Below are 72,089 nucleotides of genomic sequence, written 5' to 3' on the forward strand. Positions count from 1 at the left end.
CAGCATATGGGATCCTTCATGAATTCAGGAGCCTATCCGGGAACACAGCAGTTTCAAGGATCCTACTTTGTTCCAGGATCATCCCAGGGTCAAGGATCCTCCTTTGTTCCAGGATCATCCCAGGTTCAAGGATCCTCCTTCGTTCCAGGATCATCCCAGATACCAGGATCCTTCCAGATACCAGGATCCTTCCAGATGCCAGGATCCCTAAAAAGTTTGCAAACAGGAAGTCTAGATGTCCATCAAGGGGACTTCATTCCAATGCAGACCATTGCTTCCACTGGTCCCTCCGTTATCCCCGAATCCCAGCAATATGGATTCACTAACTTGAACTCAATGGGAGGTAACACTTTAAATAATCATCTTACTACTAACCATGGATTCATGCAGGATACAGGTGTCAATCATGCTATGGCCAGGGAATTGCAGAAGCTAAAAGATATGATCTCAAGTGTTCCAGGGGTAGTCAAGCCTATCCCAGAGATTGCAGATGGAAGCCACAAGGTATCTCGCTTTGCACCACCAATTTGTGATGCAGAGGTACCCAAAAGGTTCCATATCCCTACTATGAAGCTGTATGATGGTACAACGGATCCAGAGGAGCACATAGCACAATACAGGGAGAGGATGGAGATCAATCCTATCCCAGAAAAGCTGAAGGAAGCATGCCTATGTAAAGGATTTGGATCCACTCTTACTGGATCAGCTCTTAAGTGGCTACTAAGTCTTCCCCCTTACTCTATTACTTCATTTGCTAATTTAGTTAATTTATTCAATAACCAATTCTCTTGTAGTAGAAAATTTGAAAGATTAACCAGTGATTTATATAGGGTAACCCAAGGTCATAATGAATCATTAAGGGACTACATAACTAAATTTAGTAAAGAATCCTTGGACATTCCCAACCTGGATATGGCTACGGCTGTTGAAGCCTTCAAAATGGGACTGCTTAAGGATTCATTATTCTATGATGATCTTGTTATGACACCATTTAGATGAAGTAAGAACTCGGGCACTCAGGTTCATCCGGCTAGAGGATGACAAGAGGATCCAGGAGAGACAAGTAGGATCCTCAAAACAAGAGAAGCAAGGATCCTCCTTCAAGAACAACAAATTCAAATCCTACCATAGAAATGAGAACCAGAATGTGCACGCTGTTGACCAAGAAGAGGATGATGAGGATTATCCTCCAATCTCAGAATATTGTTTTTCCGTTGATAATCATGAACTAATCCTTGCAATGCAGAATCTAGGTGAAAAAGCTAGGTGGCCCAGAAAGAATGATAAACCATCCGGGACTAAAGACAAGTCAAAATGGTGTGCATACCATGAGGATTTCGGGCATCTAACTGAAGAATGCATAGCTTTAAGAAAAGAGATTGGATATCTGTTAAGCAAGGGGCACCTAAAAGAATTATTGGGAAGAAAAAAGCAAAGGACTCAGGATCCTGAAAGGATCCCTGAGAAGGCTCCAGCACCTCCGGCAAATGCACAAGTGATCAACTTTATTTCCGGAGGATCAGACATCTGTGGTACATCCTTCTCGGCGGCCAAAAGGCATGCAAAAGAGTCAAAAATGGATAATGGAGAAAGGCCTATTAGAACATCAAGTGTCTCAGAGGGGAAGATAATAACGTTTGATGAGGATGATCGCGTCAATATTCAGGATCCTCATCATGATAGTTTAGTTATTACTCTCTTTATCTCTAACCATTTTGTCCGCAGGATCCTTATCGATGGAGGAAGCTCAGTGAACATTATCCAGCTTGATGTTCTGAAGAAAATGGGTATCCCAGAATCAGACATCACACCAAGATCCTCCGTGCTTGTAGGATTCAGTGGAGAAACGAAGAAAACTCTGGGGGACATCAAACTCCCAATCTACGTGGAAGGATTACATAATTATCAGAAATTTTGTGTTATTAACTGTTTGTCTTGTTGCAATGTTATCCTTGGCAGACCTTGGATACATGATATGAAAGCAGTCCCATCCACCTACCATCAATGTGTGAAGCTCCCTAGCCCATGGGGAATAATCAAGATCGACAGTGATCAGCAGGAGGCTAAGGATTGTTATACCTCATCCATGAAGCCAACCTCGAAGCCAAGGGAGCAATAGCAATTACAGTATCTTCCGAGGAATGTCTTGGAGGCAAGGGAACAAGATGTGGACGAAATCCTCTTGGATCCTAGTGATCCTGAATCAAAAATCTATATCGGATCAGGGATCCTTGGCAAGATGAAAGAAGACTTAATATCCTTCCTCAAAAGAAGAAAATCTACCTTTGCTTGGAAACATGAAGATATGACAGGTATATCTAAGGATATTATTACTCACAAACTTGGCATTGACAGGTCTATCAAACCAATCCATCAAAAAAGGAGGAAGTTTGCACCGGAAAGGAATGCCATTATCCAAGAAGAAGTAGAGAGACTACTTCGAGCAGGTGCAACATATCAAAGGCTGGTGAATATGATGTTCAAAGATCAAATTGGACAAACTATGGAAGTATACATAGATGATATGGTAGTCAAATCAAAGAAAGCTGAGGATCATCTAAGGGATTTGGAGGAAGCATTTGATATCCTTGATAATTATAACATGAAGCTTAATCCTTCAAAGTGCCACTTTGGTGTTAAGGCAGGTAAATTCCTAGGATATATGGTAACTCAGAGGGGCATTGAGGCAAGTCCGGAGCAAATTAAAGCACTAGTAAACATCAAGTCCCCTGCCAATGCTAAGGATGTGCAAAGGCTAACAGGCAGGATAGCAGCTCTGAACAGGTTCATATCAAAATCCTCAGAAAAATGTAAAGAATTTTACGATATCCTAAGAAAAAACAAGAAGTTTGAATGGACTGAGAAACATGAGAATGCTTTACAAGCCCTTAAAGAATATATGTCCTCAGCACCAGCATTATCAAAACCCGAGAAAGGAGATGTGTTATCCTTATATTTGGCGGTATCCTCAACCGCTGTAAGCGCTGTCCTTGTTAAGGATCATGAAGGTACACAATATCCTATCTACTATGTAAGTAAGAGTTTACTTGATGCCGAATCCAGGTACTCACACCTCGAAAAACTTATTCTTGCATTAATCATGGCATCAACTAAGTTAAGGCATTATTTTGAAACCCATACTATTGTTGTTAAAACTAACTTTCCAATTAAGAATGTCCTCAGGAAACCAGAGATGTCAGGAAGAATGGCTAAGTGGGCAGTAAAGCTTAGTGCCCATGATATAAGATATGAGCCAAGAACAGCCATTAAATCCCAAGCACTAGCTGACTTTGTGGCTGATTTCAGTAGTGATCTACAAAAAGAAGCAGAATTGGAAGTCCAACAGCTGGATGAGACCAAGGATCCCTGGATACTACACACTGATGGATCCTCAAATGTCAAGGGCACAGGGCTCGGGATACTACTAAAATCGCCACAGGGGGACATAATACCCCACTCCATAGCCTGTGAGTTCCAAGCAACTAATAATGAGGCTGAATATGAAGCCTTAATTGCTGGCTTGCAAATTGCTAAAGATATGGGGGTGAAATATCTTAAAGTATATGTAGACTCATTATTGATCACCAATCACTTTAATGGATCCTATGCTGTTAAAGGTGAAAAACTAACCAAATATTTAGAGATAGTCAAAGAATTGGCACTCTCTTTTGTTTCTTTCAGCTTAACACATGTACCAAGGGAGGATAACACGGAAGCTGATGCATTGGCCAACTTAGGATCATCCTTAAAAATTCCAGAAGACATAAGTATCCCTATCATCCATATCCTGGCTCCTGCTATTGAAAATCAGGTGGCCATGGAAATAGAAGAGGATACTGCAGTAATCCCTAGTGAAGAAGCTCAATCTTATTCAGGATCATGGATCTCACCAATCATGAGATACTTGCAATACGGGGAGATTCCGATGGGAGAAAATCCTAAAGCTTTCAGGATTAAGGTATCTCAATTCACAATCTTAAATAATGTATTGTATAAACGATCTCTTGCAGGACCATATTTAAGATGTATCGAGGATCCTGAAATTGAAGAAGTATTGAGAGACTTCCATGAAGGAGATTGTGGAAACCACACTGGGGGCAGGGCATTGTTCTCAAGGATCCTTAGAACAGGATACTACTGGCCAACCATGAAAAGGGATGCTGTAGAATATGCTAGGAAATGTGATCCTTGTCAAAGACACAGCAATATCCTTCATCAACCAGCTGAACTGCTACACCCTATACCATCCTCTTGGCCATTCATGAGATGGGGGATGGATATAGTTGGCAAGCTCCCTAAAGCACCTGGTGGAAAAGTATTTATGCTTGCCATGACTGACTACTTCTCTAAATGGATAGAAGCTGAAGCTTTTGCTCAAGTCAGAGAAAAAGAAGTTATATCCTTTATCAAAAGAAACATTATAACTAGATTTGGCATTCCCTCTGAAATTGTATGTGATAATGGTTCCCAATTCATTGGAAGCAGAACTACTAACTTTTGTGACAGTTGGGGAATCAAGATGATAACATCAACACCAGTTCATCCACAGGCCAATGGCCAAGCAGAATCATCCAACAAGATCATCATCAACAATCTGAAGAAGAAGCTAGGATCCAAGAAGGGAAAATGGGCAGAGGAGTTACCTTATGTGCTATGGGCCGATAGAACAACTCCCAAGAATGCCACTGGTCAAACACCTTTTTCTTTAGTATTTGGGGCAGAAGCAGTGATCCCAACAGAGATGGTGATCCCAACTGCTAGAACAAGTGCTCGTGATCCTGAAGAAAATGCTGCAATCCTGGCTCAGGATTTGGATACTATTGAGGAAATCAGGGATCTGGCTAGGATAAGGATGGCAAGCTACCAACAAAGAATGGTTGGTGCTTACAACAAAAATGTTAGGATAAGGAAGTTCCAAGTCGGAGATATGGTGTTGAGGAAAACATTCCAAAACACTATTAATCCTGCTGACGGGAAGTTAGCACCAAAGTGGGAAGGCCCTTACTTAATTGAAGCTGAAGCAGGAAAGGGGGCATACAGATTGCTAACTATGGAAGGAAACTTGTTACCAAGAGCCTGGAATGATGTTCACTTAAAGAGATACTTTATGTGAACATGATCCTTCAAGCATGTGATCCTTACACTGAAGTATCCTCGAAGGATCCCGGTGATGTCAGTGATCCTTACTCTGGTAATGTCCTTATCTTAAAACATTTACATTTCCTTACTTTTTACCAAAGGATAAGGATCATGTATCCTTCATCCTCTTCTCACGAACCATTTGAGTTATGATAGTTCAGGTATCTACAGCATATCGTCAAAGATCTTCAAAAGCAACGCAGATCCTTGGGCTTGTCCCCAGTTATCCTTGGGATTATCCCCAGTTTCCGCCAGCAGCGCACGATGATCCTGATATAGTTCACGTCTTTGGGACCAGTACCCACTTCCGGGGCTGACAACCTCATCGTACTGGCTATACCCAGGATCCTGCGTATAATGGTAGACGTACCATACATCCGTTCATAAGGTTTCTAACGTTTTCACGTTAGCTAAGGTTTTGACATTTTCATGTCACTAAGTTTGGATAGTCGCCAGTAAGGGCCATACTCCAGTTTACATACGATCCTTTGGGCTTGTCCCCAGTTATCCTTTGGGCTTGTCCCCAGTTATCCTTTGGGCTTGTCCCCAGTGATCCTTTGGGATCATCCTCCGTTATCCTTTGGGCATGTCCCCAGCTACTAATTTATCTTTTACATTGGCTTAGTCCCAAGTTATGTTCCATTTTTCAGGTTCTCAAAGCTAAACGAATAAGGATCCTTAATCCTTGTTATCCGTTAAAATTTCACTTATGGTTATCTTGATCAAAGGTTAGGATCCTAACTTGGATCCTCAGGTATGATCCTTGACTATTTTGATTATACTAAACAACCCTTGCACTTTGACAACTGAACCTATGATCCTTAAAATAAACTACCTTGAAAATTTTCGATTATAGGATATTTGATCCAGGATCATATCCTAAATTTCTTAAACATAATTTGCTCAACTTTTCTTACTCAAACAAACATGTGTCAAAACAATTGAAATTAAAAAGGATAATAACACAAGATAAGCGACAAAAGTTTAAGATTTTATTTATTAACGAAAGGATTAACCCTTCAAAAGTTGTCAAAATTGCCAACCCACATTTCTACCAGCAAAACGTGGCCCGTCAACATGGGTTGGCAAAGGGTGTCCATTGTCTATGCGGTCTTAGCAGGTGCAGGAAATTAAAGGCAGCAGGATCACAAAGGCTTCATCCCCCAAACAGAGGATCCCTCCACCATTTGTGACCCTACCTATTGTTCAAAGGATCCAGGATCCTTAACCCTAAGAACTATTGTTTAAGTTACAGACCATAAATTGTTTCACAAACCATCAACAACCACAAAAAACCACCACCAAACCTAAAAAATTGGGCTCCGGCCTAGTCACAAATATCCATCATTGCCCAATCATGCAGCTTACACCATTGCTGCTCCGTCACCACCAGCTTCTCCACCCTGATCCTTCTCAGCATCACCACCTTCCAGCATGGGGATCTCCTCAGCCTCATCCTCATCCTCCAGCTCCGCTAGCCTTGCCTTCCAACTCTCCACATCCCATGTGCTCTTATCGAAGGCAGGATCCTGAGCCTCCGCAGCCATCTGAAGTTGTATCTTGTACATGGCAATTGCCGCAGAGACTTTGGCATCCTGGGTGATCTCCTGCTTCTCGCCATCCATGTCAATTAGCCTTTGAGCAGCCTCATCCTTGGTAGCCCGGAGTTCCTTCTCAAGATCTGCTATCTTGAGATCCTTCAACACGCCCATTTGTTGGAGGTCGGCAATTTGGCTTTCCTGATCCTCAACATGGCCAAGATAGGTCTCAATCTCGGCAAGTTTCTACAAAAGAGAAAAAAGGTAAGTTCAGGATCAGGTGATCCTCAAAGAGGCAGGATATACGGACAGAATATACAAGCAGGGTATTCAAGAAGGATAACCAACAGGGGCAGTGATCCTTACCTCGTTAACATAGTCAAGAAACTGTTGGCGAAGCAGAGGAAATCCATGGAGATCTTCAGAAGTCTTCCTCTTCTTTCCCTTACCCCTAATGGGTGCTTTAGGGGCTGAAGCGGAGGGACTGGCAGCAGAAGTCTTCCTCCTCGAAGACTTGACGTTGGTGAGATCATCTATCCCAAACTTGGAGGCAGACTTGGCAGATTTGGCAGACTTCCCAACACCTACACAATCAAAAACAAGATAAGTTCCCTTACTAATTAAACAATCTTACATATAACCTACTTTTTTATAAGGATACTTACTTGACATAGTGGCAGATGCGGAGGATACTTCTTGTGAATCTTGGACGATGACTTGAAAACTTCTGACCTCAGGATCAAGCTTTTTAAAAGCTAAGACTCTTTCTCTTGCAGCAGGGGTTAGCTTAAGATGAGCAACGGAAATAGCTGCACAAGAGATAAAAAAGACATTAGTGATCCTCATCATAAGAGACAAGTCTGATAGTGATCCTTCAAGGATCCTCTATCCTACCATGAGTGGCCCACTCCTTGGGCAGATCCTTCCCATGAGGGATGGAATCCCTTCTGACAAAAAAGAAGCGTCGCTTCCAATTTGTATCATTTTTTGTAACCTTGAAAACAGGGTGATCCTCCCCGGCTTTCCGTTTCAGCAAGTATCGATGAGAACCAAACGTGGTAAGATCATAAAGCACGGCCAACTCCGCCATCCCCAGGTCAATCCCTTTCTGCTCGATGATCCTCTCGAAGGTATACAGAACCCTCCAGATCATCGGCATAGCTTGGATGTAAGAAATGCCGGTTAAGGAAAAGAAAGATTGGGTGAAGTCTGGAAAAGGATACGAATACCCTATGGTGAACGGAGTTGCAGGGAAAGCCACCCAGGTGTCGGAGATAAAATCACTTAGAGCAGTAGAAGAAAAAGATTTAAAAACGGTATCCGCCGGAAAACAGTGACGGATCCTATCAATAAGAGCGTCGGTATAACAGCATCTCTCGGCAGGAGAATCCTTGATGATCCCTTGGCTTTTTAACGGACTACTCTTCTTGGGATCCTTATGAGGAGAATTTCGGAGCAACATACTTGTGACGGAACAGAAACAGAGTAAAAGCAGAAAAAAAACAGAGCAAGAGAAGGAAGAAAAGAAAGAGAGAAGAAGAGAATACCTGATTGATCTCCAGTTGAGATTATAAAGGAAGTATATCCTGAATTTAAATACACATCGATCCTCACCCTATCTCCTATTTATAATCGTGATTTGCAGGGATGTCACTTCAATGACGTAATGATCACAACGGCTAGTCCGCTTATAACGGCTAGTTATCCGAGTAGTCCGTTGAAGATAAGATCGGAGCAAAATATAACTCATTAATTTACAATAAACTCCTTATATTTTGGGGGCAATTGTTAGGGCTGGATTTTGATTATACGTGATCCTTACACGTGATCCTAACCAGTGATCCTTGTTTCTTTGACAGACAGTGATCCTCAGGAGGACTTCAGGATCAGGATCATGGACCATTACAGGATCCTCATGCTAACAGTTACCTTCGTTTAATACAATGATATTTTGCAGGAACATCTAGCAGGATACGCTCTTAGCTTCATAATCAAGGGACGCGTCTTCACAATTATAGCATGAGCTTAATCAGAGATAGACGTTGCAAAGGATATGGAAACTTAGCTTGATTTAAGGGCGACAATTTAGGCTAGATTGACTTTTATTTCTAAAGGGGTAATGAGCTGATTATTAGTCTTTTTACCTAAAATAGGTCACCTACACTTGTATAAATACCACTCTTCCTCATTTGGAAGAACACACGACAACACACAACACAATTCTCACACGCTTAGACACTCGAAACTATAGTGATCCTTGTACTCAGCTCATTATCATCCGAAGTTGTAACTATATTTTTCTTATATTGAAGTTGGTGATCGGTAGTTGCCATCACCCGAGGTTTTTTATGCCGGAGATCATACATTGATCAAGGGCTTTTTCCTCGTATAAATCATTGTGTCTTTGCATATTTCTCATAAAAGTGATCCTTTACTTTTATAATTAACCAAGCATCATACCCCGTTTACATAAAGTTTGGTTACATTATCCTTGTGTGATTTTTGACCAAAACAACAACGTTGGGATCGTTCCTTGCATCACCCTGCCCAATCACAAAGGCACGACCTCGGGCGCCATTGCCATTATTGTTACCTCCGTTGTTGCCTCCATTGTTGCCCCCATTGTTGTTCTCGTTTCCTTGGTTGTTGTTGTTCTGATTCTGGTTCAGCTGAGGACAGTTCCTCTTAAAGTGGCCTTCAGCGCCACACTGAAAGCATCCTTTATTGCCCTGCTGTTGCTGCTGCTGGTGGTTCTGTGGAGCTTATTGTTGTTGCTGACGATTCTGATTCGCAGGACGTAGGCTCCTGCAATCCTTGGCCTCATGACCCAGCTTGTTACATCTCTGACAACGACCTTTGTTGTACGGCCCGCTATGGTGCAAATTACATCGATTGCATTTAGGGACACATAACTAGTACGGCCCGCTTGTTACATCTCTGACAACGACCTTTGGATGTCACATTCTAAGACTAAGACTCGATACAAGACGAAGTCGACAGATGTATGCACCAACAATGCCATTAGAACGAGAATAATTTTATCTACATTTTGAACCAAGTTTCGTTAAAAACAGAGTAGGTTCAAATAAAATGTATTTTTTTATAATTTAATTATTAAATGGTTCCTACGCTTGCCCAAAATACCTCATATTTCCATTGGTCAACTTACCCATGATGCATCCTTTTAATAACATAAGTTTTTATATATTTTATATAAATAAAAATTTTGGGAATGTTACAGATGTTTACCAAATAGCTGCTGAGACACCAGTTGTTTCAGCAGAAGTTTCTCAAACATCTGCCATGATCATTTTTACTACACCAACCATAATCCAAGCACCTCCAACGTCACAAAGATTTCCCATACATTCATCTTCACTACCAAAACATTCTCCTTCACCAGAAATCATCTCCACACGTAAGAGAAAAACTCATATCGATAGAATCACAAAAATGAACAATGATCCTCTAGTAAAGCCAACTCAATCTAATTGGAAGAAAGTCAAAACAGTGGATTCAGATGATGTATTGAAGTTTAAAAGAATGAGAGCAGAGCTTGTGGCTGCTAATTATGGTCCAGTTAGATCCATTGCCAGATGGTCTAAACTGAAAATTGTTGAGACCTACAAAAAGCTGGAAGAAGATAGAGCTGAACATTCAAATGTTCTTCAAAATTCAGTCTATCCTACAACTGCTGCTCTGTCTCCAAAAATCGGTACTCCAAAAAACCTTCTCTCATCATCTGATTTGTCTGAATCAATTTTAAATTTAGTTAGCAGACCATAATCACCAAACTCATCTTCAACAATTCTTTGCCCAAGAAAACCAACTGATCCAAAAATATTAAAGTGGAAGTCATGTTCAAAAACCCAAGTATTGACTTTGATCAGATCAGATGGTAGTGTTGAAGAGATTCAAATGGATAGTGCATATAATCTGAATGCACACGATCTCCAAGATTTGTTGGACCTTCAACTTGAGAGGGATGATGAAGAAGACATGTTCTCCCTGGACTTTGAACTACAATTCAAAGGACAAATTAGGGAGATGTTGATGAGAAATAAAAATCAGTAATAAAGAAGGGTTTTCATATCATCTGTTGTATAGGGAGATTGTTGAATCAGCATCTGTTACATTGTTTGCAGTAGTATATTTAACCAGATCACAACATGTAGCGAAGGACATCTTGCTGCGTAACAAATTCTTGAATGAGGTTTGATGTGTGTTGTTTAGGCAGGTGATCATATGTTCTTAGTTAATGTTTGTTAAAGTTAAGTTGTATTTGAATTTTATTAAGTTTGTTAGACATCTTTCATATGTACTCTATTTTTTGAATAAGAGAATTGAAATAATCATATGTAACTGATGAATTTTATTAAGTTTGTTAGACATCCTTTAGACATCTTTTATTAAGTTTGTTAAATATCTTTTATATTTACTTATAGTTGCCTTTTAGCTATAATAGATAACACGTTTTGCTACAATATCTATACACATATCTATATGTTCTGTCAATATGTGTTATGCATGGTTTTCTAAGAAACGACCCGTGTTTGCACATGGGTCTTACCGCTAGTACTATATAATAAAAGAAACTATTTTTGGGACACTTGTCATCATTTTAGGCCATGTATCTTATGGATAATTCTTATTTAGTTTAATCTCTTCTAATTAATTATAGATAACCCTCCTATTAAATATTATTTAGTTTAATCTCTTATAGATAATTATTATTTAGTTTAATTTTAATTTAATCTCTTCTAGAAAAAAATTCATAATTATTTATTAACGAAACATATTTTTTATAAAATATCGAACCATAAATTTTAAAATTCCTTTGATGAAAAGGGAACACACTCAAATATCTTATTTATTTATTATGGAGATTTTAATTATTGTCTATTAGTTTATTTTAAGAAATTTATACATAGTTAGGTTCAATATTTGTTTTGTCATATTATTATTATTAAATTAAATATATAACTTGATTGTTCATACTTAGGTCCTTAATTTGTTTGTCATATTATTATAACTAAATATATAACTTGATTGTTATTACTAACCACCTATAGTGTTCGTTTATTTTTGAAAAATTAGAGATTAAATTCTATAAATTCTAAATTTTGATAAATCACAGGGATCATCCATATACTTTACTCAACATATTATTTTCATAATTTATTACTATCTAACTTTAAATGTATATATAAAACAAAATGTTGTAATACATCGCAAAAAATAAAGCTAAAAATCTAATAATTATGTAAATATTTTTTGGATTCAAATTATTTTCGGTAATGTGCAAATTATAATTGTAACTTTTTTTTTTCTCATTAAATATAATGTAATACGTAAATACAATAATAAGTATTATCTATCTATACTACTTATACTACTTATATAAGGATATAGGAAGGATAGAAATGGTCATTTGCCATTGTACAACCATTTGAAGCCTAATGTACAACCTTTAAAGCATGGATGTGTTGAAAACTTCTTTTGGGCGGCCAATCCTTTTTTTCGAAAATTTTTGAATCCCCGCTCATCCCCACTTCCCAATACTCTTCCTGTCTTTTCAAAATCAAATCTCAGAGCCATTCTCTCTCAAGAAACCCTACAAACTTCACGGCACCAAGAAGACCACAAGGTGAAAAACGATCATCCAAATTGATTTGAGATCATGAAACGATTTTAGATCTCTATTGATCCTCTCTTATTTTCATCTCATCTCAAGTCTAGATCTCTCATTTTCATCTCCCTTTTCTGTTTCAGGTCTAGATCTCTCATTTTCATCTCATCTCAGGTCTAGATCTCTCATTGTGATATTGGTGTGTTTTGATTTTTTCTGATGTGGGTTAGAACAGAGAATGATTAAGAACAGAGAATCTGGTGCTAGGTCAAGAGAGCTGAGGCATGAATTATCTTCATCAGTATAAACTTCACCGTGATTTCGAAGTCTTCAAATTTTTGTTTTTTGTAAGTCTGAATCATGTATATATATGCATACATAGTGATACGTATATATGTAAGAACAAATACATTTGGTTAGAATGGAGCGATCAGAGCTTCAATTCTTCTCAAAAGATACTAAAAGAATAAAGTAAGAACAAATACATTTGGTTGATAAAGCCCAAATTCGTAGACAGTAGTGACAATGAAGGCAAATGGGAAGTCCGGTGAAGACCAGACCCAACTGGAAGAACAGTGTTGGTACTGTTGTGGGTGAAGACCAGTTCCGACTGTGAAACCAACTTTTCGGCGACCAAGATCCGACAACAATCTTTCTTGTGAGATGAATCAGGTTAAATTTATACCTTCGTTCGATTTTCTCAGCAAATCAATACCCATTAAGACCCGATCCTTATCTTTGTGTTTTATTTTTCTAATTAATGTAGTAGAAAACGTAGGCAGGAGCGAAGGTTAATTATTGCTCGGGGGTGCACCCGCCCACCCCAATGTTTCGGTTACAAGTATATAGGTTCCAATTTTTCGTCCAGAAAATTTAAAAATTATATAGGATCGTCTCCCCCCAATTATTTTTCCTAAATATTTATACAATATATAAATTAAAGTAAAGTTTGTTACCACTTTGTATATAAGTGATGAGTAGTTTTGTAAATATATTTTAACTCTTATTTGTTTAACCCTAGATTACCCACCACACAATAAACTTAATCGCAAGTTTTTATGTATAAGAACGGGTCCTTTGAATGAATGAAATTTTTTAGTTTTATTTGAAACTATTATTATTTGACCTGACCCAAATCGATAGCCGACCCGACCTGAAACATAACGATAGGAAAAAAATTTGGGTCCCATTACTTTACGCCCCCTCAAAACTTTTGGTCAAGCTCCGCCACTGAACGTAGGCAATATTGGACACGTGCAATTATAAACTTGATCTAGATGTTTGATTTATGTGAAGCATGTAAAGTTTTGGGATCAAAATAACATATGAGTTAAATTATTTAAATGAAGTCTCTGTGTGTCTGTTAATTTTGTTTGCACAAACAGAAATACAGCTATAATTGTTACTAATGTACACATATGTTAACGTTACTGGCAGTCAGAAGAATTCCAAGTCAAGACTCCACCTTTTTTTCTAAACGTCGTTTTTACACATTTGTACATGTTTTACTCATCTAGTATATATAATCTCAGGTTGTAATGAATACAAATGGTTATAATCTTGCAGTTGGTATTTGACCCTTGGGATGTACACTTCTTGAAATGGCGACATCAAAACCTCCTTGGGGCCAACACGAAGGGGTATGATGTCTCTTTTAAAAAACAATTCTGATTCTTGTGGTTTATAAGTGCTTAAAACAATTCTTATTGACATCTAATGTATCGTAATACATTATATCTATTAACAGTATTTTGTCACCTTTTCACCCGTTTCGCCCACTTGGTACGTTTCCTTATTGAGTTGTTTTCCCTTTCGCTTATTAGTTTTATGTACTCAACAACTTAACTTGTTTGGTTCTCGGGAACAGTTTAAATTTCATTTTTATATTGGTGTTACTTGTTTCTTGGATTTATGTAATAAATTGTGTTTTCTTTACCGCAGGAAGCCATCGCTTTTGCAGGTAACCCTAGGCGAGTGTAAACCAGGAAGCGGTCGCTTCTGTGATTTTTTGGTTAGGCGACGAAGCTACAAAGCGCACGCTTTGTTAACCATAATATCGAAACATAAGAGGAATATAAAAAAAGTATAAAAAATTGTGCGCCTTGGGTACAAAAAAACGGTGAGCTTTTGCGTTCGGCGCTTTGCGCCTCGGTTTAAGACCTTGTCGCTTTTGTGCGCTTCTCGCTTTTTAAAACCAAGGTGTATAGGAAAATGATATAATCTTCACCATAAAAGTTTAAATCCTCTATTTATTCATATTACTGTTGCTTTTTATGTGACATTTTTTATGAATGTTAATGCAGTGATAGAATATGATGGCCAGATGACTACTTCTCATGACTTAGCAACATTACGCGTCTCATCACTATCGGCGCCGGTAACAATTTATGTAGCATTTCTAATATGTCCTCATTTTTTCGAATTGAACTGCTGGTCCTTGGATAGTGCTCAGAGTTTATTGGAGTGCGTGTGGAGATGCTCGGTTTGTGGTCAAGATTTATAAGCGTTCATCAAGCGGGTCAAACTATCTACCCAAACACGAGGGGAGGTATAAACACCCACACCCGGACTATTTAATTAATTTATTTTGTGTATATTATAATAATTAACAATGCACTTTTTATTATAGTTATGATATTAAAAATAAATAAAAATGTGTCCGTTCACCCATTTCAGTGTTTTGACTCATTGTCGAACAGTCTGACCCGTTCATTGTGTTTCCATGTTTGTATAGGGCGGCTTTCATGTGTGGAATAGAATCCAGCTTGGAGCTTTCATGTGTGGAACAGCCTGATCTGATTATTACTGTTTGGAAGATCTTGAGCTGGGTAAGTTGTGTAGTAATAGTTAGAACGGATGGTAAATCATTACTGTTTGGATTAATGTAGGCGTTTTTGCTTACTGTTTGGGATAAACAACACATCCAAACGGGCCAAAGTAGGCTAAATTAAAAAAAAACATGTAAGAGTTAACAGGTTAAATTGGTTCAGCTCAGCTAACCTTTTGTTTTTCGTTTTATCTTTTATCAAAAGTGTAGTATTAAAGATGAGACTACAAGAGCTACATTGTTTAATAACAATTTTTACAATTTATGAATATACAAGTGTGTAGTGATTCTTGGGTTTTTTTTATTTTTTATGAACGTACCGTGTTATTTCAACTTCGTACCATAGAAAATATGAAAGCATGAGTCGGTCGGCATGAGATTTTAATAGGTAGTTATAGAAGATTAAGAACGATATTTTGTTGCATTGCTTTTTTTTATGAATGTACCGAGTGTTTCTGTCTGCAACGGTTTTTTTTTTTTCATATGCCTTCATTTCACTAATTTTTTTAAGTACCTGAGGTTTAAGTGTTTTCTTTTTCGGATTTGTATATTTAAAATTATTGTGGAGACCTGAGAGTTTCTAATCGTAGAAGACATCAATACAACAGTTAATGATATTATTATTAATTTTGCATAGTACATAATCTCTATAATCTATGCTAACTCATTTTGCTCTTTTTGATTATTAATTTAATATATATGTAGTGGTTTTCATATTCCTTATGGATAATAATAGTAATCTATCAATTTAAGTATTTGCCTTCTCTCTTAGTGATGAAAGTACTAAAATCCTGCTCTGATAAATAACTGCTTTCTGTAGACCATACTTTGATTCTCCCTTGCTTTTGATGATTTTAACCTAGCCCGATGATGTCTATCTATACTTTTGCTGAATAGTTGCCTTGGTTTTTTTAGTTTGACCCAGGGATTTTGATCATGTATTTGATGAATGGGGCGAATATAAAGGGTAATGTTTGCATGGATATGAGAAGTAATTAGGAGAATTGATTAATGGTATGAAGTATGCGATGATTAATGGTACGAAGTATGCGGTCAAAGGTGCTGGGAAGATTGGGCTTTAAAGTTGTTGCTGTGAAGACCAAGAATTGGGCTTGGCATATTATGGCTGCTACTATTGGAATAGATTGGAGATTGAAGATGAGGCTGCTACGGTGCTACCTGTTAGTTTCTTTTCTATTGTTTTTGAGTATTACGTTTATTATTGTTTTAGTTATGTGGTTTTGTAGTTTCATTAAAATCGAGTTGTGATTATCCTCTTGGGTATATTTTTTTGTATTGCTAGACTGATGCGAGTGTCATACCAGTATTGTAACAAATATTGTTACAAATCGAAACAATAGTGACGTACTATACATTATATCCCAAAAAAATTGTTAAATTAATCGAAAATGAGTAATGCAATACTAAAATTGGATTTTGAAGTCAAATTGATGACTTTCCAACTTCCACCCTCATATGAATTCTCAGTCATTTATCATGTATGATGATTGATTAAATTGTAAAGTTGAAAATAGGATGTTATGCTTACGCTAAAATCTTGTGTTATACTTGTGCATTCTTTTGGTAACTAGGTGGCTTTTCCCGCGCGATGCGGCGGGAATTCGGTCGGTATCTCTTTTGTTCATTATGTAAGGGAATTCGGTCGGTATCGATTCGGTTCATTACAGTAATGGTCTGATACTCACACTTGGTTGAAACTTATGATATGTCCAAAAAATGTGTTTTACATTGAAAACCATAAATATGATTACCGTGCCAGTACTCAAATAATTATATTGGTATCGATTTTTCGGTACAACTTGATTCATCATGGTACTATTTTGAAAAATAAACTCTTTTTAACAAAGTTTTTACGAAAGCCATGTGAAAAAAATTATTAAACATAGTTGGTATTCATTTTTATAAAAAAGGTATAATGAATCGCGACTTATCAAACAAAAATCAATTAAATAAACTAAATGGTTTCAAAGCATATAGATCTTAAACTATATCTGATAATATACTGATACCGGTATGGTCATTGTTCGATCGGTATCGCTGTGTTGGCTTTGTGACACCAACCGCTCTAACATCGACACTTGATATAGCCTACGACACAATCTAAAGACTCTATTTCGAACTTCGAACATAATCCAGTTTTTAATAAAATTTACACAGAAACTTCAAAAAAAGCAGTCAAATACAACTACTTATTTAGTTTTTATAAAGAACAAACGCAAGTATAAAATCAAATTAGTAAAAAAAATAAACATATTAAATGTATATATCATATATAAAATGGTTTTATTTATAACAAAAACTAATACAATAATAAAATGATAATTATAATATAGATAATAACTATATTAAAATATCTATATAAATACTATTTATGGACACGTACTATTAATATAGATAATAGAATTATCTTTTTTGATAATATAGTTTCAGTGCAGCTGCCATGATGCTTTTCTTGCAATAAAGCCCATATTTGACAAATATTAGTCAGTTGTGATCGCAGCTGGAACTCTAAGGGGCTGTTTGTCAACATCTGAACCAATAAATGATGAATGAATAAGAGGTTTGAATGGGTAAGAGGCTCTGAGCCAGTAAGTGCTGAATGAGTAAAGTGTTGTTTGGTTGCACCTCTGAATGACCGTGTAAAATGACATTTTTACCCCTCTATTCATACAATCGCTTTTCAAATAATAACATTATTATACTTTCATAACTTCATACAAATAACAATCTGTTCATAACTTCATATAATAGATCAGTTCACATCAATTCACATATACACATATATTCACTTCATTTTTACCCCTCTCTGCTCCTCCCCTCTCCTCCACACATATTCACACTAGGTAAAAAAAAAATGTAAAATTTGAAAACAGAAATTAAAGAAAAAGGCAAAAGGTTCATGATTAGTTACATGTGGAGGAGAACAGAGGCTGTAGAAAAGAGATGGAAGCTGTGGAGGGTCGGTGATGGAGGGCGGCGGAGTTGTGGAGGAGCGGAGGAGTTGTGGAGGAGCGGAGGAGATGATGGCGTCTGTGGAGGAGAAATACGGTGTCTCTGTGTTGGTTCAGCTGAGGAGGAGAAGAGGAGGGCGGTGGCGATCTGGAGTTTCGATTGTGGAGGCGGGTGGTAGGGCTATGGTGGTTAGGATGTGTAGGAGGGCGGATCTGGAGTCCAATTGACCTCTTTCCACAACTTCTTAACTAAAAATTTAGTGGTTAGTCGCCGCTTTACTATGTTGTTTGTTAACAAGGAATTGTGTATGCCCCATGGTTCTCTCACGGGGAAGGAAAAATAATTAGATTTTGAAGTACCTTAATCGAAAATTTAGATTTTAGTTATGACCCAATTGAACTAAACCTTCTCATGCACACCATTAGAATTACTAACAAGTGTTGTGTTTTCCGTTGCATCGCGAATTTGGTTTTGGTTATGGCTCAAAACCGAACCGCCCCATACATAGCACTAAAATCACCAACCGAAGTGATATGTTTCCCGCCGCATCGCGCGGGTAAAGGACTAGTATAATATAATATATTATTTTTGTATCATTTTCAACGATTACATGTTTCTTTGATGAATTTTATAATGGTAACATACATCATCTTTATATTAACTCATTTATGTCAAATAATTTGGTATATAAACGTCTCCATATTTTGTTTGCATTTACAAGAAAAAGTTATTATATAGTTTAGATTGTTTAACCCGTGTAACACACGAGAAACTAACCTAATTATTTAATATATAAAATTAAATTTATTCAACCGTGTAATCGGGTTGTATCATACTTGAATCATAAAAATATCCACTAATCCATATCATCCATCCGGATCGATCCATTAATATCCTGCACTACTGCAGTGCTCTCAAAGGTCCAAACCCTAAATTTTGAAAGCAATCTAGCCTCTTCTCTCCAAAAGTCCAAAGTCGTCACGATTCAGCGATCATCTTCACAATTATCATCGTTCTTCATTCAATCACAGTAAGTACGATCAATCTTCAACTCTTATTCATATTCTCTCTGTCTTTTTTCAATTCACCATGGCAGGTTATGTAAATTGGTGTAATTATTTGGATACGATTGCTAGGGTTATGTGTAGTCTAATTGTTGTTGGTTCATGTTGATTTTTAATTCACCATGGCAAGTTATCTAGGTGCAGTTGTGATTTAGGTTCTTACTTTTCTTATGCAATACTTGGTTTCTTGTTTTTTGTTTTTGTTTTTTTTGTGGAAACTATAATGTATACATTTTCATACCTTCTCGTTTACAGCATTAGTTAATTGTCTGGATTTTGATGTTTATGAGGTCAGTAAACAACTTGAAACTTGATGCTAGAATGCTAATGATCTTGTTAAACTACGTACTATAACTCTGCGGTCGTGATTTTAAAACTACTGCGGTTCATCGTTTCAAACTTTGTGCGTATTCGATTACTTTATTGTGATGGTTTATTGACTTTCTGTTTTTGAGTAATTGAACTTGCGATGAATGAAACCTACCAGAAACTCAAACAAGGACTCAACTTGAAAGCACTTTTTGTTCAAGGATCATTCTTTTCACTGTAGGTTATCTTTCTGTATGTATAGTCCAAATGTCAAATGGTTACTGGTTAATGTTCATTCTCAATTTACCATGTCGACTTATGTGGATGCATATTTAGATGTAGATGCAGTTGCGCTTTAGGTTCTTACTTTAGGGGTGCAAACGAGCCAAGCCCGAGCTCGACCAGGCTCGAGCTCAGCTCGATTCGAGCTTTATTTTCAAATATCGAGCTCGGCTCGTTGGTATTTTCTCAAGCTCGGCTCGTTTATTATCTATTAATTAATGTATTAAATAAAAATACAGGCCCGGCCCATAGGGTGTGCAAGGTGTGCCACCGAACAGGGCCCAACAACTTTTTGGGCCCAAAAATATTCCTGTCTTACCTTTCTGATATATATATATATATATATATATATACATACAGGTAAGTATGCTACATTGCGTAGCTCAGACGGTTAGGTGCAATCTTTTCCTACCTAAGATTCTGGTTCGAAACCCAGCATTAACGCTTTTTGTTTTCTTGGGACCTTATGTTGACTGTTGCTTTGGGCCAATTTGATTCAGTAGTGCTAAAATCATTAGAAGTCCATATTTTTTGGTGTTAATATCATAACTTTTTATCAAGCAGATTGCCACATGAAATTTAGTTAAAGTTAACTTAATCCCCATTACTATTACTATATAATACAAAAAGCAACATAGGGGTGTCATTGACGCGTCGCAATGTTTTATATAAAGGAATCGATTCATTTTAATCACCATCACATCCAACTATTAAATAAGCGGTGTGATGATTATAAAACCAACTTTCTTTTCCGGCTTCCAACATGAGATGCATGATTGTTTATAAACAGAACCCTTTCGCATTCCTTATCTTCATTCCGTTTTACACACAAAAACATCCCCTCTCTTTTGTACCAGAATTGTTGGAGCACAATTGATTGCGATTTGCATATGGCATTTTTCAAAGGCCAATTTGATGGCGATTTGCATAGAGTATACGCAAATCGATTGTAAGAATTATCCCATATTTATAAGTAGAAGACTTAATATATTATCGGCAATTGAAGGATATCGATCATTAATCTCTTTGATTTTGTTAACACCATGGGATGTGTGATGGTTGAAACAACCGATTCATTTTAACACACTATCGCATCGTTTGATTTTAACGCACCATCGCATCGTTTCATAGGCACCGATTATTCAAACGTTTTTGGAGACGGCCCTGGTCTTAAAGTTTGGAATGTTTCTAGATAATTACTGTGAATCATGTATGATATAACTTTCAGGTTAAAATATTTCAACAGTTGTCTTGAAATCATAATTTGATACCTTATAAACATCAAGATCATAATTTGAAATCATATGTGTGTTTCTATTAGGGATATGTGTCCGAAATAAACAAAAAAAAAAAGACTTTTGTTTTATAGGTGGGAAAACATTATAATGTTTCCTTAGTTTGTTTAAGGAAAGAAATTGAGAGAAATAAGTTATGTGTTTTTCCTTCAATTTAATTCTTTCAAAGTGGAGAGATTTGAAAGGAAAATGTATTTAATACATAAAATCCTTACTTTTTCTTTGATTTCCTTCGAACTCCGGAACATGATAGGTAATTAAAATTTTGTTTTCTACTCATTTTTTTTTCTTTCCTTAATTTATTTTCTCTTTTTTTATTAAATTCTAAAATATAGCGTAAATGCATTCCAAAGTGCAAACCACATAAATTATTCATTTACTTTTAGAAAACTTGGAACAAATCTAAAGTTTTGGTAGCTTTACACAAGATTTTAACTCCAAAATTTGTAATAACATCTTATTTATTAATTGCAGGATACACAACAATCACCAAGACTCAAGAAGAAAAGAGACTTGTCTCTCTCCGCCGCGCTCCGATTCTCCCACCCAATCTCGGTTTACATCACTCCATACTCAAATCACTTGCTCATATCTACATCTATTCAAAATTAGGGTTTGTTCTTTCCCTTTTATTTCATTATCAATTTGCTTTATATCGTATTTACTTTATGAAACCTGATAATATTTAGTAGTATGCCCTAATTTATTGAATCCCCTCTAGTCAAATTAACTTTATGAAATTAATATTATGTTTTAACTTTAATGTAGTTGAAGTGTTGATGAAGGGCTTGTAGATGATATTCAAGTTTTGATTTTTAACTCTTGGTGGTAGCAACTTATAGCCATTTTTGTCTGACTGAATTATTATAAGGTTGATTACTTAATCACAACTTTACTCATATTTTTTGTTGTGATATTTTGGAATAACAATGTGACTTTGTTATTGAGTTATCTGTTCTAGCCATGGCGGATTTTTTAACTTCTACGCACCGGGCGAAGTGGATCTTCACTCCCCATGAATTGGTACACAATCTTTTCATCTTGGTCTCTCTTGTTTTTAGTCGGTTTGTTAGTAAAGATGGTACTTGATCGTTCATCATAGGCTTTGATATTCTTTTCTTTCGGTATACTCTGTTGTGATTGAATTTAGTATGGTGACTTGAATTGAATTGAAGTAACTAATTTTGATTTCTGTGAATTGTTGTGTGTAGAAAGATAAGTATAAGGCTGCTAATCATAGAGCAAAACAGATGCTTGAGAAGGTATGGACGACATCCGTCTTCTGTCTTCATTAGCATATCATTTAGTTTTATGTTTTTTTTTTTATTATTTTGAAAATTAGTTGGATTGTGTATTATAACCATTCATGGATGTATATCTCTTGACTGGCGTGTGTAGTATGGAGCAACAAGGGTGGATGTTGATCTTGATGGCTCATTGGCATATCCCGAGCTTCAAAGTGACGTAAAGGAAAACGGTATTTAAAAATGATATTTGACTCACTGAGTTCACTCAGCTCTTCTATTCGCTGATTACTTTTTACTTTAAATTGCTATTAGCGGAGAAGCATTCTCGTACAAAACCTCTTAAGATAGACGAGGAACAACTTTTGCGTGCGTTTTACGAGTTCAAAATTCAAGACGTGTGTGATGCCTTCAAATTCCCTCGGAAAATACAGGTGCTAAACTTATTTTCTTTTACGAAGAAAATAAATAGAAACGCAGGGGATAATCTATAATTCACAAGTTTACATTATGCTTTTGTAGGCAACGGCTCTTATATATTTCAAAAGGTTCTACCTACAATGGTCAGTGATGGAACATCATCCAAAAGACATCATGTAAAGTCTTATTCAACCCTATTAATATTACATGTTTCGTTATTATTTCGTCTAATACTTATATATACATTTAAACAGGTTGACTTGCATATATACAGCCTGTAAAGCAGAAGAAAACCACGTATCAGCCGAAGAGCTTGGTAAGGGGATCGATCAGGATCATCAAGTGATTCTCAATAACGAGATGATTGTTCTACAGGCACGAAATGACTAACATAACTTTTCCTTTTTCATTTTCATTTTTTTTTTCTGTGGCTTTGATGTTGTTTAAACATTAGTTTGTTTCTGTTGCAGTCTCTCGGATTTGATCTTATTGTCTATTCACCCTACCGCTCCATTGACGGTTTTATCAACGATATGGAGGTCGGTTTACCTATTTCCCTGCACCGTTCTTTTAAACTTTTGGAATGTTTATTCTTTTATTTGTTTATTTCATTCTGTTCTTGCACATGTTGTCCTACAGGATTTTATCTACTCAAACAACGGTCAACTTCAATATCTGAAGGTTCTGATTACCTCTATGCATCGTTGTCCCTAAATATGTTTTATTTTTGTCTGATCAGAATTTAACTTTGTTCTCGATAGATTGTCTTTTTATTCTTATTCCTTTATTGTGCATAAATTTCTTTATTTAAATTAATTGTAGTTATAACTTATAAGTACTCCTTGGATTAATATTATTGTCTTCGGTATAGGATTTACACGAGACCGCTAAGATGGTAGCTGATAAGACGATGCGAACAGAGGCGTCTCTTTTGTTTTCTCCTGGTCAGGTATATCCATATTCAATGTTTTTTTTTAATCATAATTAACTTATAACTATTTACATTAATTAATGTTGGTGATATGGTGTAGCTGGCGTTGGCTGCTCTGCGTAGAGCGAACGAGGAGTACCCGGTTGTTAACTTTGAAAGGTTTAATCTTTTTTCTAGAATTGTTACTTCATTTATATATATTGAAATGCAACCGTTTTAGTTTCTTCAAATGGTGTTCGTATGCAGATACCTGAACAGCGTTCTTTCTCGTCAGCATCCAGCACGACCCGTTCCTGAGCTCACAAAATATCTAGATGCTATTGACCAGATGGTAAGTATAGTTGTTCATTGGTTATGTCACATGAGAAAAATTTACTTGAATATAATATTGTATTACATAGGTAAATAATCTTGTTACACCTACTGCGGCGGATATGAAGCACATTGACCGGAAGCTAAAATATTGTCGGGATCCAGGATCACATGAAAAGTACTCTCTTATTCTTTTATTCCTTCAAATATAGTGGAGTTTGACGTTTGGCAAATATCTAATTTATTTTTAACTGTGTATCGAAAATAGGAGTAAGAAACGAAAGCATAGGTCAAAAGACTGACTATCTGGATGGAGCTTCAAATTTTGGGTGCAGAGAAGGGTTATCGATTTTTTTTCCGTTATACTATTACTATAGAGTATGATATATTTATGTTTCATCATTTCTGAAAAGAGACTATGAACCTTTTGTTTTGGGTTGGTATGGTTTTTTTTTTCTTCTTTCAAGTAACCAAACAGCCTCCAGCCAGTGGCAATTATGCTGTTGGTTTCACTTAGAAAAAAAGTGCTATTATGTTAATTGTTAAGAATACTGCTGTTGTTTAAATTCAAAGAACTTGAGCTCGATTTTTTTCAAGCTTTATGTCTAAAGCTCGAGCTTGGATTATTTATTAAGAATTCTTTGTTTAATTGTTTCATTTATATACATAATGATTTATATATGTTTAAAATTTACTTTTAATAATTTTGTTAATTTATATACATAATGATTTATATATATTTAAAATTTACTTTTAATAATTTTGTTAATTTTTTTATCCTGCTTATATAGCTAGCTAAATGGTCAAAAGCGCAAAAGACTTGCCTATCGCCGAAGCACAAAAAAATGCACGTCCAAAACGAGTATGATATAATATTATTCAACATATATAATTTAAAAACATATTAGAATTTGCACATAAAATTATATATTTAATCTCTCTCAAATATCAATAATTTGATAAGATGTAAACATGTAAGTCAAAAATAACAACATAATTATACTAAAGTTTTGGTTATTTGCAATCAAAAGCTGTGAAAAGGTGAAGTTTGATCATCAAAGATCAATAGCTGAATACATCTAACAACATCCACAATAAATGTTTTTGAGAGTTTTTTATTTATGTATTTTTGCCATGTTATCATGTTTTTGCTATTGTTGAACGTGTTTTTTTTATCGAGATTTTTTCGAAAAAAACACTCAAAAACAAACTAGTGGTGGGCCCTTCATGTACTTTATATATAGAGAGAGACACAGAATACGTGGTGAAAATGATTGGTTAAAAATTATAGTGGTGGTGACTGGTGATGATGTTTCATGTTTTTGGGTTTAATTAACGTGGCATTGTGGCAGTAACTAGACACGTTTTTAGGTGCTTTCAATCCTCCTTAGACCATGTGTAGTGGTGAAGAATTATAATGCCCCTACCATGGGGCATTATCCGACACGTGTCATCCCAATCAGCATGGTGCATTATAGCAAAAGTGGTGTAGTGGGCAACTGGGCATAATATCTAATAATGCCCCTTCCAATTATTAAAAAGGATTAAAAAAAAAAAAAAAACTTATTCAAAAAGTCATCCACTAATCTATGCTCCTATTGGTCAGTCAAAGTTTATGCTTGTTTGTTTGGGCGTTTCAAAGAAAACGCCGGATGACATTTTTTTCAAAAATTTTATAAAGTAACGCCCCATGTAATGGTGGGGTAGGCGTTATTGGGCGTTTTTTTTGAAATTTTTTTAAAGAAAACGCCCTACTACACATGGTCTAAGTGTGGTTGGTCTTAAAAGATGAGGAATAAGAAATGCAAACATTACCCATAGGATAGGAAAAGACTCGCTAGAAAGGAAAACAAAGTCATAAGGGTATATATGTAATTATAGTGTATAATAAAACTAAAAAGAAGAGTTTCAAGAGAGAACCTTCTATTAATCATTTATCCATACAAGCAGACAAACATATTGTGGACAAACAGAAGCATATTGTGGACAAACATATAAAAATGTCTTTTATCATACCAGCGTAACCTGTTTCGGTAATCTTTAAAACTACCAAAAAAGGCAAGTACAGGAAACACACAGGAAAATTTCAAAACAGATATTATCAAATCATTCCCTACTTGAAACAATCCCAGAATCACAAACGCTAATACGACAAGACAAATCAGCCGTTGGCAGCAGATTTAAAGTGAAAATCATCAACTGAATTGTAAACTAGCCCTTCCTCCACCAGACAATTAAGCGTAGCCCTGTTAAAAACGACACAAGCCTCAGGCCACGTTACCATGTGAATGTGATCACCTTGTATGCTCAAAAAAGACCAAGAAAGACTTACTGTATCTTGTCCAACGGGATGCCCAGTTGTGTAGCAAGTTCTTCTTGGTGTACTCCTGATTCCCTCGCTCTAAAAAAATACAAAATTTGTCTCACATTAGAATTTTAGTTTCACATTGACCATTATATTTAATCAGCTAGATTTAACTACAATTTTCTATCCAAATATAGGCATTGATAACTGATACAAGGTACTTGAAGAACTTACATACTAGCCGGCAAATGCAAATAATCTAACACCATTTTCTCGATTCCCTGAAGTCCATTAGCAACATATTGACCGGTGAACTAACAATCAATGAACAAATAAAATGTCATCAGTCATATCAATCAGAAAACTAGGGCTGCAAACAAACCAAACGAACACAAACAAGACCTTGTTCATGTTCGTTTGTCAAGGAAATGTATGTGTTCACGAGCTGTTCATAAACACTTACCGAACGGGATTTTATTTTTGTGTTCGTTTGTTAAAGAAATGAACGTGTTCGTGTTTGTTTGTGTTCGTTTATTAATCTTAGGCAACGAACACAAACGGACGTCTATGAACAAAATAAACACAAACTAATGTTCATGAACACAAATGAAAACAAATGAACACAAACAAGCATTCATGAACAGAATATATAATACATTGACACTTACTAAATATTTTATTTGCTGGAATTTTGAAGTATTTAAATAAATATAAAAACTAAAAATACTAATGAACTATCAAACACAAACTAACATAAATGAACATGTTACCGAACATTCACGAACATAAATGAATGAACGCGGCCACTGGTAATGTTCGTTCATTTAACTAAACGAACGAACACAAACGAACTTCCCGCCGAACAGTTCACGAACTATTCGCTGAACGTTCGGGTCGTTTGCAGCAGAAAACCTTTCCAGTAGTGACCAAATGAGTGGGTTGGGTTACGATAATAGCTCAAAAATGAGTTGGGTATATCCATGCACACATTTTTTTTCTTTTTTTTAGTTTTATAAATAAATAATGTGCTAGTTACCCATTCCATTTTCAGTAAAATCTGTTGGCTTCTTTTTGCTTTAAGCCTGTAACTGAAAACAGTCTATTGACTTACTTGATTTGATGGGGCGGTTTGATAGGTTTGTGTGGTGGCAGCTGAACCTGGCATATGGGTTTGATTACTGCTGCTAGGTTGTTGTTTCTAACACAAACAAAACATCGTACTTGTTACAAACAATATAACTAAAAGTTGGAAGAATTCATCTCTGAGTATCACATGTGAAATATGAAGTAATCAAAGTGTAGTTATGAAATCTTACCATCAACTTTGTGTTGTAAGAGTGGACATATATGCATTCAACAAAGTGATGTGTGATCTCATCGAAATCAGTCACGGGCCTGCACTTAAAGTAAAGTAAGCATGAATGCATGATAGTGATGCAGATAATTAATTGATCACATTGTAAACAAACAAAAGTTCTCTGAAGCTATACTTTCATTATGAAACATGCATACCAACACAAAGTTCATAATTTGCATAGTAAGCAGCATATTCAGTGTAATTTGCAGTTCATACATAAAGAACCAAAGAAGTGCATATACCAATAACATTGGAAATCTTGAGTTACGATGATCAACTGCTCAAGCACAAGGGTGTGCTTGCTATTTTGTTATATGATAATTTAGCAAACTATATATAGCATCATAATCTAGTCAATATAGTTATTTTTGTGGAGATTTTAATGAAGTCAGGGCGAGCTCTGAATATAAAAAAACTCGAATTTTTAGGTGGCCTGTGCTAAATGCTTCAATAATTTTATTGGGTTCGAAAAATTTCACTGACAGGCAAACAACCATGTTAACAGGCAGAATCACAAAAGAAGAAATCAGGAGGTATGGAAATGTGTAGTGGTAGAGCCCCAGGGCCGGTTGACTTCACTTTCAAATTCTTTAAAAAATTCTGGGTGTTTTTAAAGACGATTTCAGGGCTGTTCTGAACTGATTCTATGAGCACTCCTCTGTCTTGCGTCCCTCTCGGACTATAGACCCATTAACCTGATAGGAAGCATTATAAAGGTAATTTCCAAGGTACTAGCTAGCAAAATAAAGAAGGTTATGCCCTCCAGTTCTGAGACCCAATCAGCTTATGTTCAGTCTCGTAGTATTTTGGACGGACCTCTTATGGTGAATGAACTTGAATCCTGACTAGCATGGCTAGACCCCTCTACTGCCAAATGGACCTCTTAAGTACCTAAATTTTCCTATTGGAGCCAATATGAACCATATAAAAAATTGGGTAGATGTGGTTGAAGTTTTCAAGTCCAGGCTCACCCTTTGGAAAGCTAAAACTCTTATCATTTGGTGGTCGGTCAACCCTAATTGAATAGCCTTCCCATCAATTATTTCTCGCTCTTTAAAGCCTTGTTACATGTTATTGAAACGTTGGAAAGAATCAGAAAAAGTTTCCTTTGGGTGGTGTGGTGCACGTAAAATACACTAGATTGCGTGGGAGGAAGTAATGGCCCCCAAGGTCATGAGGGTTTGGCATTGGCTTGTTGAGAGCTGCCAACTTATCTCATTTATCTCTACTGAGAAAATGAAGATGGAGGGCTAAGATTAAAAAAGATAATTTATGGCTTCGGGTGATTTATGCAGTTCAGTAAATCACCAAAACTCCAGGCCAGTCTCTCCCTAGTACGTCTGTGTTGATTTACATAATCACTTTTGCCTTAGAATATATACATAACATCATAATCTTCTTTAATACAACTACGTAAATTATACCTTTCAGTTATCACTATTACTACATTTAAAATTGAGATTAAAGAGGCGGCTCGATAATTAACACAAACAGAAAGGTAACTTAAATCGAAGATCATACTTGATACCAAAGACCACTAACTGCTTCTTCCCCTGAAAGCCTTTCAGTTGTCCATGAACTCGAACATACATTCCTTCCCTAATTTAAAAAAAAAATAGAAAACAAACAATGTTATAAGATTCCAATCAGACTACACTAGTCCAGCTTAAACTTCCATTCACAAATCAACAAAGAAATGAGAACGCACAATATCGCTTCCATCTCCTTCGTGTCAACAGCCTCATGAACCCTAAAACATCACAAACACACCATCATATCGTAAAACCACATCACCTCGAAAAAACACAAACACAAAACACCTTCCATACCATCTGTTACAGTCAATACGACCGGTACCATCATCAAGCACAAAAGAAACATCAGTAACCCTCTCAGCCTTATTCAGCACCATCCCAACCAACTTAACCTAATTCCAACAACAACAAAGTTTATCACTAACTTCACTTACTAATCAAACAAATTTACACTTCCTAATAAACAATTGAAACATGTGCATCAATTTTTCACTCAATCATATCATTTGTGTTAGAATCAAATATAAATAAACTGAGCAATTATGCTAAAACTAGATTAATTATTAATACTCTGCTTCAATTTTTATACTGTAATAATAATAATTAGTTAAATCCAAACAACAATAAAACCTACGTTATTGACATCGACACCGTCAATGAGAAAATTCACTTTATCGTCATTTGACAACAACGCTTTGTTGATTTGCTTCACGGTTAACGGAATCAGCGTCTGCTTATCACGATGCTGCATACAACAAATTCACATAATAAAAAACCTAATTAGCAAACTCTTAAATTAAAACCCTAACTATGTAAAAGATGATGAAGAATTGGAGGTTTTAAATGGATACCTTGCTTAAGGCGGAGGGGAATGGATCAGTAGTCTGAGTGGCCTGAGAAGGCATGAAACCGCCGCCGGAGAAGGCGGCGGCGCCGTCGAACTCGCCAGCGTACATGTTTTTTTTCCGATCAGAGTCGGTGATGGTGAGAAATATCTAACAGTGAGTGTTGATTTGTTGTGAGAGAGTGAATTTGGGAGTTAGGGTTGAAAGTTTGAAACCCTACTGACAGATGAATGAAATGTGTTCCCGCCAATTTATTTCCCCCTTTTGGGTGGAAGCGGTTGCAGGGAATGCGACCCTACGAGTCTCAATTTATTGGAGGTGTAAGGCTCGGTGCGGAGGACGGAGGACGTAGGATGCCCCTCCACGTCATCTCACGTCAAAATTTAGAGCATGTTTGGCTAAGCTTTTTAAAACAACTTATTGACTTATCAAAAAACCAATAAGTTGTTTTTGTGTTTAGCTAAGCCAAAAGTCCTTTTAGAAATGACTTTTTGCAAAGAAGAAAAAGAAGGTTTCAAGAAGTCACAACATTGTGCTATTTTGGCTAGCTTTTAACTTTTCAAACTACAAATTACCAATATACCCATTCTTTACCCCCTTAAAAGAATACCCATTTTAGTCATTTTACATCAATAAGCTAATACAAACATTTTTTTTAAAAACTTCTTTTCAAAAAGTCCTTTTCTCAAAAGTTTCTTTTCAAAAGTCATTTTTAACTATAATAAGCTTAGCCAAACATGCCCTTAACTTAAAGGATGAACCAAAGGAAAATGAGCTCCCATTTATTATTATTTTTAAAAAAAAGTTTTATCATTAATATTTCGGATCATCAGGGCAAATTACATAAGGATAGCGGGTAGACGAGCAACAAACTGCGCCGCCATCCCTTTCTGAATAGAAAACCCTATTCTACTAAAAACAAAGTCTCGCCCCTGAGGGGTCAAAAAGTTACTGTGGACAACACGCTGAACTCTAGACAAGAACCGAACTGCCTCCGGCGCCAAGGAGCCGAACGTGTCAAACGCCAGGGGGACAAAGACATGCTGATTATTCTCACAAGCTTTCGCGTGTTTTTCCACCTTCTTTGACTCTGCCTTCAGTACCGCTTGCCCCGCCACAAACCCATTTTCCCGGAACCCGGCTAGTGGGGATACACCTGTGAGATCGACACAAGCATGTTTCCCGCCCTCCCAACCAAAAACTAGCATAAAAATCATTAATATTAAATTCAACATGTTTTTTAACCCATAATCAATTAAAAAAAACAATGCATAAAAATGTAAGGGGTGTTTGGCCTAGCTTTTATTATTTGGCTTATGCTTGTATTTTAAAGTAGCTTATAATTTATTTTATTTTTTGGCTTATGCTTGTATTTTAAAGTAGCTTATAATTTATTTTCTGTCATTTGATAAACTCTTTTTAAGGGGGTGTTTGGCCTAGCTTTTATTTTTGGCTTATGCTTATATTTTAAAGTAGCTTATAACTTATTTTCTATCATTTGATAAGCTCTTTTTAAGTGTTTGAATTAGCTTATAGCTTATTTTCTATCATTTACCGTTACACAAATAAGCTTCTTCAAATAAGCTAAAAAACCATCTTCAAATAAGCTTTTTCAAATTAGCTTATATAAACTAATAACCATAAGCTTAAAAAGTTAAACCAAACATCAAATTAAGCTTATTTTGTAAAAAAAAAAAAAAAAAAAAAAAGAAGCTATAAGCTTTGTTAAAAAAGCTAGGCCAAACACCTCCTTAGCTTATAGCTTATTTTCTATCATTTGTCCTTACACAAATAAGCTTCTTCAAATAAGCTAAAAAACCATCTTTAAATAAGCTTCTTCAAATTAGCTTATATAAACTAATAAGCATAACTGCATAAACTTAAAAAACTAAACCAAACATCAAATTAAGCTTATTTTATAAAAAAAAAGCTAAAAAAACTATAAGCTTTGTTAAAAAAACTAGGCCAAACACCCCCCTAATAGAAGCTTCCCCTTTACACTTCCTACTTTATTTTTCCAAATTTTGTCTTCAAAGCCCTTTATTAATTTATCCACAGAGAGAAAGCAAAGACCTTTTTTTCTTTTTGAACGACAAGGAACGATGTGACAATCATCGTGACATCAGGTGTTGTGGCCAAGGTCGACTAGTCGACCGCCGCCAGCCCCTTGGCTCTCTCAGATGCGCGAAAACACGACCTCCACCCGCCCGAAGGCACGACACTGGAATAATCGGTAAAACCTCGCCTCTCATCCAAGACGAACCGGCGCCACCCGTATTCGCCCTTCACCTGGATGCCGCAGAAAATAATGGGAGAGTGGGAGTCGAACTTGGGTCACCAGGAACACTAAGCGAAGACCTTTTAAAACCCCTGAAAATTTATTTCACAAATATGAATTTTGAGTGAAAAAGCAAGATGGGGGAGGGATAAAAGATTCAAAATGTTCAAGTCTGTGATGGTGTGCGGGGTGGAACGGGGTGTGCGGCAAGGTAGGGTGGCGCGACTGTGATGGTGTGCGAGGTGGAACGACTGACATGGTGGCCGGACTGCAACGTCTTGGCCAAGGCGGACATGACGACGACGATCCCCTGGAAATGGTGTCGGGGACCGGCGCCGGGCTAGACGGGCCACGAGCGTCCCCAACACCAAGTAGCCTAATTAACATTGGATTTACGTAAGGGCTTGTTGTGAGAACAATGGGTAGATAAACAAAGTCATAAGCAGACTTGTTATCACCATTGTTAATCTTGTGAACACAACGGGTAGATAAATAAAGTCCTAACCAGACTTGTTACCACCATTGTTGAGTTTCCTGTTCTCAATTTCACCATGATTATCAAGAGTCTGCATGAACAGCCTCGGAGACTTGGTGTCAAGCTGCTTCATGTTCATGAACTAGTCGTTCGTTTGAGTGTTTATTTAAATAAATGGGATTTATTTAAAAGTAAAAAGAACACAGAAACCAGTTATTCTTGATGTAGCAGTCTGCGATGCGTCGGCGGGCGCGGTAGGGCCTGGCGCGGTGTTGTGGTCCACCACTTTTCGTTTGGTCAAAGTGGAACTTTGTGTGGAACGTAAGGTGATTATTACTTGAAAATGAGATTTATTTAAAAGTAAAGAACACCGAACTGGGTTCATCTTGCTATATGGGACCGCGATGCGCCTGCCAGCGTAGTTGGTCCTGTTGTAGCGTTGTGGTCCACCATCTTGTGTGCTGTAAAAGCAAGACTTTTGATGTAGACCGCGAGTGAAGTTGGTGATGATTTATATTTCCCATAGCCACCGTTTCCAAGGTTATAAATCGGCCGCGGCTTCGGATGCGGTTGGCATTTCCCATAGCCACCATTCCCATAGTGACAAATCGTTCATTGTTGCGGGCATGGTCGGCGGTTCCCAAAGCGACATGCGGTTGTGGTTGCGGTATGTGTTACCATAGAAACTGCATGTCGTTGGATTGAGAAGTCTTGGTTATTTTTGTCTTTTAGCGTAGACGTAGTGAACCGCAAGTAGAAGTTGGTGGGATTTTGCTGGCGAAAAGCTGACGTGACGGTGACTGCTGCACTGCCTGAGGCATTAATTGCACTGTAGCAGCAGTGTAACGGTCGTGTTGTGTCAGGCGCGTAAGTTGTGACGCGCTCGTGGTAACTGTCACGGAACCGTCGCCTGCCAGCTGACGGCCTGTGATTGGTGCAAAAACCGCACGTTTCCGTGGTCACCTCCTTTGCATTATATGTGAAGGGTATAAAAAGGGAAACCCTTTAGGGTTTCCCCTCACTTCGTTCAAATTTCAAAAATTCTTCGGCGATATAAGTTCTTGTTCTCTGTCTTCTCCGACTAGTTTTTTGAATTTTCCGATGAGTACAAAGTTGTTTCTTCCCCCCCCCCATTATATCTGAATCTTTTCTAATGGCATCACCATCGATACCGTCTTCTCCACCGTCGTCAACGGTGGAGGAAGAGATGGAGAATGTTGAAGCCGGCAAAGCTTTGCCGGTGTTAAAGTGGAATGCTCCGGCATTCCGACAACTGATGACCAGTGTCAGGATGTCGGAGGAATATGGGGCCACTTACCCCAAGGACGGAGAAACGGCGGCGACGCCCCTGCCGGATTTGTTACTCTCTTCGCCGATTTCTTCGGTCTTGGCAATTTCCGGTTGCCGTTGACGGTTTTTATGCGGAGTTGTTGCAGTACTATAGGATCTATCTTTCCCGACTTAGCCCATTGGGGATGGTTCGTGTTTGCCATTTTGAGTATTGTTTCCGGTCTTAGGAAATTGAGCCGATGGTGGAACATTTTCGGCGGTTTTACCAATTACAAGCGCAACTAGGGTTTTATTCTTTTTCTCTCCGTACTTGTGCACTTAAAATTTTTCCGAATCCTCCCAAGTGTTTCACCCAGTGGAAATCGAAGTTTTTTTTATGTGAAGGAGGCTGCGGTTGCCTATGAGCAGCATTTTAGGAGTGTGTTTGTGAACATTCCTAAGGAGAAGATAACCGTCCCTGCTTTGGGAGCGCATGAATGGTTTCAGGCGCTTCAGTCAGTCCCAATGGTTACATTGAGCAACAGGGAGTTGCAGTTCTTCGTATGATGTTGCGGTCAAAATCGGGCGTCAAGACGAAGCTTTTCTACAAAGAAAAAGACCAAGGTAATTGCTTTTTCCCTGATTATATATAAATTACTTTGTTGTTGCTAACTTTGGACTTGCGGTTTCTTAGTGGTGCGTTTATGGTGATCATTTGCGGAAGACAGTGAGTTGAAGATCGCGATTGAGGAATGTGCTGAAGGAGGAACGGTGGTATGAGACCACTTTTGCGAGCTTCCGGGTTCCGGCCCCGGCCGCACTAAATGCACCCTTGCCGCAAGGCCTAGGTAAGTAGCAATTTGTGTGTTGTATTCTAATTCGTCGTTTGTGATATCTTAGAGGATATTATGTTTGCCGCCGGTAAGCTTGCTACCCTCGGAGACCACCCCGCTGTCGCGGGTGGTGGTAAGGCCATTGCTAAAACCACAGGTGTGGTTGCTACCAAGGTCGGCAAGGCCAAGAAGCTAGAAAAACCTGTTAACAATCCGGTAAAGCAGGTTACATCATGTACCTTCCGCCCCAGAATAACCAAATCTGAAGATTACGTCTTAGGGGTGTTTGTTTTTTTTTGTCAAAAGCACTTCAAAACCTCTTATGTCTGCCCCACACAGATCACGCGCAGACGTTTGAGTCTGCAGTGTGTTTGTCTTCTGTAAGTGCTTTCATTAAAAGAGATCTTCAAGACCTCTTCTTCAAGCAGATGTGGACTCACATCTTCAAGGGTCTTCTTCTGCTACTCTTCAAAACAAAATCCAAACCCTAGCAACTCCTCCCAGCCGACACCTCCTCCGCCACCACCTCCACTTCCCCTGCCACCATAATACGCCTTCGTCTTCGACGCCACCGTTCTCCACCGGTACCGCCTCCACTTAAGGTGTTGTTTGCTTGAAATTAAGGTGCTGTTTGCTTGAAATTTGGAGTGTTTTGTCGGTGATCACCACATCTTTTCAAACAAAATGCATATCAACAATTGAATATTTTAACTTTCACACTCTATTAGATCTCACATAACATAACCCCTTGATAGATAAACGAACAGACAACGATTGAAACACAGAGATCTACCAATGACAAGAAGATCTGGGTCATGTTTAAGGTGTATCCGGGCCAGCTCTTAATTGGAGGATCAAAAAGGGTCTTAATTTGAGATCAAGTTCTTCAATTTCTTGTAGCCCATGTGTCTGTGCTTACCCCCTCCTTTGCCACTTCTTATGCTTGCTCTTGGTAATCAACCCATATGATTTATTGAATTTTTATCTGGGTATATGATTTTGTGGTTGATTAGACTGTGTTTGATGTTAGGGGGTTGGGCAATTAGGGTAAATTATAAAACTTTTCTTTCTTTTATATTAATTGATGCAAAATTCCCAATCTTGATCTGATTTTCTTGATTTTCATGTTTGATTAGGCTCTAATTAGTCTGGGGATTTTGTACGAAAATTGAGTTCTAGTTGAATAAAAGTATACATTTTTTTCATTATTAGATTAGTATGAATTAGGATAAAGCCCATCTTCCTTTTTCAGCTGACTAATGTAAAAATTTACAGTATTGATCTGATTTTCTTGATTTTCCTGTTTAATTAGGTGTTGTTTGTTTGAAATTAAGGTGCTGTTTGCTTGAAATTAAGGTGATGTTTGTTTGAAATTAAGGTGTTGTTGCATGAGGTGGTTAATTTGTGACTGTAATTTTATAAAAAACAAACAGTCTTCTTCTTGCAGACTGTAGAGGTTTGGTCCACCTCTTCAGTTGTAGATGTCCGCAGATGGTCCGCATACTGCAGACGTTTTAACTCTGAAAAAACAAACAACACCTTAGTGTCTGATAAGCTTGAGGGATTAGATGTACTAGGGCCTTCCTCTGGCGCGGGAGGCGCAACTGCTGGTACTATCACACCCCGACAAAATCATCACATCAGAGTTGGGTGTGATCCGACTGGTATCTTCATTGCACAACGGAAGTATTTAAGCTAAGACTTCTAAAAAGTTGAGCGTCCGCTAAGTACTCGAATCTCCATGGGTTCTCCTATTCCAACCGTTCCATACTTTTGAAAGTGCGACCTCAGAAATAACATACGAAAAAAAAATCAAAATTAAGTTGGCGAGTTCATAGTTTGTTTGTTTTGTATCAAATGCGTCTTAAAACATTTGAAATCATGCATTTGAAAACCGGTTTGTGAGATCATAGTATTCCAACATGTTTGAAATATCGTATTTGTATATCGACAATGAAATGTTTTCTGTTATGTTTGTAAACCGATACATGTAACTGTTATGTTTGTAAACCAGTAATGAAATGTTTTCAATCGTATCTGTAAACTGGTATTGAAATGTTTTCTGTTATCTTTGTAAACCGGTATTGAAATCATAGTATGTAGGATACCTATGGAATCTAAGGATCAATTAGTGTGTAGCTAATACACTAACCTATGTGCCATAAGTAAGTAACCAAACCGAGACAACCCTTTTATCAATTGGGATCACAAAAGCACTCCTAAGGGTATACCAACCAGGAGTGGAGCGCGCCTCAAACTCAATAGATCTATACCTTTTGCACCTTGGTCATTACGTGATTAATGGTTACTACTGTCATCATCCTACTTACGCACAGTGATCTGTCATCATCTAATCCCATAGCTATATACTAATCGTTAAAATATGTGTGTGTGTATTGGGCCTCGCCCATGTCCTTGGGCCTTGCCCATGTCCTTGGGCCTTTCCCATGTCCTTGGGCCTAGCCTATGTCATTCGTGTTATTGGGCCTAGCCCATGTCACTAATGTTATTGGGCCTAGCCCATGTCATAAAATCATGCATATTTCAAGAAACACTTATGTTTTTATAAAACCGGTAGGTTTAGCATGATCTTTTCGTAAACCATTTGAGTTCGTTGAAATCCTGTTCCGAAATGGTTTATACATATGTGATACTCGTTTATCGAAACCTTGTGTGTTTTTCGCAAAACTTGCATGTCTTTCCACCCCCGAAAACATTTATAATATGTAAAACGTTAAAAAATGGGGGTTATGAACTCACCTCGATATCCTTGTGCAAAACTAGCTTAATGTGATTCCCAGATGTCATTCCAAGAACGCGAACTTGCTAGCGTGCAACCTATAACATTCCTTCCAAGGAATACTTATGAGTTTCTAATAAAACGACGTAGTTAAATTACGTGTCCGAGCTCTACCGAATCGTTAACTAAATGACTCTAAGGTAGTGTTATTATTTTGGTTTGAAATAACCAAGCTATGGCTATTTGATTCCATTTTATAATTGGGATAAATACTAAGTCTCGAAAACGACTTAGTTTCGAGTGGCTTTGGATGTGACTGGGGAGAGGTCGTTGATCCGTGATAAGTCGTGATGTTAGTGAACGTCGTTTCCAGCGTGATGCCGTGTGAGATGTTACAAGTGTAGAGAGTTTTTTTATTTAGGTTGAACCGAGATAGTGGACGTGATCGAGGTGAAGATCGGGTGTCCGTTAGATGTCATAGTAATTCGAAACCGAGGTGATTCGGTGCTGCGGTGAAGGCATAAACAAACACCGATTAAGGGGGTGATTGTTGGATTATTCGGGTTTGTTTATGGGTCACGGGTCGATGCGTTATCGGGTCGCGGTTTAATGGGTCACCGGATACGGGTCACGTAGCTAAACTATTGGGTTTAATTTGACTAAGTTAGCTAGTTAATTATTGTTAAAAGGATCATTTTAGCATTACGTGACTTGTTTAGGAAGTGTCCTGGATTAACCAATTAAATCGGAGTCAAAGGTGTGTAGTATGAAGACCAATTAGGAGATCATGGACTACATCGTCTAGTTTATTAGCTGATATTTAGCACGTGACAATTATGTATTTGTTATAAATAGGTGTAGGATTATTTTATTTAGAATACAACCCTTTTTATTCGAATACACAGAAGCCTTCTTCAGTTTTACCTTCTGCAACTTTTACATTCATATACGTATACATATAATTGTGTGCCTTGTGTGAGTGTTTAGTGAGGGACCTGAACCAACAATCATGTCCCTTATGCCAATTATGTTGAAGATGGCAGCCATCTTCATTGCCCAAACTGTGTAGTTTGTCGAGGTTAGCAACAAACAGTGTAACAGTGTCGAGTTGCCTTCCCTAACATGTACCGTATGAGTGTTATCATCGCCCATTGCATTCCTTGGTTCAATTGATCACTGAACTTGATCAACAAAACCTTGTTGCCAAATGCTTCTTATCTCCACCAGCGAATACCTGATCGATCTTGAAACCTGTCAAAGATTATTGGTGTTGATAGGTATTCAACTTGATCGACCAAACCCTCCTGCTGGACTTCCCTTTGGGCTTCGAATGGTGGCTTGAGAACTTTTCGAACCGAGCCCTAAGCTCTTATGCCAATTAACCGTAACAATATTAAGAACAACTAATAATCAGAACTCATTCCTTGTATTGCATTAATTGAATTGATTTACAAACATATATGTATAAGACTATGGGGTATGGGGCGGGGGTTGGGGCATGGGGCGGGGGTTGGGGCATGGGTTGGGTACAAACGCCCAAGTCACCACCCCGGGTGGGTTTGGGTTTCGGCGTGGCCCCTTGGGCGGGGATTTCAGCCCGGGCGTTGGGCGGGCCTAGCGGTCTTTCGTGGCCGGCTCTCATTGGCTGGGTCGGCTAGGCTAGTTGACTAGGATTTAAATTTAAAAAATAACCGTTTGGCCAAGCCAAATGGCTACCCTAACTACTATAAAACCCCCCACCACCTGTCCACATCGCTACCCCAACCCTTCACTCCACCTACCCGAACCCGCTACCCACACTTGAAAAATGGCCTCATGACGCACGAGGAAGAGATAGCACTTGTAACGAGTGTCGTGGACGCGATGAAGGGTCGCCAACCCGGTGAGACTCGTTACTGGCCGCAAGCTTTCGCTAGCTACCGACACAACGTGGGGAACAACCGGCACAATCTAAACGTGTGCCAACACAAATGGCGCGAACTACGACCGAAGCTCGACCGTTTTAAAGCCTACTACGACAGTGTCCCGGGCGGTGATATAAGTCATGAAGACCGGGTGGCGGTGGCCAACATCGAGTTTCGGGGCAAGGAGCGGAGGCCGTTTGACAAGCTCGCCCTGTTCGAAATCTACCTACCGCTTAATTAGGGGGGTTTTTATATGTCTAATTAAGTTTTTTTTAGATTTGTAATCCTTTTTTTTGTAGGATTTTGTAATTTTTAGGAAATTTTAATAATAATTTTAGTTTTTTTTTTAAATTTTGTGTGTATTTTTATAATAATTTTAGGCTTTTTTCATTTTTTTATAATAATTGACACGTGGCCAACCCACGTGGGCTAGCCACGTCCCGTCATACTGACCCAACCCACACGTGACCAGCGGTGCCCCTCAACCCATACCCCAAACCCCCGCCCCACCATACCCCACGGTCTGAGCTAAACAATCCTTGACCTACAAGAAAACCTCACTGATTAATAGGGAAATATCTCAAAACCCTATGGTTTATAAGTAATCACACTTTAGCCCTCATACTTGCAAACCTTGCAAGATTTGTCTAACAATTCCAATTTCAGTCCCAATCTTTTTCTCAAGAGTAAATTACAAGTTTTATCCTTTATGTTTATCCCAAATTTCAGGCGCTGTCCATTACCTTTAAAATTGATGAGTTTTGTCCTTAACGTTTCAAAATCCTACACGTTATGTCCTTTAGGGCAAACCCAGTTAATTTTTTTTGTTAAATCAGATCATGTGCAAGGCACATGAGGGCATTTTTGTAATTTCGTTTTTTAGGGAAATTTGTGTAATTAACTTGAAATAAATACCTCACCACCATCCTCAAAAGTTGCAGACCACTTGCCATCACCTGTCGCCACCACCTCCTACCCTCACCTGCCACCGACCCACTATGTCCACCATCGCCTGACCCACCATCACACTCCACCGTCTCCAACATCACCATCAACATCCACCCATTCGATCCACCATCACCAAAAACCAAAAACATTCATCAATTACCCCCTCTCTTTCTCTCAACCGAAATCATCTGAACAAACAAAAAATCCCCAAATCTGAACATCCACCCCCACGAAATCACCTGAACAAACAAAAAATCCTCAAATCTCTGAACAAACAAAAAATCCCCAAATTCAGGGTTAGAACACTTACTGTATGCATAACTTCAATTGAAATTCAAGTATGTTACCATCAATGGATACAAAAATGTGTCAGATACAAATCAGATTTGGGTGAAGAGAGAGTAGGGTATGGCGGCAGATGAGATGTTTGGAAGCAAAAATTCAGTGGAAACTTTAATCATGTTCCACTTTGGTAGCACCGTTTCGAATTTTCTTATCGGCTTGAAAATGTGCCTTTTCTTTTTAGAATGAATTTGGCTTCACTACCTCCAGCGACCACCCCAGAACCGCCGCCACATGACTTTCTGGTACCCGATTCAATCGCCGTCTATTTCAACATGAACTGACATATCTGACACGATTTCAACAACAACCAGTAGATCTGACTCAATTTCAACAAAATTCCGGCAAATCTGACTCGTTTCCTACTCTCGAGCGGTGGTTATAGTAGACGATGAAGGGGCGGTGGTTGTTGTAGATGATGAAGGGGCATCGGTTGCTTATAGTTGCAATGGTGGAGGATGGTGGCGGTGGCGGTGGTAGCAGGTTGTGGCAATGGAGGCTGATTGTGGCGGTGGTAAAAAAAGATAGAGGGGTGGGTCGCCGGAGGTGGTGTGGGGTGGGGTGGGTGGTGGCATGTCGGTGATGGTGGTGGGTGAAGGTGAGTGAGATAGAGATAGGTATAACTGTGTATTTCTTATATATATATATATATATATAATACAATTTTTATTTTAAATTTAGTTTGTTTTGTTTATTTAAATATATTAAATAAACATGTAAAAAGACTAACTTACCCTTGTGTAATCTGATTTAACAAAAAAAATTAACTGGGTTTGCCCTAAAGGACATAACGTGCAAGATTTTGAAACGTTAAGAACAAAACTCATCAATTTTAAAGGTAAAAGACAGCGCCTGAAATTTGGGACAAATATAAAGGACAAAACTTGTAATTTACTCTTATCTCAATTGAATACATTAAAAATGAAATCGAGATTCTAAACACATCAAGAAATTGTAATTAAGATTTCAATTCCATTGAATTATATTAAATTTCGCTAACAAAACGCACTATAAGGCTTTACGTATTCCAATTATAACCTTATACAATTAGCAACTTGGGTTATGTCTCATTTGTTTAAAAGACACACCCTTTAGTTCATTTTACTCACACCCTTTCATTTTAGAAGTAAAACGCAATAGTTTGGATAAAGATACAATGGTTTGGATGAATGGTTTTCAAATATATCACACCCCTTTAAACTAATTTTAAATATATTACTCGTTACAAAAAAGTCACAACTTTTATATATATCACATCCTTAAAAAAGTCACAACCCATCAAACTAATTTTAAATGTATCGCATCCCTTAAAAAAAGTCATGATGCTTCATTTCCATAGTTGTATATACACAATTTCCTAAACGACCCTTATGCTCCTTCTAAACAAGATTGAAATCATATATGGATGGTGCCTCTTCAAATTGTTGTGAAACTGATGTGGTGCCTCTTCAAACCATATCATGTCGGTTCAAATATTGTGCGTAGAAGTGATGCATCGTTTCCTATCAGTTATATAAAATAAAAAAGGAATCTCCGTTGGAATAAACAAGAGAAAGGATGTTTTGATTCATGAATTTAATTAAAACTTTAACCATATGCCACTCACGCCGTTTTAATATAAAGGACATGCATAAGGGGAGGAGGGGTGGTCACTAGTGATGGATTTCTATCACTCCCACTATCCAATCAAATCATGCCATGTCATCACCCAATATTCTATCACTAGTGATAGAAATGTAGGGGGCGGTATCACTAGTGATGAGATTCCAATGTACAAGTATTAATACCCAATGTACAACTGTACAAGTAATACACATTCATTTGATCAAGTTCAACGCGTTATACATTCAACGAGTTATTCCTATAACTCGTGATAAACATGGAGGCGACGGTGTTCCACGAGTGATAGGATTCTATCACAGTAAATAACGTATCCGCCCCGTGTGGCCTAATCAGAAAAAACAAATGGGGAAAACAAATACACTTGAGTTGTTTTGCATTATATATCCTTTTTCTTTCTTTTATTCTATATACAAATATATGTTATAAATATATTTCTTTTACAAAATTTATACAAATAATAAACCAAATACACGATTTGTGAATCTCATCGAACGCCAAATCACAAGCCCATCCAGATTACGCATATCATTTTTCATACCAAAAAATGGACACCAAATATTTTCCAAATCTCACTTTAACAAAAATAGTGAATTGTTGATGCATAAACATTTTTTTTAACATTGTGATACACTCTAAATGCATTGTAGGTGCATGTTTACATATTAATAAGTTGAAGGGTACTGAGACCGTTCAATATGAAAAATGTATATGCCAAAATGAATAAATGAGTAACATGTCAAAACATATTTTGATTAAATGGTTTAAAATATTTTAAACATTATAAATATAATGGAGTTTCAACCTGTTTCATTATAGTCCATGTTTTAATTTATCCATCTGATACATTTCCATTACCATTACCGATATATAGGAAAAACAACATTTCTTACCATATCATTTTATGTTTTCGTGTGACAATGATAAAAAAATGTAATTTTGCAAAGTGAACTCTAAAATCATACTTGGACAATCTTTAAAGCATTTCATGCTCGGTGTCATAATGAAAAGAAGGCTTTGCACCTCCTATATAAAGACATTCATAATCAACATCCCAGCCGCAACGCACGGATTAACGTTAACTCGTTATAAACATATTGAATGCATGCTTTTATAATAACGTTATCCATAGAAAATTAAGAAACTAAATTACAAAAACCGATACAACCAAATTATAATAAGGTAGGACATGGTGTAAGCGGGGTGTGTAGTCCCCGCACAGGCTTGTTTAATTGGGGTGATTGAGGGTTGCGGGGAGTAGTCACCGTGCAAAAGAAGTGGACAAAGAGAGGGTTAATGGTGAGTCTCACTCTCTTCCAGCCAATCACACATTTATCTATTTTTTTTTAAAGAAAAAATTGTTTAGGTGAAGCACCTTTATGTTTGAGTGTAAAATGGAAAGTAAAGAGGATAGTTGATATGACACGAAGTAATTGGCTAGGTGGAGTCACTCCCTAAATTCCATAGTAGCAACCGCACCAATAATTTATCATACAAATAAATTTTTTTTTACACAGCAACAGCTACACAGATAATCTAACATCTAAATAAAAAACAAACAATGGAACCCCTTTAAGTAGACCTAAATGCTTAACTTGAGGGGAGCATATTTATTCTTTTGTTTGTCCTCATATAAAGTTGTTTTTGTGCAACGACTATTTTGAACACATGTGGATTTGAACTCACATTCACAATCGATTCTTTATCTATATCCATATTTATGTAATTACATGATAAACAACTATTTTTTCTCTTTTTTTTTTCAATTAAATAATATTTTTTACCTTTATTGTTATATTTTCTCTGTCATTCACTTACAACCACTTCTAAAATTATTAAAAAACTTATAAGGAGTGAACAACGATGTTTCCCATATATTTACAGATAAACACTAAAATTTCTATATATTTTCTCTCTCCTCAAGTCACAACCACTCAAAACCACTAACAACCATTCCTTATAAATATAAGCGAACCTACTAACATATGTTTAGCGGAACCAATGCGAATGCTCTAGTTGGTTGAGTAATGCACTACTTTACTACTAGACTATCCCCTTACTGAAACCTTAACCGAGTTGTAACAAGTTTCTAAATGTCCATGATTAGTCCAACCTAAGTTATTACTTATTAGCTCTAGGGTCACTAAACTTGGTATTTACACAACTTATCCAAATTTCAACTTTTATGACGTTTTAGTCCACTATTCAACATTTTTCTAAACCTTAATAAACTATTCAGGTATAACATATCAAAAATTGGAATCTTACAACGTAACAGAAACTAACATAACAAAAGTATTCTTATTCGTGTATTCTTCTTAATAATTATATACTTGTTTAACTAAAATAATAATTAACTATGGTTAGTTTGGCAGGCGTCGTTTCCATATTTTTGCCACCATAAAACCCCCTTCGAATCCCAAACGTATCACTCAACTAAAGCCTCTCTCTCTCTCTACATCACCGCTCAGGTTTGAAAGTTAAAAGTGATAGATACAACATACAGGAGAATCAACCATGTTGTTCGAAAACCTGATCATACTAACGACGTCAGTCGCTGTTTTAGTCGGATTTTTCATAGTTTTGTCACGAAGGAGATCGTATGAAAAGAAGTCCCGTAAGGCTTTGGAGCTACCAAGTATCGTTGTGCCGAAGACACAGCTAGAGCAGGTTGTTGGACTTAACCATTTTTGTCCACGGGTCAAGGGTACAAGTGTCTTTTAGTTAAGTTAATAAGGTAGAGGTACGGGCCAGGGGTATAACTGTCTTTTAGTTGAGTTAATGTGTTAGAGGTACAAGTAAAGGGTATAAATGTCTTTTAGTTGAGTTAATGGGTTAGCGGTACGAGCTAGAGGTATAAGTGTCTTTTGATTGAGTTAACGTGTTAGAGGTACGAGTCAAGGGTATAAATGTCTTTTAGTTGAGTTATTTGTTAAGTACTTTTTGAGTTTTTGTTTGTGTAGTCATATTTTTAATGTTTTCGAGTCTAATCGAGTGTTTACAGGTGCTTGATGACAAAACGAAGAAGAAGGTTACTATTTTCTATGGAACGCAAACTGGAACGGCTGAGGGTTTCGCTAAGGTGAGTTATCAATTACGTATGACATACTTTTAAACTGATTGACGAAAATTTTAGCGCCTTTTTGAAGTTGAATTGTTGTTGTTATGAACGTTGAACTTTAAAGGCATTGTATGAAGAAGCGAAAGTGCGATATGAAAAGGTCGAGTTTAAAGTAATTGATTTGGTGAGTGTTGAGTTTTACATTACAGTTTCTAATGCATATGGTAATATATGATTTTTCATGCTTGCTTGTCAAGCAACTGATTTTTAAAAACAATGAATTTAACTGCTGGTTAGCAAATAATAATAATATACTTGTTTTGAATATATAGGATGATTATGCTGCTGATGACGATGAGTACGCAGAGAAACTAAAGAAAGAGACCATTTCTTTCTTCTTCTTGGCCACGTAAGCTATCGTGTTTATTTTGATGTTTCATAGTACATGCCAAAGATTTCAGGTGGTTGATTACATAGTAACTGAATTTTGTATGATATTTTCTTGTGTAGATATGGAGATGGTGAGCCCACTGATAATGCTGCAAGATTTTACAGATGGTTCACCGAGGTAGATATTGTGTACATAATAAATTATAGTTGAAAACTGATGGTAGAGCGGAAAAACAATGAGAAAACTAACACATTGAACAACTTTTATAGGAAATTTAGAAGAGGTATTAGATATATAGAGATAAAATGGAGAGAAAACAATTGAAATTAAACAATTAGTAGCACTTGAGTTAATAAAATCAAGGCAAATTGGATTTAAATAATCCTAACTCACTCTTATTGGCCAATAATAATCCCAACTCATTTAATCACCAATAATAATCCGAACTATTCACTTTTGTTTGTAAAATACCCCCTGTTAAAAAAACACTAACCAGATTAAAAAATTGCTGATGTGGCATGCCACGTGGCCTGCCACATCAGTTGCCACGTCATCGAAAATGCCACGTAGACAGCCACGTCAGCTGCCACGTCATCAAAAAATGCCACATCAACTGCCACGTCAGCAAATTTGCTGATATGGCATGCCACGTCACCTGCCACATCAGCAATTTTTTAACCTAGTTAGTGTTTTTTTAACTGGGAGTATTTTACAAACAAAAGTGAATAGTTCGGATTATTATTGGTGATTAAATGAGTTGGGATTATTATTGGCCAATAACAGTGAGTTGGGATTATTTAAATCCAATTTGCCTAAAATCAACGATTCAAGCACTTCACAATTAAAGCTGGTATTCGGGTTTCAATTTAGAATTTGTTACTACTTGTACAGGGAGATGAGAAAGGAGTTTGGTTAAAGCAACTTCAATACGGAGTATTTGGTCTCGGCAACACACAGTATGAACATTTCAACAAGGTGAAGATAAATCTCATGTTGTCTCCTTTGATATTTGCATTTCAACTAGCATTTTCCATGTGTTGGTTAGGCTAACTTGTGAATTCTTCTCTTATTATATGCGGTGTATGTAGATTGCAAAAGTGGTTGATGACGCTCTCACAGCACAAGGTATGTTGGTTGCGGTTTTTATCAAGCAGTTAACCGACATTGAATTTTTCTGATTACATGTTTATGGTTTTCACCATTCTCAGGTGCAAATCGCATCCTTCCGATTGGCCTTGGAGATGATGATCATTTAATCGAAGATGATTTTGATACATGGTATTAAAATAACTCTCAATTAGATAACAAAAATTTATTCATGAATGTATCTAACAAATAAATAAATAATATTTGATATAAATCACGCTTCTTTAGGAAAGAGTTAGTGTGGCCCGAATTGGACCTATTGCTTCGTGATGAAGATGACAAAAATGCTACTACTCCTTACACTCCGTACACTCCTTACACAGCTGCCATTCCTGAATACCGAGTTATGTTTCATGACAAACCTCGTGCACCTACTTTAGATCGTAGTTTGACAAATCGTCGTGATGTTCATGATGCTCAACATCCATGCAGGTGTCACAAATGTTCTATAAGACTATAACAATGTTATATTCTAATTCTAAGTTCTAATATACTCACATCTATCTAACCTAACTTTTAATTCTAATCTATGCTTGAAGATCCAATGTGGCTGTTAAAAAGGAGCTTCATACCCCCGAATCTGACCGTTCTTGCACTCATCTTGAATTTGACATATCTCACACTCAACTGTCGTAAGTTATTCCTGATGATATCAATTTGAATGTTTTACACTCCTGAAAATTTTTTACACTATTCTCAACATTAGTTACTAATAAATTTATCTATTTTTTTAGATATGAAACTGGCGATCATGTTGGCGTCTACTCTGAAAACCAGATTGAAATAGTGGAGGAGGCCGAAAGATTGATAGGATTACCGGCAGATACATATTTCTCTCTACACACTGATAACGAAGATGGAACGCCACTTGGTGGACCTTCTTTACAACCTCCTTTCCCGCCATGCACTTTAAGAAAAGCATTAACTAAATATGCAGATTTGTTGTCTTCTCCTAAAAAGGTAACATTTAGTTGATCAAAATTTGTTAAATTCCCATAAACACAACTAATGCTTGTTTGCATATGTATATCAGTCAACTTTGCTTGCTCTAGCTGCTCATGCTTCTGATCCCACTGATGTCGAACGGCTAAGATTTCTTGCATCTCGTGCTGGAAAGGTTTGGGATTTCTTTCTTAACATCAAACATAAGATCTAAGCCTGACAAAGCGGGCAGGTTGGGTAACGGGACAAAATGAATATGGGTGAAATAGGTCGTTTGAAAATACGAAGTATCAAAGTTATGTTTGTTTGTGTATTGATGTTCAGGATGAATATGCTAAGTGGGTTGTTGCAAACCAAAGAAGCCTTCTTGAGGTCATGGAGGCTTTTCCATCAGCTAGACCTCCACTCGGGGTTTTCTTTGCAGCTATTGCCCCGCGTTTACAGCCTAGATACTACTCTATTTCTTCCTCCCCAATGTTAGTAAATAAGTTCCACCCTAACTTCAGTTATATATGGTCAACTTCCCAAATATTTTTATATGATTAACTCTTTGCATCGAATCATCATTATTGTTACAGGATGGCACCCGATAGGATTCATGTTACATGCGCATTAGTTTATGAGAAAACGCCTGCAGGCCGCATCCACAAAGGGGTCTCTTCAACCTGGATGAAGGTACTTCAGTCTTCAAACTATCACAAATTGAGAAAATTTGTAATTTTAATAAACATTTTTACAAATATTAATCGTCAACGCAATTTCATGGTTTATTTCAGAATGCAGTACCTATGACTGAAAGTCAAGATTGCAGTTGGGCTCCCATTTTTGTTAGAACATCTAACTTCAGACTTCCTACTGATCCTAAAGTCCCGCTTATCATGATTGGCCCTGGAACTGGATTGGCTCCTTTCCGGGGTTTTCTTCAAGAAAGATTAGTTCTCAAGGAAGCTGGAACTGAGCTTGGATCATCCATTTTGTTCTTTGGTTGTAGAAATCGTAAAGTGGTGAGTTTAAACTATACCTTTCATTTTTCCAACAAGTTATATAGTTCGGGTTTGCTTTATCTATACTTGTAATGTTTTTGGAATTTTAGGATTTCATATATGAGGATGAACTGAACAAGTTTGTTGATAGTGGTGCTCTTTCTGAGCTCAATGTTGCTTTCTCTCGCGAAGGGGCCGTTAAGGAATATGTTCAACATAAAATGGCCCAAAAGGTAAAAGACCGAGAAACAATCTTAAGAGTGTCTTTATTCATATGGTCGGTTTTTATTAATATGGATTCAATTTAACAGGCTTCGGATATCTGGAACCTGCTTTCTGAGGGTGCTTATTTATACGTTTGTGGTGATGCCAAAGGCATGGCTAAAGATGTACACCGCGCCCTTCACACCATCGTCCAAGAACAGGTATACATTTGTCTTAAGAATAAAGCGCATTGTGTTGCTATAATTCGCTACATTTTATTAAGAATGATCTGATTGACCAAAGTTGACTTTCTTAGTTTGAACTCTAGGAGGCAATTCCTGACCTGGTAGGAAATAATTAGGTTTTGGGTTTTCTAAACGGGTCATGTTCATATTGACCTATTAAACCTTTAGAAACAGGTGATGTTCGGTTGACTTTTTTTAGCCCGTTCAATCATACACGTCAGCATGTCCACTCGCTTAAGATTATAATAAGAAGAAAATACTTTAACGCATTTATTAAACTTATTAAAATTATCTGCAACTTGATCACAACCCGTCAACCTGTTTTGACTCGTTTAGATAAATTGGTTACACGGATCGATTTCAAGTAACACAATTTTAAGGGTATCCGAGTTAATGCCATGTATTTGATTTAATTTTTTTTTTATTACAGGGATCTTTAGACTCTGCTAAAGCAGAGGTGTATGTTAAGAATCTACAAATGTCAGGAAGATACCTCCGTGATGTTTGGTAATCATCCACTCACCAAAAGTTGTCACAAGATATCATCATCTCTTATTTCTACATAAATTTTTGGTTCTTGCAATTTAAATACTTATGTAATTTATTGTTAAAACATTGGTACTTGTCATGTAATGTTATATGAATAAAAGAACCTTTTTTTATTTATTGTTAAAGAGTAAACTGCCAAACCATCCTTGAGGTTTAGATATTGTCAAATCCATTCAAAAAGGGTTTTTTTTTTTTTTTTTTTTTTTTTTTTTTTCCAAACCACTGAGGTAGGGGTGAGCAAATTAACCGTCATAACCGATAACCGAACCATAACCGCATAACCAAACTGATTTTAACCAATAACTGACATATCCAATGGTTATGGTTATGAAATTTGTTTAACCGATTGAGTGGTTATGGTTATGAAGTTTTGGTTAACCAATATAACCGAAACCGAACCGAACTTATAATGTTAAGTCTATGTAATAGATTTTCGTTCAACACTAAGCATGCAAAATGTTTTTACTAAGATAAAAGTATGTTTGTAAGACAATGATATTGAGATAGGTGCCATCTATTTTGATAAAGAATTATACTTCTAATTAAAGGCTTAAGTAGTTTAACAAAATAAGTGTAATTTTGGTTGTCTTATAAAAAAAACCAAATCTAAATCCAACATGATTGGTTCCATTTTTTATTTTATACACCTATTGGCTTAAAAGTTTTGAACTTTAGTCGAAAGTTAGTTTTGGTTGAAGTTTTTGGTTAATACCAAAATAACCGTAACCAAATTCATAACCGATTAACTGTAACCAAAGTTCGGTTATGATTACGGTCATGGAATCTCATAACCGAAACTAGCGGTTATGGTTATGGTTAATGGTAAAACCGAACCAAATCGACCTATACACACTGCTACACTGAGGTTTTAAAATTGTTGCCAGATCCATCCACTTTTGTAACTCTGTTAAAAACTAATATTAAATAAGAAGTATTTGGATCATTTCTTTTTAACTCTTATTTGTTTAACTCTAAATAATTCTAGATGACCCACCATCCAAAACATCTTTTGGTGACTAGGTTTTTAGTGTTCAGATGTTTCTATTTAGTAGATTGCAATTTAAGCCATCTCTTGGTGACTAGGTTGTTTCAAGTATTTTATACATCTTTAAAGAGTGTCAAATGGTGGCTAGGTTATGAAAATAATCTGGTTTGGGGGTGTTAATTCTAGTCCATTTAAACGATTTGTGATTTGTGTTTGGGATCATTTGTTTGATAAAAATAATTAAGCATTCAAAATGTATTTAATAAACTGTTGGGATTGAACCCTATTAAAGGAACAGTTGATTAAAGCCAAAACCGGATCAGAGCAGTGGATCCAAAATAAGCAGATGTTATGTTCTCATTCTCTCCCCTTGAAATTGGTTCTAACATCTGATGACCTTCATCCACTGATCCATTACAACAAATGCTGCCTTACAGCTGCTAAAGACTGATGTAGACTAATGCTGATACTCAATCTACTGTCCTGTTCAAGCTGTCACACCCCAACCGATGGCGGAATCATCGGGGCGCGGCACTGAGCGAAACAGATTGTCTAGAAGTTTCCATAACAACTATATTTACCAAATATTTAAAGCAACACGTCCCATACCATGTCATAAATGATAATACAATTATTACAGAAAGATCTAGTCAAATTGTTCTATTCCGACAACTAAGATTTTTATTACAGACAATTGTTTATTGTTGACCTAGGTCTTTCCTAGCCTCGATTTCATAGCAAAGTAAGCAAATAAGCATCCTAAGCACGTGTCACATACGTTAAATTAAAAGTCAATACACATAGTGTAAAGGTGAGCATACAAGTTTAATAGATATGGTAGAGTTCGAAATCGATTACGCATAACCAACACGTACACAGTGTGAAATGAGGCATGTTAGTTATCGACATGAACCTATCAATACCAATGACTGCGGGTTGACTGCCCAAGGCAGTTCGCGATACACACTCACCACTGTGAGCCATGTAACTAATTGTCCTTAACAATCCCTGAGTGAACATGTGCTGAGTCCAAACTATAGTACTATCGTTGCTAAGGCAGGTAGACAACATTCCATGTGTAAACATAACAAACAAGCATTCATTAAGTCACGTATAACATGCGGTAACGGTTAGCGTTAAAAGTATTGCATAGTGTGTTCGATGTGATTTAGAATAAGTAACGTATGTAACACCCAAAAGGTCATAAAGCAAAAAGGGATCGAGTATACTCACAGCGATTGGTGGATTGAAGGGAGCGCTAGAGAGTAGGTGTAACACCTCGAAAAATTTCGTCCAATAATGTCTTGACACGTGTCATAAGGTTCCGGTATGTGAAAATATACTTTAGAGGGACTAAAAGTGACAAACGGTGAAAACTATGGAATGTAAGGGTCCAAAGTGTCAACAATGGATAAATAGACTCTATGATAACCCTACATAATGTTTATAACCTTAAACGGATGGTTCATGGATCATACGACGCGGAAATTGCACAAAAGTGAAGTATTTCAAACTATAGGGGCCAAAAGTGTCAACATGTTAAATTTATACCTCTGAGTGAACTTTTGGCAGACCCGAAGCTTTGAGAAGCTAAAATATACTCACTAGAATATGTGGTTAAAATTTCGTGAAGTTTCGTCAACGTATGAGAAAGTTATGGCCAAAACCGTACTTGAAGGACTAAAAGCGTCAACGTCGAATTTCAGGGCTTTTCGGTTGAGCGCAAAATGTTCCGAGGACATTTCCATGTTGGTAAAAGTCCTAAGGTTCTTAGAAACCAAGTTTGGGGGTTTACGGGTCGAGAAAAGTAGCCGAAACATCGCGTACAAGTTCAGGGGCCAAAGCTGTCAAAGATTGAAACTTGTTTGGCTGAACAGGGGGTCAGGCGACCCGCCTGGACTGACCCAAGCGGGCCGCGTGGGTCTGCCAGCGACAGAATTCGCAAAACAGGCTGATTTGGGTCCGAATTTAAGTTGTTTACAGCTCATTCCACCTCCCATCTGCCCCAATACGTGCCCTTGCATGCCTAGTTCAACAGGAGCCTACTACAAACATCTGATTCACTCTTTAAATCAGATTTTGATCATTGTTCTTGGCACTTGAAGTTGTGAACAAGGAGCTCTCTACATTCAAGAACTCTCTCAAGCTTTCTGGAGCATTTCTGAATATCAAGGACGATTTCTAGTGTTTACTAAACATCTATAGGACCCTTGTAAGCTCTCAATTCAATCTTTAATCCGTTCTTGTTGTGATTATTGCTAAAAGTCAAACTGTTTGTTCATAAGCTTTGACTTTCTGATTAAACAAGTTTCAATCAGTCATTTCTCGAATTGAAACCTGATACATGTTGGTAATATTATGGGAAACAAACCCTCAAAAGGGTACTCTCTGATTCCCACTACATGCATGCTAAATGTCGAGTCAAACCTATTTCTAAAAAGTCAACAGAAGCGATTTTTGTGAAAAATGACATGAATAATGATACAGATGACATGCAATCTGTTTGATCTTCATAGAAAGCTTTATTATGAATATAAGAATGTATTTTACCACGATCAACTCGACGATCTTTAGTGTAAACCCGGATTGGAACCGAAAGTCTTAATAAACGACTTTTTCGTAAACTATCGGTTCGGATCCGTACATGCATGTGTGAGATCTGTATTTTAGAGCATTTTTGACCATTGGCATTTTAGTTAAACTTTCTGGAAATTTTATGTCATAAGTCTATGCTTAGCCGATTCGAATGCATGTTTCCGATTTATGCATAAAGTTGACTATTTTGCCCTTTTTGATATAAAACGTGATTTTTGGAAAAGTGAAAGAGTAGAAATCTTTATTTCTAATATATAAACTTGCACCGAAAATTTCGGATCAGTTGGTGGTCCAGATTGTGAGTTATGGCCATTAGCGTAAAACTATATTATAAATTTACATAAACGGTCCTTTTCGCGTAGAACCCGTTTCTGGCCACATTTTGATACGAAACTCTTTACCAACAGAAGTAATATAATATTCTGAGAATTTTGATGATTTTTAATTAATTTTTGACTGAACGGATCCTAGATCGCCTAGTCATTTCGGCTTATGTCGGTTTTGACCGTTTTAGCCATAAAATGAGTTTCACACATCCTTTTGACCCGAAACCTTTTTCTACTGATTTTATATGATGAATAAATTATTTTAAGTATTCTGGAAATATAAAAATCTCAGATTTAATTTGAAAACCCGAAAACGCCCTTAAATCGCATATTTAGCGTTTTAAGCGCATAGTAAGCGTTATACTTGTTTTAAACATATAAGACCTATACCTACTGATGTGTTTAGCATATTTTCATATAAAAACAGTAAGTATAAGTATATGAACTCAGACTTCCAGTTTTGGCACTTTTAGCCCTTGTGAAATTACTAAAATACCCCTACGGTGCATAGTTTGGTTTTAAATGATAAATTTGATATATGGGTCATACCCTACTGTTATAATATGTTAAATGAGGTATATTTACTGTATGAACCAGACCCGAAACTCAGATTTCTAATTTTACTCTTTTACTATCTTTTAAATGACCAAAATGCCCTTCTAAGGCATAAATCGGGTTTAAAATTATTCCGGGCAATATAGAACATAACTTACTGATATTATATCATAATTAAAGCATATTATATCAGGGAGCTTGCATTTGAATCATTTGACTACCCGTATCGCCCTTTTCGCGTTCGATTCGGTTTACGTAACTAGTTTGCGTAAATTGACCGAAACGGGTCAAACGTTATCATTTTTATTTCAAAATCCAGAATGTATTTAGTATACCCATATTATACAAGTATTCAAACTTGTCGGGTCTAAATCACATTCTATCCGGTCTTTCGCTTAATCGTGCGTAAACCGTATCATCCTTAAACTAACCGGTCAAAGCTTAAGCTTAAATAAAAGGCCGTTAGGAATCTAATAGGTTAATTATAAACCTTTGTTCCAGATTAGGAGGCCCAGTAAAAGCTACCACACTTACCGTTTGTGTTACATACTTGCTCAGGTAAATACATTTTGACTTATTTTCCCTATACGGGCTTGGGGTACGGTATTTAAAATACCGCTTGATCGGGCGCACAAGTCCTGCTCCTTATGGGTGTACAGTCTTGAATAGCTTGTGCGACTTCGTTTAAACAGTCTTGTCTTACTTTAGGCTTTGGGGGGTTATTGACCGTGTCCCGGATATCCTTGGCATTATCTTACGAGATGGCCACGACCAGAGCACGGGGTGTAGGCGTACACTCGGCGTGTATAACTCTTTAATGTGGTGTGTCATTTAATTCTTAGCCCGGACAGCAGATCCCGGGCCACCAAAGATACGAGTGCATGTAAATCGTTCACAAGTTTATATTATATAATTATCCCAAGTTAATAAAAATATTTATGCCTTGTGCAATTAAATCAATTTTCAATCATTTTCAAAATGAGTCAGTCGATTTGTATTTACCAGTGTAAACTGACGTATTTTTCCCAAAAGGTTAAGTGCAGGTACTATACGAAAATAGGCTGGCTGTTTCCTAAGAGCGTCCACTATAGTCTCGCAAGCTCGGACGACAAATATCTGTTGAACTATTTTTATCTTATTTTATTTGATCCGCCTGTGGATCCGTTTCAACTACTGTGATATTTATTATTGCACTTTATTTAAAGTTGAAATGTATCTATTCTGCTTCCGCTGTGCATTGTTATATTGTGTGTTTGTCTATGACGATGCCAACTACGTCACTGTACCCCACACCGGGCCCACCGGTGACACGTGGAAATCGGGGTGTGACAGGTTGGTATCAGAGCCAACGCTGAGTGAATTAAACACTATCCTAATGTGTTTAATCTCAGTTACACAATTGCACATTCTCGATTTTCGAGTCTAGACAAGGAACTTAGGAAATGTTCAACATTTCGTTTAATTTATTTTTATTATTTTGCTTTGTCTTATATATTTTGTTGTGCAACTTGTTTGACTTTTGACAGGATCACTATGCCGCCCCGTATGAGAGGTCGAGGAGGATTTGCTACATCTCACGACCATGAGGCAGGGCCCTCACATAGGCGAGCTCCATCCGCCACGCACAACACACCCGCCAACGACCTTTGGAGGTCTTTCGCCGAGCCTGCTAGACACTCGGTATCCGCGAGCACTTCACCGTCATTACCCCACTCGTTTGGGCCCCACTCGGAGAATGGGCCCCATGGTTCGCATGGATCCTACATACCTTTGCATCAGTCACCGCACCAGTACCCAGCACCAGTCTACCAGGGTTTATATAACCCTGATGCTTTTGTGGATGAGCCAGTGGGTCATAACCCACTCGGACCGGAGGACCACTTTTCTGGTGGTCACGAGATGGACGTCGACGAGGATACGGACCCCTCGCTACCACCGTCAGGTACGCCCAACCATCCCATTGAGATATCGGATGGGTCGCCATTTAGGGGATCAACCTACAATGGTGGGGACAGCTTTCAGGAGAGATTTAGGCAGCATGATTGGTATTACACCCCCAGCCACAACTCTCCGATGCTCCAGTCTCACCAGGTTTCGCCGGTGCACTCGCAGCACCACTCGCAGCAGCAGCAGCTTCAGCAGCAGCCGCCTCTACCGCAGGACCTATCTGAGGCCCTATGGCGTGACGTGATCACTCCGTCACCACCGCCGCCACCAGTTTTACCTCCTCCGCCTCAGAGGCCAAGGAGGAATGCGCGCATGTCTACGCGCGGAGGGATTCGCATAGGCACCCCTCCACATGTTGGTAGCAGCCGCTACACACCTCTTCCAGAGGAGTCCGAGACGGGGGAGTCTCAGCATCCCGTATCGGAGGTCACTTCAGTACCGATCCCGCCTCTGCCGCCGCAGAACTATGGAGAGCCGATTCCGGCTTATGCCAGCGCAGCTCAGTTTAACCCGTTCGAGCAGGTTTTCCCTCAGGGTTATGATTACACAGGAGACCCTTATTGGCAAGCTGTGAACTACAGCTCGCTCCCACCTAGTGGTCCATTTGGAGACACTTGGACTGCTGGGCAGTCTACCTTTGGCTACCCTCCGGGTTATCAGCAGCCACAGCCACCGCAGCCGCAGCAGTACCAGCCACCGCCACCAGCGCCTATGATGTCGCCGCCGCAGGTTCAGGAAATCCTGCATGGGATTGATAGCATGCGACGTGAGTTTCAACACGAGATGCGAGCTGATCGCCGACGCACCAGTGGTATGTTCAAGAAGGTGTTTGATTTGCTCAAGGGTAAGAGCAAGAAGGATCATTGAATCCTTCGATTATCATTTCATGTACTCATGTCCCTGTGTGGACATCTATTCCTGTACTCTACCCCTGCGTGGGTATATCTATCTTATTCTACCCCTGCGTGGGTATGTTATTCTGTTAACCCCTGCGTGGGTTTGCTTTATTTTATTTGCTTTTGTTGTTAGTTGTTTAGCCCCTGCGCGGGCATGTTATTCGTGTTACTTGAATTAAAGTCCCGTTTAGGGCAAATATGTACTAGTACTTTATTTGAAATTTGAAATGGTTAATTTGAATTTCTCATTTTATTTATATGCATGAATATAATATTAAAATAATGGAAAATATCAATTTTTTTTTATTTGCCATTTTATAAGAATCTTAGTAAGGTATAACCTAGCTTGAATGCCTTATTAACAGGCCTGACCATGATGGTAAAACCTGGTTGAAAAGATTCAACTCCCTGTTAACGTCTGAGAACATGTTAACATTCTTGACTAAGCGTGATTCGTAAAATCACCCACGTCACCCTTTTTAATAAATTATCTACAGATTATATCTGTATACAAGTCTATTAATGACTTGATACCTACGGGTTATGACTATGTCATATAGTGACAGTTGTGGTTTATGACTCTCTGTCTAGTAAAGGATTATTTGTTTCATTATACAATTTATAATCCTATAAAAATCTAAATTTATAATTTAGTAATTGTCCGTTGTGACTAGGCCGATGGTGCCGATATATATATTTTCATTCCTTGATTGCTAATAAGAGCCTGAATGAAATTTATTAAATTAACTGCTAAGGTTCTTGATACCATGGTTAATAAATCGTCTAGAACGATAATACTGTTAGGTTCTAAATTAGACCTTGTCCTTTATTGTAGCTTAAAGCTACAATGGCCAAATCGGAGGAAACCAACAGTCATTCTGGGGAGCACCCAGACAATACCAGGATTCACGTCACTGGTGAAGAATTGCAAGCACTGATAGAGAATGCTGTCGCCAAGGCTATGGATAGGCAGTTCAAGGAATCTAGTGGTACTCAGAGTAGAACCCGCACAGTGACGCATGTCAAGCCCAAGACTCATTCTGAGGCTCATAGTAAGCCACCTTCTAAAAAGAGTGAGCCAAAGAAAGCTGAGGATGATAATCACTCCTCCAACCACAGCAGCATCCCAAAGCAAGAAGTTAAGATGAACCATGATACGCACAGCAGGTCCTGTACGTACAAATACTTCGTATCTTGCAAGCCCAGAGATTTCACTGGGGAAAAGGGAGCCGTCGATTGTATGACGTGGATTGATGAGATGGATACTGTGGTCGATATCAGCGGGTGTGCTGATAGGGATGTTGTGAAGTACGCGTCCCAGTCGTTCAAGGGAGACGCGTTATCATGGTGGAAGTCGCTTCTACAAGGTACTGGAAAGACCGCTCTGTATAACATGACTTGGGATCAGTTTGTAGCACTGATCAAGGAAAATTTCTGTCCGCAACATGAGGTCGAGAGAATTGAATCGGATTTTGTGTCTCTAGTTATGAAGAATCTCGATTGTCAAGCGTATCTTACTACGTTCAACACCTTATCCCGGTTAGTGCCTTATTTGGTGACCCCGAAGCCGCGTAGGATCGCTCGATTTATTGGGGGTCTGGCACCGGAGATAAAGGCAAGCGTCAAGGCTTCAAGGCCTACTACATTTAGATCAGTAGCTGATCTATCCCTCTCCCTCACTCAAGATGTCGTCAGACTAAGAGCTATGAAGAGCTCAGAGGAAAACAAAAGGAAACGTGAGGATGACACCTCACGAAGATCTGAGAAACGACACAAGGGAAACAACGACCATAGGAAAGGGTCGGGGTTCAAGAAAGGGGATCAGTCGGGTGAGAAACCCAAATGCAAGGTTTGTAAGAGGCATCATTTTGGGAGATGCAGGCAGGAGTCTAAGTCCCAGTCTTTCGAGAAACGTTGTGGGATCTGCAAGTCCACAGATCATAAAGCTGTGGATTGCAAGAAAATGAAGGATGCAACTTGTTTCGGTTGCAACGAGAAAGGGCATATCCGGCCAAATTGCCCAAAGAATGCGAGGAAGGCAGATGAAGGAAAGAAGACTAATGCGAGAGTCTTCAGAATGGACGCTAAGGAAGCAGTCCTTGACGACAACGTCATTACCGGTACGTTTCTTGTAAATGATGTTTTTGCTAGAGTCTTGTTTGATTCAGGAGCCGATAAGTCGTTTGTAGATGATAAGTTTTGTAAATTATTGAACCTTCCTGTTAAAACCTTAAGTGTGAAATATGAGGTGGAATTAGCCGATGGAACTATAGAAACCGCCTCGGCTGTTCTAGATGGATGTGTTATATCCATTAGGAATCATTCCTTCCCGTTATCCTTGCTTCCCTTTAAGCTAGCTGGATTCGACATAGTGATAGGCATGGATTGGTTGTCGAGTAACCAAGCCCAGATTCTGTGCAATAGAAAGCAAGTAATAGTGAAGACTCCGTCTGGTGAGTCACTTACTATTCAAGGAGACACCCAGCATGGATTGCCGGAGCAAGTGTCCATGCTCAAAGCATCCAGATGCATGCAGAAGGGATGTGTCATCTATATGGCACAAGTTACCATTGATGAGCCGAAGCCGAAGATTGAAGATATTCCTGTTATTTCGGAATATCCTGAGGTTTTCCCTGAAGAGCTACCTGGTTTGCCACCAGATAGGCAAGTAGAGTTTCGGATAGATATCATACCAGGCGCTGCACCTGTAGCAAGAGCACCATACAGATTGGCACCAACGGAGATGAAGGAGTTGAGGACGCAGTTGGATGATCTATTAGCTAAGGGTTTTATCAGACCTAGCTCATCCCCTTGGGGAGCGCCAATCTTGTTCGTTAAGAAGAAGGATGGTTCGATGCGTCTGTGCATCGATTATCGTGAGCTTAACAAGGTCACTATCAAGAATAGATATCCGTTACCCAGGATCGACGATCTGTTCGACCAGTTGCAAGGAGCAAGTTATTTCTCCAAGATTGACCTGAGGTCAGGTTATCATCAGTTGAAGGTCAAGGATGAAGACGTACACAAGACCGCGTTTAGGACTCGTTATGGACATTACGAGTTCCTAGTGATGCCGTTTGGGCTCACAAACGCACCAGCCGCGTTCATGGACCTCATGAATCGCGTCTGTAAACCCTATTTAGATAAATTCGTTATCGTCTTTATTGACGACATCCTTATCTACTCGAAGAGCCAGGCTGGCCATGAGAAACACCTTCGTTGTATTCTCAAACTTCTGAATCAAGAGAAGCTTTATGCCAAATTCTCGAAGTGTGAATTTTGGCTTCGAGAAGTCCAATTCCTTGGACATGTAGTAAGTGAGCGTGGTATCCAAGTAGATCCCGCTAAAGTAGAAGCAGTCATGAACTGGCAGGAGCCGAAGACTCCTACCGAGATTCGCAGTTTCCTCGGATTAGCAGGATACTATAGGCGATTTATCGAGAACTTCTCAAGGATTGCTGCGCCCCTAACCTCATTGACCCGTAAGAAGATTAAGTTTGATTGGGGCCCTAAGCAGCAGGAATCCTTTGACATTCTGAAGCAGAAGCTGAGCAATGCGCCAGTATTGACATTGCCCGATGGCATAGAGGAATTTGTGGTGTATTGTGACGCATCACACACTGGCATGGGCTGTGTACTCATGCAGAAAGGCAAAGTCATTGCCTACGCTTCTCGACAGCTCAAGGTGCATGAGAAGAACTACACCACCCACGATTTGGAATTGGGTGCAGTTGTATTTGCGTTGAAGTTATGGAGACATTACTTGTATGGAACCAAGTGCATAATATATTCAGACCACAAGAGTCTTCAGCATCTGTTCAATCAGAAGGAATTGAACATGCGTCAAAGGCGATGGATGGAAACCTTGAATGATTATGACTGTGAGATCAGATACCATCCAGGCAAGGCAAATGTAGTTGCCGACGCTTTAAGCAGAAAGGAAAGGGTGAAACCGATCAGAATCAATGCCAAGCTCATTGAAATAAGGAATAATTTGAACGAAAGGGTGTTAGCTGCACAGAAGGAAGCTGTGTTGGAAGCTAACTATCCTGCAGAAAAGTTAGGAGTAACTGAGGAGCAGTTATCCTACGATAAAGATGGAATGCTACGCCTAAACGGACGAATATGGGTTCCAGTATATGGAGGACTTCGGGATGTTATCCTCCAGGAAGCCCACAGCTCTAAATACTCCGTTCATCCTGGAGCTGATAAGATGTACCAGGATTTGAAAGCAAACTACTGGTGGATTGGTTTGAAAAAGTCAGTAGCTGAGCATGTAGCTAAATGTTTGACTTGTGCGCAAGTCAAGGCTGAGCATCAGAAGCCGTCAGGTTTGCTTCAACAACCTGAAATTCCCAAGTGGAAATGGGAAATGGTGACAATGGATTTCATCACCAAGTTGCCGAAGATGAAAAAGGGAAATGATACCATATGGGTCATAGTAGACAGACTGACTAAGTCAGCTCATTTTCTACCCATCAAAGAGACGTATAGCTCAGATATGTTAGCTCAATTATACGTCGATAAGATAGTAGCGCTACATGGTATACCTATATCTATTATCTCCGATAGAGATACTAGATATACGTCGCATTTTTGGAAAAGTTTCCAACAGTCGTTGGGCACTCGTTTGAATTTTAGTACGGCTTATCATCCTCAGACTGATGGTCAGAGTGAGCGTACTATTCAAACTTTGGAAGACATGCTTCGAGCATGTGCGATCGACTTAGGTGGTAGTTGGGATAAGAACTTACCACTGATTGAATTCTCCTACAACAATAGCTACCATTCCAGCATAAAGGCTGCGCCTTTTGAGGCCCTATACGGTAGAAAGTGTAGATCGCCCATTTGTTGGGCAGAAGTTGGAGATGTCCAGTTGTCTGGACCAGATATCGTCTTTGAGACGACAGACAAGATCGTTCAGATCCGTGATCGTTTGAAAGCTGCCAGGGATAGGCAGAAAAGTTCTGCGGATCCTAAGCGCAAGGATTTTCACTTCGATGTAGGTGAAAAAGTATTGCTTAAAGTATCGCCCTGGAAGGGTGTGATGAGATTTGGAAAGAAAGGCAAGCTGAGCCCGAGATACATAGGACCTTTCGAGATTATCGAACGTGTCGAGTCAGTCGCTTACAAGTTAAACTTGCCTGAAGAGCTTAGTGCTATTCATAATGTGTTCCATATCTGTAATTTGAAGAAGTGTTTCGCTGACGATTCACTGGTTATACCGCATACAGATATACACATAGACGAAAGTCTAAAATTTGTGGAAAAACCTTTGTCGATTGAGGATCGACAGGTAAAGAAGCTTCGACGGAAGCATGTGCCTATTGTTAAGGTCAAATGGGATGCCCGTAGAGGACCCGAGTATACGTGGGAAGTGGAATCCACGATGAAAGAAAAATATCCCCATTTGTTTGAATAAATCTCGGGGTCGAGATTTCTTTTAAGGGGGTGAGGATGTAACACCTCGAAAAATTTCGTCCAATAATGTCTTGACACGTGTCATAAGGTTCCGGTATGTGAAAATATACTTTAGAGGGACTAAAAGTGACAAACGGTGAAAACTATGGAACGTAAGGGTCCAAAGTGTCAACAATGGATAAATAGACTCTATGATAACCCTACATAATGTTTATAACCTTAAACGGATGGTTCATGGATCATACGACGCGGAAATTGCACAAAAGTGAAGTATTTCAAACTATAGGGGCCAAAAGTGTCAACATGTTAAATTTATACCTCTGAGTGAACTTTTGGCAGACCCGAAGCTTTGAGAAGCTAAAATATACTCACTAGAATATGTGGTTAAAATTTCGTGAAGTTTCGTCAACGTATGAGAAAGTTATGGCCAAAACCGTACTTGAAGGACTAAAAGCGTCAACGTCGAATTTCAGGGCTTTTCGGTTGAGCGCAAAATGTTCCGAGGACATTTCCATGTTGGTAAAAGTCCTAAGGTTCTTAGAAACCAAGTTTGGGGGTTTACGGGTCGAGAAAAGTAGCCGAAACATCGCGTACAAGTTCAGGGGCCAAAGCTGTCAAAGATTGAAACTTGTTTGGCTGAACAGGGGGTCAGGCGACCCGCCTGGACTGACCCAAGCGGGCCGCGTGGGTCTGCCAGTGACAGAATTCGCAAAACAGGCTGATTTGGGTCCGAATTTAAGTTGTTTACAGCTCATTCCACCTCCCATCTGCCCCAATACGTGCCCTTGCATGCCTAGTTCAACAGGAGCCTACTACAAACATCTGATTCACTCTTTAAATCAGATTTTGATCATTGTTCTTGGCACTTGAAGTTGTGAACAAGGAGCTCTCTACATTCAAGAACTCTCTCAAGCTTTCTGGAGCATTTCTGAATATCAAGGACGATTTCTAGTGTTCACTAAACATCTATAGGACCCTTGTAAGCTCTCAATTCAATCTTTAATCCGTTCTTGTTGTGATTATTGCTAAAAGTCAAACTGTTTGTTCATAAGCTTTGACTTTCTGATTAAACAAGTTTCAATCAGTCATTTCTCGAATTGAAACCTGATACATGTTGGTAATATTATGGGAAACAAACCCTCAAAAGGGTACTCTCTGATTCCCACTACATGCATGCTAAATGTCGAGTCAAACCTATTTCTAAAAAGTCAACAGAAGCGATTTTTGTGAAAAATGACATGAATAATGATACAGATGACATGCAATCTGTTTGATCTTCATAGAAAGCTTTATTATGAATATAAGAATGTATTTTACCACGATCAACTCGACGATGTTTAGTGTAAACCCGGATTGGAACCGAAAGTCTTAATAAACGACTTTTTCGTAAACTATCGGTTCGGATCCGTACATGCATGTGTGAGATCTGTATTTTAGAGCATTTTTGACCATTGGCATTTTAGTTAAACTTTCTGGAAATTTTATGTCATAAGTCTATGCTTAGCCGATTCGAATGCATGTTTCCGATTTATGCATAAAGTTGACTATTTTGCCCTTTTTGATATAAAACGTGATTTTTGGAAAAGTGAAAGAGTAGAAATCTTTATTTCTAATATATAAACTTGCACCGAAAATTTCGGATCAGTTGGTGGTCCAGATTGTGAGTTATGGCCATTAGCGTAAAACTATATTATAAATTTACATAAACGGTCCTTTTCGCGTAGAACCCGTTTCTGGCCACATTTTGATACGAAACTCTTTACCAACAGAAGTAATATAATATTCTGAGAATTTTGATGATTTTTAATTAATTTTTGACTGAACGGATCCTAGATCGCCTAGTCATTTCGGCTTATGTCGGTTTTGACCGTTTTAGCCATAAAATGAGTTTCACACATCCTTTTGACCCGAAACCTTTTTCTACTGATTTTATATGATGAATAAATTATTTTAAGTATTCTGGAAATATAAAAATCTCAGATTTAATTTGAAAACCCGAAAACGCCCTTAAATCGCATATTTAGCGTTTTAAGCGCATAGTAAGCGTTATACTTGTTTTAAACATATAAGACCTATACCTACTGATGTGTTTAGCATATTTTCATATAAAAACAGTAAGTATAAGTATATGAACTCAGACTTCCAGTTTTGGCACTTTTAGCCCTTGTGAAATTACTAAAATACCCCTACGGTGCATAGTTTGGTTTTAAATGATAAATTTGATATATGGGTCATACCCTACTGTTATAATATGTTAAATGAGGTATATTTACTGTATGAACCAGACCCGAAACTCAGATTTCTAATTTTACTCTTTTACTATCTTTTAAATGACCAAAATGCCCTTCTAAGGCATAAATCGGGTTTAAAATTATTCCGGGCAATATAGAACATAACTTACTGATATTATATCATAATTAAAGCATATTATATCAGGGAGCTTGCATTTGAATCATTTGACTACCCGTATCGCCCTTTTCGCGTTCGATTCGGTTTACGTAACTAGTTTGCGTAAATTGACCGAAACGGGTCAAACGTTATCATTTTTATTTCAAAATCCAGAATGTATTTAGTATACCCATATTATACAAGTATTCAAACTTGTCGGGTCTAAATCACATTCTATCCGGTCTTTCGCTTAATCGTGCGTAAACCGTATCATCCTTAAACTAACCGGTCAAAGCTTAAGCTTAAATAAAAGGCCGTTAGGAATCTAATAGGTTAATTATAAACCTTTGTTCCAGATTAGGAGGCCCAGTAAAAGCTACCACACTTACCGTTTGTGTTACATACTTGCTCAGGTAAATACATTTTGACTTATTTTCCCTATACGGGCTTGGGGTACGGTATTTAAAATACCGCTTGATCGGGCGCACAAGTCCTGCTCCTTATGGGTGTACAGTCTTGAATAGCTTGTGCGACTTCGTTTAAACAGTCTTGTCTTACTTTAGGCTTTGGGGGGTTATTGACCGTGTCCCGGATATCCTTGGCATTATCTTACGAGATGGCCACGACCAGAGCACGGGGTGTAGGCGTACACTCGGCGTGTATAACTCTTTAATGTGGTGTGTCATTTAATTCTTAGCCCGGACAGCAGATCCCGGGCCACCAAAGATACGAGTGCATGTAAATCGTTCACAAGTTTATATTATATAATTATCCCAAGTTAATAAAAATATTTATGCCTTGTGCAATTAAATCAATTTTCAATCATTTTCAAAATGAGTCAGTCGATTTGTATTTACCAGTGTAAACTGACGTATTTTTCCCAAAAGGTTAAGTGCAGGTACTATACGAAAATAGGCTGGCTGTTTCCTAAGAGCGTCCACTATAGTCTCGCAAGCTCGGACGACAAATATCTGTTGAACTATTTTTATCTTATTTTATTTGATCCGCCTGTGGATCCGTTTCAACTACTGTGATATTTATTATTGCACTTTATTTAAAGTTGAAATGTATCTATTCTGCTTCCGCTGTGCATTGTTATATTGTGTGTTTGTCTATGACGATGCCAACTACGTCACTGTACCCCACACCGGGCCCACCGGTGACACGTGGAAATCGGGGTGTGACAGGTTGGTATCAGAGCCAACGTTGGTATCAGAGCCAACGCTGAGTGAATTAAACACTATCCGGATGGTCGGTCGATCGAGTGGTAACTCGATAGGATGGCTATCCGTTCGGTGTCCAAAACTGATGTGTGTAAAATGCAACATATAAAACACATCAATTAAGGCATAAAACTAACCCTTTTTAAGTACTAATGTTGGAAAAAGAGTGTTTTTGTCTTCCTTTTGTATTCTCAGGATGAAATGAGCTCAAAATCACAAAAGAAGCAAAAAAGACCACTAATTCTACCATAAATACAAGAAAAGGAACAAAAGTGGACTGCCCGGACCCTCAACGGCACCTCCCAAGACAAAGAGAAAAAAACAGAGTCTGCACACGCCCCGTGTCCAGCGAACACGGGGGCGTGCCCAGGAAGCAGCAGAAAAGACAAACCAGTAGAAGCTTCCATTGCTGGGCACGGGGCCGTGTCCAGCGAGCACGGGGGCGTGTTGAAAGTACAGCAGGCGCATTAATTGTAATTCGCAATTACAATTAATGAAGAGAGAGAGTGTCAGACGGGCACGGGGCCGTGTCCAGCGGACACGGGGCCGTGTCCAGCGTTCTGTCCAGCCTATAAATAGAGGAGCTTGGTTTCATTCTCTCTCATCCCTTGGCACACCACCTCTCTCACACTTCATCCACCACCCACCACCACCATAACACCATCATCCACCACCTTCATCCATTGTCCATCGTAGAGTGTGTGAGTCGTCTCGGGATCCAAGATTGATCGTAAGAGTTCTTGAAAATCAAGGCCATGTTTGCCTAAGTCTCTTACATCACTTGGTGAAGACAAGTGTTTAGTATAATACTTTTTATTTTTAATCTTTTGCACTTTTTATTTGGTTTTGTATTAATGACTTTAATAACTAGTTACTTATGTTGAAGGTGATCTTTCCTTATCGTTTGTCCGTGGTGTCTTGGCATTATTTTACTGTCTATATAAAATAAAAGATTTTCACCATTCATATCTCCACGGTCTATATCGAGGTATGTTGGCTACCTAGTCGGGGGTTAAGGGAACGGTTTGGTAAGGGTCTTGCCCTTGTTCAGCGTTTAGAGGTCCTGCTTGGGACCTGGGTCAAATTTAGTAGGATCTCCTTCAATGCCCATAGGTATTGGATGGCGGGGATCCAAACTCTTTGACCCCCTCATAAGTTAACTACTATTAATACTATAACCCGGCTATTTAGGACTGTATCCCTGCTGACTCAGACTACTTAGCCGAGGGTAACGTCACCGCCAAAAGCGGGGCCTACCATAATTTGCATTAATAACTTAATTCATTATCTTTCAATAATCCGACCCTTTAGGATTGTATCATTGCTGACTCAAACTACTGGGTTGAGGGTAACGTCGCCTTCAAAAGAGGGGCCTACTACAATAACTAAGATAATCTCTTAAACAAGTGCAAAAGTGCGAAAATAATCAAAGGTTATACTAATACACGTGTCGGATCCAAGTGATTCATCTTGTCTATCTGTTTTTATTTTTATTTTATTTTTCAGCATTTAGTTAGTTTTTATTTTTCTTAGTTTAAAACATTTTTCTAACTTTTTGATTTGGTTAGACGTTGAGGATAAACCGGTATTAAAAGCTCTTGTGTCCTTGGACGACCTCGGTATCTTACCAACACTATACTACGTCCACGATGGGTGCACTTGCCCATATGTGTGTTTAGTGTTAGTGAATATCGTGTTTTATAAATTTAAAACTTGGTTAAAAGTGTAAAAAGGGCTTAATTATATATAAAAATTATATACACACTGACACGCATCAAGTTTTTGGCGCCGTTGCTGGGGACACAAGGATTTTAAGAAAGTTAGGAATCAACGGCCTAATCATCTTTTTATTTTTCTTTAATTTTTAGGATTTTTTTTAGATTTTTTTTAGCTTCTGCAGAGCTCAGCACGGGGCCGTGCCCGCTGAACACGCCCCGTGCCCAATCATTGGAACTGGCAATCCTGTTTTATATCAGACAGTAGGCTGAACACGGGGCCGTGTCCACTCAACACGCCCCCGTGCCCAAGATTCAGTTGCTGAAAACAGAACCGTTTGATCCCGGCGGTTGGTAATTTCTGATACAAACATGAGTGATAATGATTCTTTTTACTTTCGGCACTCTTATGGTTTGTGGTGTCGAATATGTGGAGGCGAACATGAGGAATTAAAATGCTTCTTCCTCACTTATAGGCCACACTATATAGACCCACCAATTCCTTGTAACCATAAGAGGGGCGAAAGTAAAAATAAACATTATTTCTCCCTCGAATGCGACCAGCCAGATATTCTAGGAGAAATGCTCCTTGACGAGCTATTTCAACTAGAAGAACTACTTCTAAATTGGTCAAAAGAACTTAGGAAGGATTTCTTAGATCCATCCCAAGATGATGACCATGAGGAAATGTTGGAACCGCATTCCGACGACCCCGTTACTCCCGAAAATACCTTTCTTCCTAAACAAGACACGGACGATAGTCGTCCCTGTGCCGATTGTGCCGTGAAGGACTCCCCATCGACCTCGTTCGGTGCATACATAGACCTGAGCGATTCGGCATACACCTTCTTTAACGAGAGCCCGGGAAAGGGTTGGACTTGTCCACCTAGAATAAAAATAGGAATTACCCTCACCGACAACCTCTTGCGTTCTCGCCTTAGTATAGGACAATTAAGGTATCTTAGGCACTTTGGGGTTGTTCCAACAAGTCAGGAGCCACCCGATACAAATTAGCTCCTTAAAGACAAAACTTCATAAGTCAGCTTTCCGACACGGGGCCGTGCTCGGCCAACACGCCCCCGTGTCCATCAAAAGATTCCCCTCTGATCATGACGTCAGAATACGGACAAACTGTGTCAGAATTTTCTCTGCACACGGGGCCGTGTCCGCTTGACACGGGGCCGTGTTCAGCAGGCTGTCATTTTCTATAAATGCAGCCAAAAATCCTGCACATTTGGACCAACTTGGGGACAGAGATTTGAAGGAATCTTCTCTCAAACAATCCTAGGTAAGTCTAAAAGAAGTTTCCAACAACTCATCTTGTCCTTTCCTCTTCTAGACATTTCCTTCTTCTTCATCTTTCTTCAAAAGCCACCATGAAAAGTTTGAATTTTCAATCTTTATGGTAGGAAACAAGGAGTTTTGGTCATGGAATCTTGGTAAAAACATGTTATGTAACATTGTTTAGAGTTATTTACTGTCAAAAAGCTTGAAAATAACTTAAAAGACCAAAATTCCTTGCTCCAAAATTCTGCAGAAAGATGAACACGGGGCCGTGCTCAGTGAGCACGGGGCCGTGTCCAGAAGCTGTTTCGTCTTATAAACTATTTTTGGTTTATTTTTCGTAGAATGGCGAGTGAAAACAGCGAAACATCACCCGTTCATTCCTCAAACAGCCGAAGGGGAAGGAGGCCCTCCGTTGAAGCTACACTTGTGCACTACGTGATAGCGCTAAGGGAAGCTCTCGACGAAATGACATCTGTGGAGGAGGTCCTCATTGACCGTATTAACGATCTTACAATGGGATTGGAAAGCAGCTTCCAAGAGATTAACCTTTTGCACCAAAGGTTAAACATTTTGGTGGCACCTCCTATGGAACCAGTTCTTCCACAGCAAGACTGGAACTTAGCACTCGGTATTAACAACCCTACCGGGTGGGGAGACCTCCCCGCGGAACCTCCTATGGAAATCCCACAAGAAGTTCCGGCGGAAGTTGAAACTCCTCAAACAAATGCAAACGAGCCCTCCTTCCTCCTTCCAAGGGAGGTAGAGGAGTGGCTTGCCGACATATGAGGAGAAATGCACCCGAAAGGTGGAGCTCTACAAAGCCTTATCTAACCAAGATCAGTAGATTCTTGGAAATTTTGCTAAATTAAAATAAAACATAGGGCTAGAACTCCATAAGCTTAATATCTATGTAATTTTTTTTTATGTAATGTCTCTCTATTGGCAATGTTATGATGGTTTTTATGGTTTATGGACTCATGGTGGTAATGGATGAAAAAGGGAACGAGAAAAAAAAAATGGAACCATGCAGAAGAACAGAACAAACCGACAAAATCTCCATAACAGAAGGCTCCACACGGGCCGTGCCCAACCAACACGGCCCCGTGCTGAGCCCCCTGCAGGAAATCACCCAGTTCAGGTAACTGGACACGGGCCGTGTTCAGCGGACACGCCCCCGTGTCCAGGCTTCTGTTTCAATTCTATAATTTTTGTTACTGGCACTTGACCACGGGGCCGTGCCCGGTCAACACGGGGCCGTGTCCAGAGCGCCAGTAACACAAAACTTTGTTTTTAAACACACTTTTACATATTCTAATCAACCAAAAACTTTATTTTTGGACACATTGAGGACAATGTGTAATTTAAGTGTGGGGGGGAATGCTAAAACCTTGAAATTTTGCAAAATCCTAAAACAAGCCTTACACAAAACTCTATTGGAACCGCTAAACACCCCAAATTTTTTCAAAAACTTTTTCATTTTTTTTATTACTTGTCTTAGTTTAAGTTGGGAATAACAAGTTATAAAAGGGTTATATTTTTTTTTACAACCGATAGCGTCGTGATAAAAAGAACTAACATAAGAAAATTATGAAACGGTATAACAAGTCTAGTTAAAAATTCGATTATATATGCTTGGTCACATTAAAAACCCATTCCCACAAAAGTGAGTTTTGAGCCTTTATTGAGCATAAAAATATACATATTTAGATTAAATGCTCATTTTTCGTTTCTTGTGTGAATAGCCGCTCGGTCTTTACAAATCTAGAACTTGCCACGACGATACATTCCCGGTCCTTACCAACTTAAACCCAAGTAAGTAAATGATGGAGGCATTAGGACTAACTATTTTTCTTTCAAAACCATTATTTTTCATTTTTTTTACCTACCCAAAATCCCCCTAGAAAAACCCCTTTGAGCCTAAACCTTTCATTTCATTACCCCCAAAACAATTTTTTTTTACCCACCAAAAAACCTTTTTCATTTTTTTTCACCCTTATTTTAGTAACAAGCTCGGTTTTTCATAAACATACCCTTTACGTGACGAAAAAAAAAATGAATAATGAAGTCAAAAACAAACAAAAGCTACAAAAGCTTGTTTGGAGAAATACTTCAAAAATAAATGTCACTAGAAATAAGGTATTTTATGAAAACCGACACTGGTTACGATTTTCGCCCTTTTTACTAACCACTAACCAACTACCCACCTTTAAACCCAAGCCTTCACCCCAAAAGTCCTCTTGATATTTACAAAGGTAAAAAGTTAAAAAGGAGGAGGATTGATCGCTTGGCAAGCCTATGGAAAACGTAAGTCCGTGCCGCTCTCGAGCGATTCACTTAAATATACACCTTCGGCCGAGTGATTGAGTGATCTCCCGTGAGGTATGTGAACTTGTATATAAATGGAATTTTAAAAAAGGCATGTTATGCCCAAATAAGTAGTTTATCTTATGAAAAGTTCAAAATAAATCATGACGAATAGGATTGTAAATAAAATAAAAATAAAACCTATACAAACCTTGGATTCCCGACACTCTAGGACAAGCTAAAAAAAACTTCTCTTCTACCTATTCCATTTGGGAGTGTAAGCCACATTAAAAGAGTTTTGCTTGAGGACAAGCAAAAGTTCAAGTGTGGGGGTATTTGATGTGTGTAAAATGCAACATATAAAACACATCAATTAAGGCATAAAACTAACCCTTTTTAAGTACTAATGTTGGAAAAAGAGTGTTTTTGTCTTCCTTTTGTATTTTCAGGATGAAATGAGCTCAAAATCACAAAAGAAGCAAAAAAGACCACTAATTCTACCATAAATACAA

At 38.2% G+C, this 72,089-nt stretch overlaps 3 protein-coding genes across 5 annotated transcripts; 2 read left to right on the forward strand and 1 right to left on the reverse strand.

The window, feature by feature from the left end:
* Positions 1–18,979: 18,979 nt before the first annotated feature.
* Positions 18,980–24,600, forward strand: LOC110894568 (cyclin-H1-1). Of its 3 annotated transcripts, none has more exons than XM_022141787.2 (16): positions 18,980–19,136; positions 21,531–21,669; positions 21,825–21,927; positions 22,005–22,079; positions 22,268–22,318; positions 22,455–22,533; positions 22,616–22,734; positions 22,823–22,896; positions 22,975–23,095; positions 23,191–23,259; positions 23,360–23,401; positions 23,592–23,669; positions 23,752–23,810; positions 23,898–23,982; positions 24,053–24,141; positions 24,232–24,600. In XM_022141787.2, exons 4-16 carry the CDS (start codon positions 22,020–22,022, stop codon positions 24,263–24,265), a joined length of 960 nt encoding a protein of 319 aa, XP_021997479.1. In that variant the 5' UTR covers positions 18,980–19,136; positions 21,531–21,669; positions 21,825–21,927; positions 22,005–22,019; the 3' UTR covers positions 24,266–24,600. The 3 variants fall into 3 exon arrangements, with proteins under 3 accessions (XP_021997479.1, XP_021997477.1, XP_021997478.1); XM_022141785.2 differs by having other exon boundaries at positions 18,981–19,136; positions 22,018–22,079; XM_022141786.2 differs by having other exon boundaries at positions 18,985–19,140; positions 22,018–22,079.
* A 1,343-nt stretch (positions 24,601–25,943) lies between these two features.
* LOC110894567 (replication protein A 32 kDa subunit B) lies at positions 25,944–30,380 on the reverse strand. The gene is made up of 10 exons (XM_022141784.2): positions 30,012–30,380; positions 29,795–29,905; positions 29,455–29,552; positions 29,334–29,375; positions 29,147–29,224; positions 27,585–27,663; positions 27,380–27,466; positions 26,503–26,582; positions 26,296–26,364; positions 25,944–26,209 (listed from the first exon to the last, which is right to left on the reverse strand). The coding sequence occupies exons 1-10, from the start codon at positions 30,114–30,116 to the stop codon at positions 26,125–26,127; spliced, it is 834 nt and encodes a 277-aa protein (XP_021997476.1). The 5' UTR covers positions 30,117–30,380; the 3' UTR covers positions 25,944–26,124.
* A 14,551-nt stretch (positions 30,381–44,931) lies between these two features.
* LOC110892678 (NADPH--cytochrome P450 reductase) lies at positions 44,932–50,033 on the forward strand. Its single transcript, XM_022139828.2, has 18 exons — positions 44,932–45,084; positions 45,419–45,496; positions 45,600–45,659; positions 45,808–45,884; positions 45,986–46,043; positions 46,758–46,841; positions 46,955–46,991; positions 47,075–47,144; positions 47,241–47,444; positions 47,552–47,644; positions 47,747–47,972; positions 48,046–48,129; positions 48,279–48,430; positions 48,533–48,629; positions 48,731–48,958; positions 49,048–49,170; positions 49,249–49,362; positions 49,817–50,033. Exons 1-18 carry the CDS (start codon positions 44,932–44,934, stop codon positions 49,895–49,897), a joined length of 2,019 nt encoding a protein of 672 aa, XP_021995520.2. The 3' UTR covers positions 49,898–50,033.
* Positions 50,034–72,089: the final 22,056 nt, after the last annotated feature.

This window comes from Helianthus annuus, chromosome 6 (genome assembly GCF_002127325.2).
Source record: "Helianthus annuus cultivar XRQ/B chromosome 6, HanXRQr2.0-SUNRISE, whole genome shotgun sequence".
Lineage (NCBI taxonomy): Eukaryota > Viridiplantae > Streptophyta > Magnoliopsida > Asterales > Asteraceae > Helianthus > Helianthus annuus.

Coding starts and splice junctions, on each gene's coding strand:
- LOC110894568 (XM_022141787.2), top strand. CDS start 22,020: ATGGCGGATTTTTTAACTTCTACGCACCGGGCGAAGTGGATCTTCACT. Junction 22,080..22,267: donor TCTTCACTCCCCATGAATTG/GTACACAATCTT, acceptor TGTTGTGTGTAG/AAAGATAAGTATAAGGCTGC. Junction 23,811..23,897: donor CCGGTTGTTAACTTTGAAAG/GTTTAATCTTTT, acceptor GTTCGTATGCAG/ATACCTGAACAGCGTTCTTT.
- LOC110894567 (XM_022141784.2), bottom strand. CDS start 30,116: ATGTACGCTGGCGAGTTCGACGGCGCCGCCGCCTTCTCCGGCGGCGGT. Junction 29,906..30,011: donor TCCCCTCCGCCTTAAGCAAG/GTATCCATTTAA, acceptor TGTTGTATGCAG/CATCGTGATAAGCAGACGCT. Junction 29,225..29,333: donor AAGGAGATGGAAGCGATATT/GTGCGTTCTCAT, acceptor TTTTTAAATTAG/GGAAGGAATGTATGTTCGAG.
- LOC110892678 (XM_022139828.2), top strand. CDS start 44,932: ATGTTGTTCGAAAACCTGATCATACTAACGACGTCAGTCGCTGTTTTA. Junction 45,497..45,599: donor CGGCTGAGGGTTTCGCTAAG/GTGAGTTATCAA, acceptor TGAACTTTAAAG/GCATTGTATGAAGAAGCGAA. Junction 48,630..48,730: donor TCTCTTCAACCTGGATGAAG/GTACTTCAGTCT, acceptor GGTTTATTTCAG/AATGCAGTACCTATGACTGA.